This window comes from Manihot esculenta, chromosome 2 (genome assembly GCF_001659605.2).
Source record: "Manihot esculenta cultivar AM560-2 chromosome 2, M.esculenta_v8, whole genome shotgun sequence".
In the NCBI taxonomy this organism is placed as follows: domain Eukaryota; kingdom Viridiplantae; phylum Streptophyta; class Magnoliopsida; order Malpighiales; family Euphorbiaceae; genus Manihot; species Manihot esculenta.
The window spans coordinates 7,116,290-7,177,237 of NC_035162.2; the positions used below are offsets into that span (position 1 = coordinate 7,116,290).

General features: G+C 33.8%; 11 protein-coding genes across 19 annotated transcripts; 7 read left to right on the forward strand and 4 right to left on the reverse strand.

The window, feature by feature from the left end:
* Positions 1-694: 694 nt before the first annotated feature.
* LOC110605492 (transcription initiation factor TFIID subunit 13) lies at positions 695-3,335 on the reverse strand. The gene is made up of 6 exons (XM_021744098.2): positions 2,739-3,335; positions 2,349-2,483; positions 2,231-2,268; positions 1,621-1,680; positions 1,466-1,540; positions 695-937 (listed from the first exon to the last, which is right to left on the reverse strand). Exons 2-6 carry the CDS (start codon positions 2,449-2,451, stop codon positions 827-829), a joined length of 387 nt encoding a protein of 128 aa, XP_021599790.1. The 5' UTR covers positions 2,452-2,483; positions 2,739-3,335; the 3' UTR covers positions 695-826.
* A 1,494-nt stretch (positions 3,336-4,829) lies between these two features.
* Positions 4,830-8,429, reverse strand: LOC110605479 (14-3-3-like protein D). 2 transcript variants are annotated; one of them, XM_021744087.2, is made up of 7 exons: positions 8,255-8,429; positions 7,554-7,860; positions 7,372-7,459; positions 6,421-6,530; positions 6,179-6,327; positions 5,403-5,455; positions 4,830-5,314 (listed from the first exon to the last, which is right to left on the reverse strand). In XM_021744087.2, the coding sequence occupies exons 1-7, from the start codon at positions 8,316-8,318 to the stop codon at positions 5,312-5,314; spliced, it is 774 nt and encodes a 257-aa protein (XP_021599779.1). In that variant the 5' UTR covers positions 8,319-8,429; the 3' UTR covers positions 4,830-5,311. The 2 variants fall into 2 exon arrangements, with proteins under 2 accessions (XP_021599779.1, XP_021599770.1); XM_021744078.2 differs by having other exon boundaries at positions 5,403-5,458.
* A 128-nt stretch (positions 8,430-8,557) lies between these two features.
* LOC110605454 (RCC1 domain-containing protein RUG3, mitochondrial) lies at positions 8,558-14,399 on the forward strand. Of its 7 annotated transcripts, none has more exons than XM_043954069.1 (8): positions 8,558-8,793; positions 8,949-9,153; positions 10,806-11,411; positions 11,655-11,794; positions 11,920-12,114; positions 13,062-13,190; positions 13,357-13,512; positions 13,820-14,399. In XM_043954069.1, the coding sequence occupies exons 3-8, from the start codon at positions 10,909-10,911 to the stop codon at positions 14,008-14,010; spliced, it is 1,314 nt and encodes a 437-aa protein (XP_043810004.1). In that variant the 5' UTR covers positions 8,558-8,793; positions 8,949-9,153; positions 10,806-10,908; the 3' UTR covers positions 14,011-14,399. The 7 variants fall into 7 exon arrangements, with proteins under 7 accessions (XP_043810004.1, XP_021599741.1, XP_021599753.1 ...); XM_021744049.2 differs by having other exon boundaries at positions 10,909-11,411; XM_021744061.2 differs by having other exon boundaries at positions 10,915-11,411.
* Positions 14,400-16,589: 2,190 nt separating this feature from the next.
* LOC110609525 (protein CONSERVED ONLY IN THE GREEN LINEAGE 160, chloroplastic) lies at positions 16,590-20,710 on the forward strand. The gene is made up of 9 exons (XM_021749147.2): positions 16,590-16,989; positions 17,441-17,490; positions 17,606-17,684; positions 17,790-17,885; positions 18,121-18,201; positions 18,337-18,428; positions 18,975-19,067; positions 19,588-19,656; positions 20,277-20,710. Exons 1-9 carry the CDS (start codon positions 16,657-16,659, stop codon positions 20,422-20,424), a joined length of 1,041 nt encoding a protein of 346 aa, XP_021604839.1. The 5' UTR covers positions 16,590-16,656; the 3' UTR covers positions 20,425-20,710.
* A 148-nt stretch (positions 20,711-20,858) lies between these two features.
* On the reverse strand, positions 20,859-27,846 carry LOC110609524 (phosphoenolpyruvate carboxylase 2). Of its 2 annotated transcripts, XM_021749145.2 has the most exons (10): positions 27,434-27,841; positions 26,541-26,932; positions 26,223-26,307; positions 25,372-25,594; positions 24,752-24,855; positions 24,570-24,657; positions 24,092-24,246; positions 22,240-23,238; positions 21,522-21,908; positions 20,859-21,284 (listed from the first exon to the last, which is right to left on the reverse strand). In XM_021749145.2, the coding sequence occupies exons 1-10, from the start codon at positions 27,599-27,601 to the stop codon at positions 20,988-20,990; spliced, it is 2,898 nt and encodes a 965-aa protein (XP_021604837.1). In that variant the 5' UTR covers positions 27,602-27,841; the 3' UTR covers positions 20,859-20,987. The 2 variants fall into 2 exon arrangements, with proteins under 2 accessions (XP_021604837.1, XP_021604838.1); XM_021749146.2 differs by lacking the exons at positions 20,859-21,284; positions 21,522-21,908; positions 22,240-23,238; positions 24,092-24,246; positions 24,570-24,657 and having other exon boundaries at positions 24,776-25,301; positions 25,360-25,594; positions 27,434-27,846.
* A 6,534-nt stretch (positions 27,847-34,380) lies between these two features.
* Positions 34,381-38,156, forward strand: LOC110609230 (TPR repeat-containing thioredoxin TTL4). Its single transcript, XM_021748670.2, has 7 exons — positions 34,381-35,548; positions 36,211-36,406; positions 36,490-36,665; positions 36,750-37,083; positions 37,182-37,383; positions 37,489-37,595; positions 37,754-38,156. Exons 1-7 carry the CDS (start codon positions 34,638-34,640, stop codon positions 37,904-37,906), a joined length of 2,079 nt encoding a protein of 692 aa, XP_021604362.1. The 5' UTR covers positions 34,381-34,637; the 3' UTR covers positions 37,907-38,156.
* Positions 37,751-43,220, reverse strand: LOC110609231 (glutamate--tRNA ligase, chloroplastic/mitochondrial). The gene is made up of 13 exons (XM_021748671.2): positions 42,856-43,220; positions 42,657-42,775; positions 42,412-42,533; positions 41,894-42,076; positions 41,381-41,499; positions 41,190-41,238; positions 40,985-41,086; positions 40,759-40,861; positions 40,587-40,650; positions 40,229-40,343; positions 39,735-39,835; positions 39,460-39,616; positions 37,751-39,319 (listed from the first exon to the last, which is right to left on the reverse strand). Exons 1-13 carry the CDS (start codon positions 43,146-43,148, stop codon positions 39,092-39,094), a joined length of 1,755 nt encoding a protein of 584 aa, XP_021604363.1. The 5' UTR covers positions 43,149-43,220; the 3' UTR covers positions 37,751-39,091.
* A 2,329-nt stretch (positions 43,221-45,549) lies between these two features.
* LOC110610080 (transcription repressor OFP7) lies at positions 45,550-46,741 on the forward strand. The gene has a single exon (XM_021749951.2). It carries the CDS (start codon positions 45,590-45,592, stop codon positions 46,682-46,684), a length of 1,095 nt encoding a protein of 364 aa, XP_021605643.1. The 5' UTR covers positions 45,550-45,589; the 3' UTR covers positions 46,685-46,741.
* Positions 46,742-46,952: 211 nt separating this feature from the next.
* On the forward strand, positions 46,953-48,517 carry LOC122723140 (probable methylthioribulose-1-phosphate dehydratase). Its single transcript, XM_043954411.1, has 2 exons — positions 46,953-47,046; positions 47,720-48,517. The coding sequence occupies exon 2, from the start codon at positions 47,827-47,829 to the stop codon at positions 48,295-48,297; it is 471 nt and encodes a 156-aa protein (XP_043810346.1). The 5' UTR covers positions 46,953-47,046; positions 47,720-47,826; the 3' UTR covers positions 48,298-48,517.
* Positions 48,518-54,802: 6,285 nt separating this feature from the next.
* On the forward strand, positions 54,803-56,859 carry LOC110608576 (probable polyol transporter 3). The gene is made up of 2 exons (XM_021747841.2): positions 54,803-55,237; positions 55,325-56,859. Exons 1-2 carry the CDS (start codon positions 55,132-55,134, stop codon positions 56,722-56,724), a joined length of 1,506 nt encoding a protein of 501 aa, XP_021603533.1. The 5' UTR covers positions 54,803-55,131; the 3' UTR covers positions 56,725-56,859.
* A 1,269-nt stretch (positions 56,860-58,128) lies between these two features.
* On the forward strand, positions 58,129-59,479 carry LOC110604923. Its single transcript, XM_021743211.2, has 3 exons — positions 58,129-58,503; positions 58,588-58,926; positions 58,994-59,479. The coding sequence occupies exons 1-3, from the start codon at positions 58,216-58,218 to the stop codon at positions 59,477-59,479; spliced, it is 1,113 nt and encodes a 370-aa protein (XP_021598903.1). The 5' UTR covers positions 58,129-58,215.
* The last annotated feature ends 1,469 nt before the right edge of the window (positions 59,480-60,948 follow it).

Genomic DNA, 60,948 nt, shown 5'->3' on the forward strand with positions numbered 1-60,948 from the left:
ACAATAATGGTCCCACAAAATTTGTTATCTTCATTCCATCATCCCATGTAGTTGTCCTATCCTAACCATTCGACCATAAGGGTCCAACTATACATGCATTAGACCGTGATAGAGGCGCGCGTGGCACTCTCAATAGTTGAAACTTGCAGTTTTTCTTTTTCCTCAGAAGAATTTGGAGTTAACTAAAGAAAGACTTTTCGACGAAAAACAAAAAAAAAAACTAAAGAAAGAATTATGTTTCGTATGACGACGACAAGTGTAAATAAAAAAGGTGAGCAGTGGCAAGGACGCACAATATTTTCTGTAATCGATTTAAAAAGACAAACAAAGAAATAAATCACTTTGTTCAAATTACTGAAAAATTTTCACCAGTTTTTTTAATAAATAAATTGATAAGACTATAAGTCGATATGAAATAAATTTTTAGAATCTGAATGCATATGAGTTGGAAAATCCAGATCCAAGTGCTTGGTTTTGAGAATACCACTCAACTCTAAAAAGCATTCCAGAACATTAGCGTGTTAAGGCATTGGCACAATGGTGAACATATCTTCCCAGGAGCATGGAACAAAGATACATTTTGCCCTGTTATCTGCGAGCATAGCATTCTTATGGCCTTGAAACTTAAAATCTGTCCCTCCTATGCATTTTTCACCTAAAGTTAACTGGAAAATTTCTATAAAAAGAATTATAGTGATCAAAAGTATGGAAAATGAGATAATCAGTTATCCAACCAGCTTTCATTATTTACATGTTTATCAACAAAACAAACAAACAAAAATCAAATACAAGACAAGATGCAAGTTGATTCATGCTTTCTCATGTCTCACTCGATAGAGGCTAGCTTGTCCTCATCCACTTCAAAAGCCTTCCTTGCTTGTTTCAGCTCCTCTTGCATAGATAGAAGTTCCGAACATCGGTTAAGTTTTGGTAGGTCCTGCAATGTTCAACATATCAACCATTCTTAAGTACAAAGAATGGAAGTTCGGACTACAATTGCTAATACACATATCTAAACCAACAAAAAACATGGACTGGGCAAGATATATGAGACAAAAGCTGCTAAATGTCTAAGCAGTTCAAATGCATTAATTGAAAGAATAGGCTTAAATCCGTTTCCATCCACAGCACAGGCTTTATCAGATATGTAACTGTAGCTAGCATTATGATCCATGGAAGTGTTACAATTTAGCTAGCATTCACAGATTCTGCACGTTACAGTTAAAGCATGGCTGCAACTTGCAAACACCCCATTCCCACTCTCCATCTCCTTTGACACAAATGAAAAAGGCAATGCAACTGAGTGATAGTATACTAATAGACCAACTGTTAGCACGTACAGTCAAAACTTGCATGGTAGTATATGGTATTTAGGGGCATAACAGGAAAAGAATAAATTAAAATGCAGAGCAAAATTTCCCACAAGGTGAAATTACAAATGATGAAATTTCAGTGGTCATAATACCTTGCGAATTAAGTAGAGAAAATCTTCAACTGCAAGCTTTCCCCTCTTTGATCCTATATCTTGGGCTTTATGTGCCTGCAGAAAGTTAGTAAACAGTTTTAACACCCACCATATCCTCTTGCTTATGATTCATACCAACATAGAAGAATGCTTACCAAATCTGTTACATACTCCACGACGATATCCTCCACAAGTGCCACGGTTTCAGGAAGAGGCTGATTAGGCAGTAAAAGCAATTCACAATTGTATTGAAAGTAAAACAAAACAATCTAACATGCAGAAACTTGGCAACACTTATACTGAGATATCTAATGTAGATAATAAACGAAATGGTTGTTTGATTATGACAATACAACAAAAAAAAAATTGCATAACTAAAAGAAAGAGTTGAATACAACGACAGCAGAAGATTGGTAATTTTAGCCATACATGAAATGTTGTGCGTGTATCCAGTTAACCAATTAGAATAACATCTTAGAAAATAGCAACCTTCCTTTTCTTATTCCTTTCCTTTTGTCAAGGTTAGAGATCATCTGTTGTTTAAAAAAATCCCCACTTTAAAAGCAGACAAACATTTTCAAAGTGTTGTTATCTGCTTTAGGGTTTAAAAGACTAAATATTACTGAAAAAACAATTTTTATTGCTCTCAGTTCAACATATTTGCTTCTCTTAGTAGCAACTCTAATAGAAATGTCAAACAACTCCAAGTGTAACGGGAACAAAACCTGTTATAGTAAAATATGTTATGTAAATGGTGCTACTTACATTAGGATCGTCTCCAAAACCATACATCATGTGCTGCACTGTAGCATGACAAACATGAAGAAAAATTAATATAAAAACCATGATGAAAGTCGCACAGCAAAAGTTACTCGGCACTTACAGTCTTTCTGAAAGACTCCTCGCTTTCGCTTAAATGAAGTTTCATTAGGTTGTGAGGATCCAACTTTAGATTTCAATGAAGGTCCAGCAGATGAGCTGTTCATCTTCTATGTGTGCTTATTTTCTCTTAAATTATCTGCAAAAGAAATCAATTTATCTTCAGCAGTCAATCAAATGCTATATCCAAATGACAAAAAAAAAATTGGACACGAGCTTAAACCGAAAAATGAATCTAAATCGAGGACGACCGTCTGAACAACATAACAATTAAATGGAATCCTAATTTGGAAAAATGGAGAAAGAATTGTATCAAACTGACAAAAAAATTTTTGAAGCAAATAAAGATGAACAGGTCAAGATCGAGAGTACAAGAGTGGAGAGTAATGATTACCACCCGCCGGTGGTGGCTAATCGGTGCGGCTGGTGCGGCGGTTGGCGATGGTCGCACAACAAGGGAGAAAGATGTGGCTGGTGGCTGGTGGCTGGAAGGAGGAGGGCTGCTGGTAGTCGCGCGTCGTCGTCCTCGTCACTGCTGGCCTGGAGGAACGGCGGTTGATTCCGGCAGTCGAAGGAAGACCTAGTTCGGCTGGGGCGGGGACTGAAATTTCAAAGGGGGGTGGGGTTGCGAAGGGCTGCCGGCTGCAATGACAAAAATGTTAGGGGTTTTTTTATTTGAGCGCATTAGGGACGAAAAAGTTAGCTATTTATTTCAATTCCATGGAAGATTCATTCGCGGCAATTTTGTTGCATATAGCTTTTTTTTTTTTTTTTTTTTTTGAAAAATTGATCATTATGCCTGTATTATGGAAAGTTTATTAGTTCTGTTTGATGAATAAATTGAAACCTATAAAAATAAAAAATCATAATTTTTGGAATTTCGAAGAGGTGGGGTGGAGGTGGAGCAAAAGGAGAATATAGGTGTGAATATTGCATTGGTAATCAATATTTTGGTTGGCTGTAGTTCTCTTTCCTTTTGTTTTTTTTCTTTTTTGGTCTTTTATTTGTGGTGCTTTGAAAATCTGGAGGTTTCCATGATTCGCATTAAACGAGACCTCTCATCAACGATAAATGATGCAGCAACTCATAGTTATGAGTTTATATAAAAGTTTTTTTTTTCTCTTCATCGAGGGATTTTCGTTGCAGGTCTTAGCTTGGGCGCAATAATTTTTCAAAGTTAATTGGAGAAATTTTTTTTCTCTTTTGGTACTATTCAGTGCTGCCTCTGTATTGCATATATATTATATGGATGACTATTTTTTTTTTGAAGGTTTGAAAGTTTGATAGTTGTTTTCGTTCCCTGTGCTTCGACCAGTGTACATGACTTTTAACCTTTGGTTATAATTTTTTATTTTTACGATGGATACAGTCGGCCATGCTATGGGAGCTTTCGCAAAAGAGAGAGCGGCAGTTCTTGCTCTCTTGCTACCAAATAAAAAATATGGGTTAAATACTTTTTTGAGTCTTAGAGTTTGCTGTTCTTTGGGCTTGTTTTTTCTGCCTATAAGACCTGTGATTTATAATAGAACTTAAGTTTAGACCATTTTTTTGTATTATGTATTATTTTTCAAACCTTAGTTCTTAGTGCAGAAGCTGAATATAGACCAAGTCTTATTTTCTTTTATCATTAATGAATTTCATTTCTTGAATAAAAGAAAAAAAAATCTGAGGGAGAACTATCACGAATGCGGAGTGCTAAGAAGTACCGAGAACTGTTGAGAAGTTCTCATGGATTCCGAGGATCACAACCATGAAAAGTGTTGAGAAGTCCTCGTGTACATGATGAGAAGCGTTGGATTGGGTTAGATTGAATGAGTTTATGCAAAGAGCGCGATATGGCAAACTCCATTAGCATGTAGTGGGAATAGGGATGACAAGGATTAATTATAATAAAGTTTATAATTCATGATATATTTGTGGAAGAGAAAACAAGGCCAAATTTGAAATTTTTTTGACATCCTCCCCAGCTAAAATATGAAAGGAGGAAGTCGAAATTTCACCCCCTTTCAAGAAAATATTCAGCTGAAACATATTTGATGAGTTAATAGAAAAAAAATTTTTCATAGAAATTTTTTTTTCCTTTCCTTGCAGAGAGTTGGACCATACATTCAACAACTCGAAAGTGATCATCCTGAATACCCGATCTTTGAGTGCCCGTACTCTACCATCCCTTTGTCTTTGATACACATAGCAGCAATCCGAACACTCCCTGGAACAAAGAAATATCATATCCAATATCCATTAGGATGGTACAATAACTTTCTGTTTAATCCTGTCCTTGAACACCCAAAATGCAGCAAGTTGCATGCAGCCATAAAGGATTCTGCACTCGACCATTTCATTCGTGTTCACATGCTGGTTTCAGAGACACCGTAAAGCATTGAGACCCGGAAAAGTGAAAATGGAATTTCTTTATTTTTCGTTATACTCCCAAGTAAACTATTCTACAAGAAGAGGATCCACAATGCAAGTTTGTTTAACAGTGTTGAGACCTGAAAATGGTATTTCATTGTTTTTCCTTATTCTCCCAAGTAAATATTCTACAACAAGACGCTTCACAATGCCACAACTTTAAGCTATTATCGGTCATAAATAGTGACAGCGACAATAGTTGAAAACATATATATTGAGATGCAAGTAAATTAAATAGGATTCAGACTTGAAACTTCTGGACTTGTGAGGAAACCAACATAATTCCTCAAACATGACTCTGGGATTTACAACAAAGCAAGGAAACCCACCTTAGGCAAGCATGCCAATGATCTACATTCTGTCCACCACAACTGTCAGGGAAAGCTTTAGGTACTGGAAGTCAGACCAACCACGTCCAGACATCACTATAGATCACAACATGGGGAGTTGGAAATGCAAACAAAGAAAAAGCAATGAAATTCCATTTTTAACAAACACCACGTAGATAATCAGGTCTCATCCTTTCCCCTGATGTGTAGCAAGGCATAATCTGCATCACTGCAGAAAAAGGGAAAAAAAATTTGTACAATGAGCAAGCATATAAGCATCATAACATCAATAACAATAATGAGTTACAGAAAACTACCTCTACATTCTCTGCCCCACCTACTTTGGCAGTGCCATTGATTTTCTGAGCATCTTCTGTTGCAGAAAGAGTTGAGGGAAATTAAAGATCAAGCAGATGATAATTGAGATGAAAACTAAATGCAAAGGTGATTGGGAAAACAATGATCCAACAGAATGTGAAAGTTCTATGAATTTGATTACTCATGCATAGGTAAATTAATAAAATTTATTTCTAAGTTTGCTTCTCCAAGGAGAACTGAAAACCGGTAAATAATTTCATATTTCAGTCCTCAAAGTTACCCTCAGTTGCCTATTTGAGTTTCCACACATTCCTAGCTTTTAAATCAACTCAAACACGGACATAGATATAAAACCTACAAGCTCCCAATGTCGCAATGCAACATTTAATGCTCCACAATAATTCAAAGCTTCATTTCATAATAAACTGAAGTGATATATACATAGCCAGCAATTCTCTTCCTCCAGATGCCACATATCATGGTTTATCTATTTATCAATGGAACCAAGGCAAACATCATGTGCCTTAAACACATACTCTCAATGCAAAGTGTGAATAGAACATTTCACCTCATTCTGATGAAAAGATGATGCAAATAACATTAGCCACATACATGCAAAATAGCATAGAACTAATGACTAAAGAAACATCTAAATAGCATGAATAATCATCAAGTAGAAAGTAAAGGAGAGGAAAACACGGTTAGACACAAAAAATTATAACTATGCAACCAGGTGTTAATAGCTTGATTAACATGTAGTGATTATGGCAATTACCTGCATCCTCTGGGATCTCAGAAGTCCACAAGGTCAGGTTGTCCCTGAGAAGCTGCATTATTAAGGTGCTATCCTTGTACGATTCCTCATTTAGATTGTCGAGCTCTGAGATTGCTTCATCAAAAGCTTGCTTTGCAAGGTGGCAGGCCCTAAGGGGATAAATGAATTTGATATCATACGAGTTCACAAAAAATTATTTATTGCAAGTTACTCTAATATAAGCTAGCTATTTTCCAACACACCTTTCAGGTGAATTCAAGATCTCATAATAGAATACTGAGAAATTCAATGCCAACCCCAATCGTATAGGATTTGTAGGGGGCAAATCAGACTCTGCAGCAGTAGTAGCTGTCTGCAAACCAAGGGGGAAAGAGTTGCTTAAACCATTTGCTCTATAACAAGTTGCTATGATAATAAGGAGAATAGAAGTGCATAGAGGAATATGTTGTCTAACAGGAATGGTACTGTAACTGATGGAATTCAATTCAGAATTTAACAAAACCACAATTACTCTCTCTTCATTCTCTCTCTTTCACTCCCCTTCTCTACAGTTGGTATCAGAGCATAACAATCACTTAATTCCATCAGATTGATTACATTTAATCACAATATGATTCCATAAGACAAAATTAGTAAGCTTTCTGAATTCCATCAGATTAGATAATTGAAAAAGCCACAGCTACAACAATCACTTTCTAATCTTCACACTCCTCCAATCATTAAATCTATCTCGAAGCTTGCATTCTAACATCAAAATTTTATTTAAAGGAGCCATGGAACTATGAACAGTAGGAAGGAAGCTACAATAATGAAACATAAGGAGCAATATACAACAAAATCAAGTAAACCAAATTGATAGTCAAACTTCAAAGTCTGCAATTGTCTAAAATATTCAAACAAGTAGAGAAGACACTTTTAGCTTTCAATCAACCAACTGGCAACTCAAAGAATATGGTAACCATGTTTATCAATAAAATGAAAGTATATGGTGCATCCCAGCCCATGATCTCTCTGTTAAGAGAAATCTTAACCAAAAAATTTCTTGATGGCATTATAATTTATATTCGGGGTTCACAGATAGATGGTGTTAACAAAAGCTTTTGTATTATCCTCATTATGCAAAGTGAGACCATAGTAATGCTAATGCTACCAGTGATAAAGACCAAAGAAGAAAAAAAGAAAAGTATCGACACCTCATATGCTTCCATTGAATGATCAGCAGCTTCCTTCTTCTCATTACCCGTTTTGAATTCTGCAAGATAACGATAATAATCTCCCTTCCTGCAATACCAAAATTTCAAAAACCTTGAAATCCTGATGTCTAAACAACAAGACATTGCTCAAAAAAAAAAAAAAAAAAAAAAACTTTACTCACATCTTATAGAAGAATACTGTTGACTCACCAGCAGAAGCAGATGGTATTAGATGCTCATCTATTATGGCCATGATATCATTGCAGATGTTCGTAATCTCTAATTCAACCTTCTGTCTATACTCCTTGATCCGTTTCGCGTTAACTTCATTCCCTTTGGCTTCTTCCTTTTGTTCTATGGATGACAGAATTCTCCATGATGCTCTCCTAGCACCAATCACATTCTTGTACCCAACTGAGAGCAAATTCCGCTCTTCAACTGTCAATTCCACATCAAGTTTTGCCACATTTTTCATGGCATCCACCATCTCTGCCAAAATTCAAGTTTAAAACTTAGATTATTTAATCAAGCAAACAACACTCGAGCCTCAGAAATGACGATATATAACACACACTTATAAAAACTACAGAGAAAAACATTAAAATATGAAGAAAGGATTATCAATTTCGTCATGCTAAAAATCTGACTGGATAAAGCGGTATTTAACTAGTCCACGAAGTCAATTTGAATTATCCAGTCCTGATCAAAAGAAATAACACCACCAAGCTCAATTACCACAAAAAATTCAACTAAAACCATCTTTCCTTTCTTAATTATCACGGAATCGGAGGGGAATCAAGCTTAGCACACAGATTTTGCCATATTGAAATCCATTTTTTTCAAAATGAAATTCACAGAGGAAGAGAAAAAGAAAGACTCTAACCATCATAGCGCTCCGCCTGCTCGGCTAGCTTGGCAACGTAAACGAACTTGTCGCGTTCAGCCATAGCCGATAGTATCGATCTAAGAGCCAGAGAGAGAGAGAGTAGTTTAGGGTTTTGACAGCCTGGGACTTGTGCCTTTTGGTCTCGGAAATAACAGAGAAGAAATTGATGATTGGGTTAATATAAAATTATGCCTTTCCGGACTGTCCAAACATTAAACGACGCCGTATTCCAGATGGCTCCTCTGCGCTAGAAACGACGCCATATTGTACCCTCGTGGAATTATTTTTGTGTCTCTCCCGCCCTCTACAGAGGCTCTCCCGCTCTCCTTTCGTCTGACAGCTACTCTCGTTCGCTAAAAACTCTATTAAAGCCCTAACCCCATCTTCACCGCCGCCGCAATCGTTCCGCCTCCACATTGGTCTTCGCCTCCCACTCATCATTTCCTTGTAATCTTCTAGCCCTTTATAGAAAAGAATAACCGGGAGAAAACAAGGGAATACCCACTTCACTCACCTGACATGCATACACAAATCGAGTAAGTTTTTTGGATTTTCTACCTTTTTGTTGTTCATGGTTCAATTTCCAATCGAGTAACTTTTAAATTTATTACAAAAATTTTTCCAAGTCACCCTCTGCACATGGTTCTGAAGTTGACCCTGTTAGCTAAGAAATGCGATTTATTCTCTGAAGATCCCTCATAGTAGCATCAAAATTGCATGGAATATGGCAGACCCGACTCTGAGTTCATGAAATGGGATAGAAACCAGTTGGATTGACGTGTGAGCTACCTGTTTTCGACCCAGCTCAGTTCCTGGAAATTGTTTGAGGTATGGCCTTAGTTCGACACTCTTCGGTTAGAAACCAAATGCAGTCCATGATATGCCTTCTGCCCTGGGTAAGTCTAAATTGCCATCTAAAATTTGATTTCTTGTTTAATAATAAAATTGTTTTCTGCAATTTTTTTCTGTTAAAGTTGTCATTTGAATGATGTCTTTTTTCAATAGTCTATTTTTCATTGCTAAATCAAGCACAGATGAACTTAAGAGAGAGAGAGAGAGAGAGAGAGAGAGATCGGCTAAAATTGATAATGGCCATGGTTTAGTTTAGTTTTGTAAATTAGGTTGTTTACTTATACCAATTATGTTGACTTCAATATATATATATATATATATAGTACAAATTTATAAAATTGAAACTACGGATAGAGAATTAGATGGTTTGTCATATGGCCTTTGAAAAATTGAGGATTGATATTATTACTAATATCATTACAAAAGAAAATTTTATTAGCGTGTCATTTGGATAATGTGCATTTGAAATAAATATGGATTTGGATTTTTATTTCAAGTAAAATAATAATACTCTCTCCCTTAATATTTTTTGTCCGCCTTTCCTTTTTCGATTGTCTCAAAATTATTGGTTACTTTTTTTTCTACACATGGTTAATTTGACTATTATAATCCTATTTAATTTTATTTTATTTTTAAAACAACCTCTCATTAGCTATTTCTAAATGAGTATTTAAAACATCTTTTAGTATTTAATAAAATTCAATATCTTTAAGATGGGCATAATTGGAAAGTCAATAAAAAAAAATATCTTTTAATATTTGTGAAAAAGATAAAAATTATGGGACAGAGTGATTAATAAAAAGAAAATATATCTTTTAGATTTTTTTTTGGGAGAAGAAACTAAGTGTTACATATGACTAGATATTGATTGCATTATAATGAAGATTGTGATAGCAAAGAGTTCTTTTCCCCCTTTTCATATGCATTATTTAATATTTATATGACCTCAAATCTCACTTATATTATACCTTTTAGATCATTAGGCAAATTATCATAAACTTTATAAATGATCTATACTATTTATTTAAAAAAAAAACCTTCATGGAAAGATCTTACTTGTTGTCACTTGATAAACAATAATAAGATTATCAATAGAATAAGTTTTTAAGAAAAAAATTTAATAGACTAATTTATTAACATGAAAACATGTGTTGCAAATATTATTTACTTATTAGTTGCATATATTTCAATGTATTTGCATATGAGTGTTTGTTTTTCTCTTTGTGTTGGCCTAATGGTCAAGAGAATCCAAACATTTTCTTCTTTTTTGCAATTTTATCAACTCCATCTAGTTTTAGTTCTTATTGCTAATTTTAGAAATTAGTTGCAATTTTGTCTTGGGGTGAAAAAATTGAAGGTGGAGTTGCCTACATGGCAGATAATTGAGATGATAATGTTATTTAGCGGCCTACATAACTTTAATAAACAACATTAATTTTTAAATTATGGGTTCATAAATAAGAAAAATGTTTTCTTCCAATCAGCTGTCTCATAGGGACCATCACCTCCAGATTTCAAGCATTGGAGAAAATTGCAATTAACTTTTGTAACTGGAGAAATTTACTAAAGTTGATATGAATGAACAAAATTTTAAGTTTGGTTTCTTTTTCCTTTTTCTTTTTTTTTTTGCCATTAGTTGGATTTGTTTTAAAACCAGTAAGCCTTTGGTATTTTGCTATTTTTGCAATATGTACAGATGTGTGGCTACCTCTGGAACCCATTCTTAAGCCCAAAAAGTGTGACTTGGCAATATGATTTTTGTAATTTATAAATGACACATCTACTTTGCCAATGACTAGATGAAGGTCACCCGCCATATTGCCTCATCATCTGCCGCCAGAAACAAGGTGCCCATTCTCTACAAAAGCTCAGAAATCAACGACCAGAACAAAAAAGATGTGGTAATGCTCCAGATCTTCTCCTGGGGAAGAGGCACATCTGGCCAGCTTGGTGTTGGCACTGAACAAACTCAACTGTACCCAGCCCCAGTAGTGAACCTCCAAGTGTTGCCCTCTTCTTTTGTATTGTCTCCAACACCAGGCCAACTGGTTAACAAGGATCACTATAGCATTAACAAACAGGTGCTTGAAGTGGGAATTTCTTGTGGGTTATTTCATTCTGCATTGCTTGTAGATGGTAATTTTTGGATTTGGGGAAAAGGGGATGGGGGCCGTCTGGGCTTTGGACATGAGAATCCTGTATTTATGCCCACACTGAACCCTAATCTGGATAATGTTCGGTGCATTGCTTTGGGTGGTGTCCATTCCATTGCACTCACTTCCCTCGGCCAAGTCTTTACATGGTGAGAAATTGTTGCTATTGATTATGGATCAAACTTTTGTTTTATTACTATTTGCAATTGGCCATGAGAAAGATCCATGGTACCATGAACTTATGGTCTGGTCTAATTCTTATGAACATGTTTGACATTATGATAATGACATTGTTGGTCCTGCACGAGCTGATAATATCCATTTTACTATATCGACTTGACCAAGAGTTTGGCTCACATAACCTGATGCTGCAACATTATAATTGAAGCCAGGGGTTATGGTGGTTTTGGTGCATTGGGACATTCTGTTTATCACAGAGAACTGCTTCCTAGATTGGTCAAAGGCAATTGGAACGGGAAAATACAGCATATTGCCACCAGCGGCGCACATACTGCTGCAGTCACTGAATCTGGTTTGTTGATCATTTCCTTCTCTAGTACCCAATTATTAAGTTTCTATTTTTCTAGACGGGTATGGTTTCTACTGGGCACTTATTTTAAGTCAAGAAATGACATTGGCTTTTGTGGTGACATGTAGGTGAACTTTATACATGGGGACGAGATGAAGGGGATGGCAGATTGGGCCTTGGCCCTGGGCGGGGCCCAAATGAAGGAGGTGGACTTAGTATACCTTCCAAAGTAAACGCACTGCCCATTCCTGTTGCTGCTGTTTCCTGTGGTGGTTTCTTCACAACGGTGTTAACAGAGGATGGGCAAATTTGGAATTGGGGAGGTAAGGATGTAAATTCCTTTGTGTAAATTTGGCTTTTTCTTTTCTTTTCTCTATTCCAATAAGATTTAACCATTGATTTTTCTTTTTAAAAAAAAAAAAGTCTTATGAGCCATACTTGGCAAAATTGAAAGCTAAGCGCCAATTGAATTTCTAAAGGAATCATTTTGTTTATTCTGAATTTGTGTCAATATCCATCAAGTGTTCCACTGTAGCTACTGCCTTGCCTCACATGGATTCTTTTTAAACATAAAAGTCAATCTCGGCAAGGAATGATGCCTTTCTTCCTGCTTGTTTTTGTTCGTGCTTCTATGTACTAGTACCATGGTACCTTAAACCAAATTAAATTATTTTTTTACAAAGGAAAATTAACTTTTAGTTCCTATTGTTTAATAAAACTAACTACTTAGTCATTGTATTTTCAAAGGAACACTAGATAGTCCCTGTTGTGTAGACCATTAACTATTTAATTCCTGTCTTTTCAAACCATTAACTTTTTACTCCCTCTGTTTATCTAAGCAGTCAGTAATGTGAAATGACTAACATGCTCTTTGTCTCTAATTAGTTTTTGTAATTTTAAAATATAACTATTCAATGCTTGTAGTTTTAAAATCACAATTTTTTAGTTCCTGAAATTTCAAAATCATAACCAATTAGTCATTGCATTTTCTAAATAACAATTATTTAATTCTTGTAATTCGCAGGAAGTCTAAATAGTTAATGGTTTGAAGGATCAAGGACTAACTGATGTGTTTTTTAAAATAGAGGAACCAAATAGTTAGTTTTAGTAAACCACAAGAACTATATAGTAAATTTCACTTTTCTAGGAGAAATTGTTGTGGTGTGTTGTTGGCATATTTTTTCAATTATAAGAATTAAGAAAGTGACCAAATTGTGGAACTAAATAAACAACATAATAATACTTTTTGTTTTCTTGGTCTATCGCACAGCAAACTCAAACTATGAGCTTGGAAGAGGTGACAAGGTCGGCGGTTGGAAACCAAAACTAATTCCTAGTCTTGAAGATGTTCGTATCATTCAGATAGCAAGTGGTGGTTATCACTCTCTTGCTTTAACTGGTAAATGACTGAAATCTCATTGTAAAGCATGATGTGTGCAATTTTTTTCAAATGCTCTCTACCTCTCTTTCTCTATATATATCTCTTCTTTTTCCTTTTTCTCAATTTTTAATTTTTGTCTAACATGCTTAATAATTATGTGATTTATTCTGGCTCATTATATCAGATGAAGGTAAAGTTCTTTCATGGGGCTTTGGGGGACATGGTCAGCTGGGCCATTCTTCAAAACAAAACCAGAAAATACCAATGGTGATTGATGCTTTAGCTGATCAACGTTTTGTTTATATTGCCTGTGGAGGTTCTTCTTCTGCAGCTATAACTGGTAATTTGAGTTGCGTGATTCAAAGTGGTTTTATTCTCTCAGGTCCTCTGTTCATTGACTTATTCTACATTAGTATGTAAATACCTTGCACTTCATATTAAAAACGTTTGCCAGTTTCCATAAATATTTCTTCGTAAATCTGAATTGGGTGTACTTCTCTTGTACATTCTATTAAGTCGATATGCTTTGCTATATGACGAATATTTGAATGCATTATGTGTGCACATGCCATTATTAGCCAAGGAATTGTTTTGCTTTTCATTGGAAGTGCTAGTGTCCTAACGTAAATTTGGTTACATTTGATTAGATGAAGGGAAGTTGTACATGTGGGGAAATGCCAAAGATTCTCAATTGGGCATTCTTGGTCTGCCAGAGGTACAACTATATCCTGTTGAAGTCAAGTTTCTTGTAGAGGATGACGACTTGGGAGCCCACAAGGTGTTGTCCGTTGCTGTTGGTGCATCTCATGCAATGTGTTTGGTTTTGAGATCAAGCTGATAAGTTTATCTTTTAGTTGTATGGTATGTCAACTGAGATTCTGCAACCAGGGATGATATGTTGCTACAAAGCCTTAAAAGCTTTGATGCAAAGAAATGTTTGATGAACTGAGCTGAGCTGAATCAAGAATTGATTTAGCAAACGAAAGATGCTGCATTGAGACATCTAGGAGCTTTATTTCAATCTTTCAACTGTCTTTAACTGATCATTTGAGAAGAAAGAGGATGTTCCAAAGGACTTTAATTGCTGACACCAAGTTTACACAAGTAGGGTTTACGTATTTCTAGATAGTTTTGATAAATTTGACCGTTGTTCTATCTCCTAAGTTTGTTCCTTTACATATATTAAAATAATATAGTTGATATATCTTCGTTTGTATTATTATTAAATTATTTTTAGAATGAATTTTACTTTTAATAATATATAATAAATAAAGACAGGTTAAAAAATAATACATAAATTATTATTTTAAAAGAAAAATACTCTAAGATCCAAAACAGAAGAAAAATAAAAATAAATTTATTTTAGTTGAACGGATGGACTATTTTTTTGTTTTTATTGCAAAGTATACCAAGTAAAAGGACGTTTCTCAATGGTATCAAAGCTCAATCAACATGTTCTTTTTGAAGGCTTTGATTTAGTGCAATAGAATTTCCTATTATTATTAGAGTTAATGTCTATAAAATTCTTTACTTTTAATTTTATTATAATTATATTTTATATATTTTTTTACTCATTAAAATTTAACCTTTTAAATTACTCGTATTTTATTATTATTTATATTATTAAAAATTAATAAAATTATTATGTCATTTTTATTTTAGATAAAATTAATAATAATTTAAAAGTTTAGAGTAAAATTATAAAAAAATAAAAGTATACAATTTTTTTGATAATTATTTATTTTATTACTATTTTTTTAAAAGATGAAAAAATGAAAACTAAATTTATAATTTTAGATGACTTACATATTCTTTTGCTTAACTTTAAGCAAGTTAAACTAGACAATTAAATATTTAATTCACATATTATTAATTTTCTTTTTAAAATCCACTCTAAATATATTAGTGTAATTTAGAATGATAGATTATTATTATATTTTAGAGTTAAAAAATATTCTAAAAAATTATTTTATTATTTTTAATATTTTTAAATTGAATTATTTTAAATTATTTTTTAATACTTCATAATTGTATATTTAATAAAATTATTTTCTTAACGATAATTTTAAAAGTAATCTTATATAGTAAGTATATTAAACAGATGGAAAAAAAATTGGTTGATAATAATTTCAATCATCAATACAAATTATTATTACTATAAAACTATTGATAGAAATTAAAAAAAAAAATTGAATAATAATATAAATAATAATTTTTAAATATATTTAATAATAAAAAAAGTATTTTAATAATTTATAGGACATAATTTAATTTGAAAAATATAAATATAAATTACAATAAGTATAAAACATAAAATTCTTTTGCAATTAATTTTAAATTTTATTGAGCCTGATGTAACGTGTGGTAATTTTATTAATTTTTTAACGATTTAAATAATAATAAAATTATAATAAATAAAAAATATATTTTTTTAGCCATTAACTCTTATTATTATATAATAAATTACTCCATTTAGCAGTAAATAAAACATAAATATTCGCCCTGTTAATTCTCTAATACTGTTTCAAGTTTTTTATTACTTGCCGGCCCAAAAGCTTCTTAGAAAATCCTACTTTTTCTTCTACGTTAAAGTTGAGTAGTTGTTGTGGAGAATAATTTCTGTGTAAAATAATTATTATTTTATTTATTTGGCTGTAACATCGAGAATGAAATTAAGGATATATTTTGATTGTAATATTGAAAATCAATTAAAAAATATTAATTCATCGAATAATATTTTCATTCATATAAATCTTTCAATGCTAAAGTTTAGGAATATATTAATATATTAGACACAATCACCCTTGTGGAAAAAGACATTCAAATAAGCTATTGAGTGAAGAAAAGTTCCTCCTTCTAAGTTGCTTAGCAAGAGAAACTTCTCTAATTTTCGTTTTCCTTTAAATTTTTTTATTAAAATTTAAATAAGTCAAATCTAATTTGTTTAGTTAAATAAAATTTTATGTTTAAAATAAGTTTTATCTAACAAAATATTTTTTAAATATTAAAAATGATTTATTATTTTTATCCTTATTTTGATTAAAAATAGACATAATTTAACTTTGATTAAAAACATTAAAAAAAACTTCAAAAACATGATACATAATATTTTTTAAGTAAAAAAAATATCAATATTAAAATACAGAAGCTATATGAGAAATTCTTCTAATTTAATTTAATTTAATTTAAGTCCTTTCTTATCTGTTAAATTTATTTCAAAATTCTGAACCAAATTAAAATATAATAAATAAAATTAAAAATCTATTTTTTTAATTAATTTGACAAATTATAATTTTTAACTTATACTAAAATCCGTATATTCTTTATTGATCATAGGATGACAATTTTATATATTTCTCTCTTTTTTTAAAAAAATAAAAAAGAAAATGATGCGTGTAGATAATATAAAAATACACTCCCATCATATAGAATCCAACAAAATTTAGCAATTTCACCTCCCACCCCATCTCCAACATCAGCTCCAATGGCTACTCTGAGCTACATTTCAGTGACTTCAGCGACAACACCCATCTCCCAAAACTCCTCACCAACACCACCGCCACAAATTCCAATCCCAAGACCGACCAAACTGATACTGCCCAAAAAGAAGCCTTTGGAAGGGTCCACTGGGACTGGGGCGGCACCTGTGGAGTATGCAGGTCCACCTACCACATCTGGCCTCCGCAAGTATTGGGGAGGTGAAGAAGAAGACCCTTTAACCTCTGATGAGTTTATTTGGAACAAAGACTTCATGGGCCGTATGGCGAAATTGGTTCAGGACCCTGATGTGTCCTCTCTTGAACCCACTCCGGTTAAGGTTCTGTTTCTTTCTTTTTCCCCCTTTCTTTAACTCGTTTCTCTTATAGGTTTTTATGTCTCTTATCAGCTCAGTGTAATAGCATTGTGGCTTTGCCTAGGCTCCCTTTACTTTCAAAAAAAAAAAAACTTATACTGTATTCTATATGGTTGTTCATGGTCCAAATGCAGCGGAAAAGGGAAAAAAATTAATCAGTGTAATACATTGTTCGCTCATTCGTTCAAGGTCTTTTCTAGTTACTGTTCTACCATTAGATATTGTATTTGCTTTTTACATTGCTTTCGTAAGAACTCAAAATCAGATGAAGACAGACTTCATCTTCCAACTCTTCTTCTTTGACTAAAACAGAGCATTATGGTGAAAATATGAACAAGTCTTTATTTCTTTATAGATTTACTTGGTTTTATTTATTCAATTTGATTGTGATATTTGATATCTTTTGTGTGAACAGGAAGAATCTTCTGGTTATCTTAGTTTAAACAGAGTCATGAGTTTGGATAAGTATGTCCTCACTTGCTCATAAAGCTTAGTTAAGAATTTGCTTACTTACAAGAACGTGCTTTTTCTTTATTTATTTATAAATTGTTCATACTTTCTATTTTGCACATAATCACAGCTTGGAAGTTGATTTGAGCAAAGAGCTTACACACATTCCAAAGCCAATGTCAGGACTGCCAGTTGAGGCCGCAATCAAGGTAAGTTCAGTGCTTTTGAATTCTTAATCAAAGACTTCAAGATGTTAGCGGAGTTTTGCATTGGCTCTTTTCTTTTACCTTTTTTGGGAATGTAATGAATCTCAGGGAAGAATTGGCAACTCTAAAAAATGGAGATTGGTACCAACACGCCGTGAGCAGGAGAAGTGGGATAAAGCAACGAAGGCTGCAACTGGCGGCAGTGTATGTTCCATACTTACTCTTCTGTATTATACTTCTATTGGTGCATTTGTTACTTTGCAATCTCTTATCATGCTAGTTAAGCTTTCCTAGGTAACTTGTTAAACTTCTTCACAATCTTTGATTGTAAACTCAACTTTGAGTAGACTCTTGGAGGTCTTCATAGTTTTACTGAATTCAGTATCACTTTGAAGGATGCTTTTTAGATTTTGGGGTCTCATTTGCACATAGCTTGTAGGATGTGATATTGCGGGAAACAAAGAGGCCTGAAGGTGATCCTGTATTATTGGCTGCTCAATCAAGGGAGCAGTATTTTAAGGTACTTTATTTTAGCTTATGGTCCCACAACAGCATGTGTTTTCAATGGTCTTTTTATTATACCCAAGTATCAAATTATCAAAATTAATCTTTTTTGATGCTTCCGACATGATATTTTTTCCACTTTGTTGGGCAGTTGAAGAAGATGTTGCAGATTCTTACCTTGGGTATAGGTGGTGTTGGATTGGTCTCGGCTTATATCTCTTATTCTCCAGAAATTGCTGCTAGGTAAACCATATGCTTGCAAAAGTTCAAACCTCTACACAACTAGGTAGACACCTTTACCAAAATGGTTATGACTTGGAAAACTCAATTTCATGCTTTTATTCCTTTGAACCCATACTCATAAACATTTCAAACTATATACTTCCCTAACAAAGTTTATTCTAATTAAATAGATACGCCCTATGATGACCCAAGTGCATGAACTACTCTAGGAATTGCCATTATCATTATAATAATAGATCATGCTTAAGCATCTAAATTATGTCCACAACTCAAATACTAGGCTTCAAAAGGTTTTTAGTCCGCCACATGTTTTAAATAGTGGTTTAACCCATATCATACTTGTTGAATGGTCCATGCATAAATATGGATTTATAATCTCCTAAGTTGGTCTGTGCTGTTTCAATCTTGATTCTATTTTTAAGTGTTACTCCAATGGTTGCTGCAGAGAATACTTTTTAACTTGGACAAAAGTTGAATTTCTTGCTCATAGCTTATTCACTTCCTAGTTCTGATAGTTACGGTTCATATTTTATTTTATGCTTCCAGTTTTGGTGCTGGATTGATTGGATCTTTAGTGTATATACACATGCTTGGGAGTAGTGTTGATTCCATGGCAGATGGAGCCAAGGGCCTCATCAAGTATGTATATCTCCTTTACTTGTAGATGTTAGTTATCGTAAATGACTCGACACTGCATGGAAAATGAATTGTACTGACATGCTACGTTTTATACATACTCAACGGCATTCATGCTATTATTATTATCTGAAAGAAATGTGAAAGTTTGACTTGCTCAAAGAGTTGCTTAAAAAAGAAATTACATGTGTGGATTTGGGAATTGTTGATCAAAAAACAGTCATATGGCTATCATAAACCTTAGCATTTTTCTTCATCCTCACTTTTTCCCAAGCAAGAGGGAGAAGAAAAAAAGGAAAAGGAATCCTTTTATTTACTTCCCATTTTCCTCTCTCCAGTCTCCACTAATGGATGTTATTGAAGGCTCTGGCTAACAAGCTTCAGCGGGTTTTGTTGACAATAGCTGCCATAGGAAAGCTATTATTTATTTTGGGCGTGATGGAAATCACATTGTTTCCTCTACTAAATTTTGAGAATACACGAATGAATTTCTTATTTTAGCTTAATAATGACTTCCTTGCAGGGGGGCAGTTAGTCAGCCAAGGCTGCTAGTTCCGGTTATCTTGGTCATGATATATAACCGGTGGAATGAGTAAGTGCTTATTGTATCATGTTATTGTTGGTATTTGTTACCATTTAAGGACTCCTTTCTGAAATCAATTCATGATTCTGGATAGTTTGTCTTTATAAATTGCAATTGTAATATCAAACTTTGATCTATGCTGTGAATGAGTGAGTTTCCCTGCATGAGGGCCCGACTGTGCACAAAAACCAAGACTCTAAAACGACAGCTTCCTTATAAAGCTAAGAAATAAACTTCCTTGAGAAGCTTTAGTTTGCAGCATAAACTTTATAATTACTGCTGAGTTAAACTGCTATATGATGTGAGTTTAGTTGGACAGAATCTTGGATTTAAGATCAAGAACAGTATCTTTACCGAGCGATAAGATTTACGAGCCTTATATTTAATCTAGAAAATTGTTATTCATGTAGTCCTAGCATCGTGTGATGGATTTTTGAAGTTGTAATACTTCAGATATCATGTTATATGATTTTCTGATAGATTGTTTTTATGGACCATTTCTTTTCTGGCATGGATCTTTTATTCTTCCATAAGGTTTGTTTTCTAATAAAAAATTGAACATTGAAGGCGTGGTTCCTCACATTTTTATGACTGGGTTATAGTGACTGTATATTGTTTGGCTGCTGCAGAATCCTTGTTCCAGACTATGGATTAATGCACTTGGAATTGATACCAATGCTAGTAGGATTTTTCACGTACAAGATTGCAACTTTGGTTCAAGCTATGGGGGATGCATTTAATGTAACTGTTGAAAAGACAAGTTTAGAAGAATTTTAATATGCAGGGTGTAGCAATTCTGACATGATTGCAGAGGTATTGTGTTTCAGTTGCTGCTACATACACATTGGCGTTTGGCTACTGATTTCTGGACCATTTCTTTGGCGTTGCTTGATTTTGGCGATGCAGTGGAAAATGATTGGCACTGGGGAACAGATAGAATTAGAATTATCTTGTGTTATATATATGATTTGTATAGAGAAAAATATATTATTTTACATTCTAAAGTAGGTTGGAGAACTATAATTAAAAATCGAGCTTAACTTGAAAATGTTGTTTTATCAGACATCATTTGTTCTGACAATGCAATAAGAAAATCGATTAAAATTTTCACAAAAATTCAATTTAATTTACATTTTAATAAAAAATTTAATATATAATTTTATAAGATTCATTTAGCCACCCAAACAAAGAATCTACTTGGGAAGACATACTAGCTTACTAATTTAGGGATTTAATTAGATGCTGCTCAAAGCCTTCCATAAATACACAGCTCATATTTTTCATGTCGAGTCTATTATATATGATAAATATAACCAACGGGAATAACACACATCACTGTCTTAACCAGTGTTTTGCATGCCAGCAGCAATACCCTTCATGGTCAAGATGAGGGTATCTTCCAGACCAGGAGCATACTCGCTTGTAGGATTAAGCTTGACAAGCTCTGCAGCTGGTTTGGTCGATTCCATGTATTCTTTTGATAGGTGGGGTCTCACCGTTACATAGTAGTCAGGATCACGAATACGCTTCAGAGTGTAAACTTGGCAGACATTAAGAGTTGTGATATAGGCATCACGAAGTCGAAGCCTTTGCTTCAAGTATGGGTCTCCTTCAAGAAGATCTTTGTGACCAGCAATCTACAGCAGAAAACACAAGTAATTTATTCATGTAAATACAAAATATTTAAAGAAGTCTGAAGATTTTGTTATATGTGATTCTGTGGTATTAGTTCAATTCTGTTAACGTTTGATTCTGTGTTGGTTCTTTCCTTCATCAGGAAAGAGGTGCTGTCATAAATGCTTCAAGCCCCAACAATTGTGAGCTTAGAAATGTGAAAAGGGTGAAATCTGATAGATTTTAACTCTCCTAATTACCTTTAGGAGAAAGCTCTTGGTTTCTTCATAGTTCGCTCTCAAGCGCTCTCCAAAAGGCCATAATTCTTTAGATACCAGAAGCTTGTCATATAACGCAGCAATTCCTGGATCACCCTTGGCAAACACCATCTCAACCAAGTCAATTGTGACCCTGAAGAAAGGCCATTGATTGTACATTTCCTGGAGCATCTGAAGATTCTTTATATCCTTCTCAACGACATGTCTAAATGCTGCCCCGAAGCCAAGCCAGACAGGTAGATGGAACCTTGTTTGAGTCCAAGCAAAGATCCAAGGGATTGCTCGGAGTGATTCAATCCCACCACTTGGCTTTCTTTTAGATGGTCTACTTCCAATATTCATCCGACCATACTCCAACTCTGGTGTTGCCTGCAGCAGCATTTGAATCCCAAACATTTGAGATACATCAATTAGCATACTAACTGTCAACAAAGAAATCTAAGACTTGGTTCAAACAATTTAGACTTGCAACATTTGCAGTACATTATTTTATAAGTATACATTTGATGCCATTCAAGAATTAATAAGATATATCCCTTTCTTAAGTAGGCAGCGTTAATATGTTTAAGTACCATTGGTTCTTACTTCCTACAAGAACATACAATGTATTAATAGCAGCAGACATGAAGAGTTCCGCTGCCACGATAAAGACTAAACAGAACAGATGAACAAATAGACAGTGATTGAGCAGAATACTTACAAGGCGAAAGTATTCAACAAAACGGGGTTCTTGAAAGACTATGGAACGATATTCCTTAGTGGCAATAATTGCCATCTCATCCATAAGGGCACGCCATTCTGGCTTTGGTGAGATAGGAGGATGCATTCCGTGCTCAAGTGTGGCTGCTGTAAAACGCTGAAGTGTTCTGAAACACAAATGCTCCTCCCCAAAAGACTGTTCAATAACTTCACCTTGAACTGTCACACGAAGTGATCCATGAATGGTATCAGGTGGTTGAGATAAGATAGCAAGATGAGTGGGTCCTCCTCCCCTTCCAACTGTCCCACCTCGGCCATGGAACATCGTTAGCTTCACTCCATACTGCTTTGCCACTTTCACAAGCTCTTCCTGAGCTTTATATAGCTGCCAAGCAGCAGAGAGACGCCCAGCATCCTTTCCAGAATCAGAGTACCCTATCATGACTTCTTGCTTCCCGTTGATCCGGTTTCTATACCAATCAACTGAGAAAAGACGAGCAACAGCAGCTGGAGCAGCTTCAAGATCAGCAAGCTTTTCAAACAATGGAACAACCCTCAATGGCTGCTTGACATGACATTCACGCTGTAAAAGCTCAACAGCAAGTACATCAGATGGTGCTGTAGCCATTGAAATTATATAGGCACCAAAGTTATCTGGAGGAAGTTCCGCAATGACATGAAATGTGTCTAATACATCAGCAATTTCTTCTGTTTTAGGAAGATCAGGACCAAAAAGAGGTCGCTTGCCTCTGAGCTCAGACAAGAGCCATTCCTGCCTGCGTTCCTCAGACCATTCTCGATAAGATCCAATCCCCAAATACTTTGTAATAGCATCAAGAACATCAGTGTGCCTGTCAGATTCCTGTCGGATATCAAGTCTTACAAGGGAAAGCCCAAAGGTAGAAACTTGCCGTAGGAAATCAAGAAGGCTTCCATCTGCAATAGGTCGATCACCACAAGCACAGAGTGATCTGTAACAGAGTTCAAGAGGCTGCAAGAACTATAAGAACAAAAGAACATTCGTCAGTACTAGCTTCATTATCCTGTGGATAACTGAAAAATCATGAACAATTAATTGCAAATGGAAGTCTGAGGGCCCTCTCATGCTAAGATAAGAACAATTCAGGAGTTTCCTTCCTGCACCTACTTCATAGAACCAGACCTACCTTGGAAAAATAAACAGGTGGAGGTGCATCATATAACAATAAATGCATAAAACAATAGCAGTGGACCATAGATTTGATTGAATTGCAATAATAACAAGCAACTTGGACATATTTTATCACTGGCAATTAATAAATTAAAGATTTTATGCCAGGAGAACTTCTGAATGCTACTGCAAACATTTTAAGTCTTAGAAATTCATTATTACGAACTTCAAGAATATTTTCAATGACCATCGACTACTAACCAAATCTCCAGGCATTGCTCCAAAACCTCAGCAACCTGCTGCTGATCAAATTCTCAGCTTTGGAGTGACGCTTGATCAATTCAAGTTACATTTATCACCTAAAACATTAGGATATAAATTCTTTACTTGCTATTCCACATTTCTGTTCTTCCATTTGGTACCTTGATTTGGCCTCACATTGTACTTTTGCATTTGACAAAACAAAAGCATCATATACAATATTTATTTATGACTTACAACTTATGCCAAATTAAAGCTGGCTTATTTCATGAATGAACTATTGTTTACGATATGTTATCTGTTCTTTTTCTCATATAAAGAAAAGGAGATTTTTATATTATCCGCACATTCCTGATATCAATTAGTTTTAGTTTCAACATGCATATAAATTAAAATAAATATCAATTTAGTGGGATAAATGGAAAGTAAATAGAGTTGAAACCTGCTCAACATTAGTAAAAGTCGCTTCCTCAGGAATGTCAGAAATACCATTGACTAGTAAATGACGAGAGCGTTCACGTGTATTATAAAGTTTGTCCCTCACATCACCAAGAATAACTCGATAAGGTTCACTTGCAGGAATCTGTTTCCAAAATTCTGTGTACAACATGCATTCAAAAATGCCCAAATAAATAAATAGATTTTAAATGTTAATAAAACCCCACAAAGAAAAATCCTATAGTGCAAGCAGCTTTAGACATATTAAAGAAAAAATACATTCCCACATAATTTATTAAATAAGGCATACAATCTTTCAGAAGTGATAGTAACTTTGGTATTTGGCATCTCGACATCACAAATTAAACAAAACTTACAACATAAAATCAGAGGAATGCAAAATAAACTTGTGATTTAATGATGTTTTAAGACATTTCTAAAATCCATATTCCAATCTAGAAATTGAAATCACAATTACTTACCTATATAGTGTTTTGCATCTCTCCTTGAAGACCTATGCAGTTCATCTGCATGAACACGAAGTTCATCATTGCATCGCCACATTGACAACTGCAAATAAAATCATATGAAAAAGGAGGTGATTAATAATAAGAAGAATGGCATAATTATAATCTAAAAACTTCTGAAATGTTCATTTTTATACCTCAAACATAAGATCCTCTATTTGTGAGAAATATAAGTTGGCAGCCATCATTCTAGCCAGTAAACAAACATCCCTTGTAACTTCAGGAGTTACTCGAGGATTTCCTGCAATTCACCATCAGACACACTGTATTTAAAAGAAAAGTACCACAGTGAAAAAGAACATGCAGCTCAGTGAACAGGGGATGAGAGAAGGAAATGCAAGAAAATTCATGCATTCAATAACTTCCACCTAGATTTGATATTTTGCAGGCAAGCAATATAGAACAAGACCAACAACATAATTGTAGATAGCTGACATCTCCACATCTTGGAGAAATTATTAAGTGAACCTTCCTCTTGAGCTTGTCGAGGTGACAAGCTAATCATGGATGAATCAAACATGTCTGCGAGTTAATGTGCAATGTTTTTATGTGTATCAGGAATCCAATGATGTCTTTTTGCCTTCTTGTTATAGCAAGTCAGTTGGTCTTAAAAATAAAATCCTAAATCATAGTAGGAATGTGAAAACTATTTTCAGAAATGAAGTCAACAATATTTTTAGTTTGAATGTCAACTATCAATTGAGCATACAAGAAATAAGTCAGGAAAGCAACAGCTTAATGCAACAAAGAGACACACCATCACGATCACCACCCATCCAAGAAGAGAATTGGATGAGAGGAGCATTATAAGGGATTCGTTCATTTATCCCAATATTCTTCAAAGCTGTGTCAACTCGGCGCAAGAACTTTGGGACACCCTTCCAAATTGTCTCATGGAAGTAGCTCATTCCAGCTCTCATCTCATCTTGTGGAGTTGGAGGAGTCCTTCGGATCTCATCTGTGCGGAATGCAGCTTGGATCTGCATAAGAGAAAGAGATGCATTTGCAATGGAAACCATTATGGAAACTATATTATCAATAATATATTAATATGCAGATCATCAACAAATGAAAGAAGAAGAAAAGTTTTTCAGAAGCCTGAGTCACATGTGGGAAGAAGATATGCATTTCCACACATTGACAATGTTCATTCCATTAATCAAAAAGAAGAGAAGTTCAGCACTCTGTCGTAGAACAAGAAATAATATTTTTTTATTCATCTTCAGGCTACAAGGATCAAGTGAAAAATCAGTGTCATGCAAAAATAATCCCATTGCTTTACATTGTTTTGTGTGGCTAACTAAATAAAAGAAAATGAGACCACCTGTGATACTGTTACCAGAAATGGAACTTATTTTGCAAAAGGGTACTAGCATCAGAACAAAAAGCATGAGATTGACTGCGTTATCCTTGTGGCTAACTCAAGACAAAAAATGAAATAATTACCCATGTGCATTGTTGGTGGAACTAAAATAATTTTTGTGCCAATATGTGAAATGGTATTTTCTCAAGCAAAGCTCTTTAAACATAATTAACGCCTCATAATTTCTGTTAAGAACTTTATTAGAAACAAAAAATTAAGAAAACATAGCATTGACATCTCCATACCTCCCTTTGTAAGGCCTCATCAAGTTCCTGCTTATCATCTGGAGTAATGTCCTTAGCATACAATTGAGTCAAACAGTTCCGAATCCTGAAAATGTGGCAAACAAAACGTATCACCAAGTATCCAAGGAAAGAAATCATTTACCATAGTGGAATCTTCAGGATTCAGCTAACGACCAGTAGATATAGCATACATCAGGCAGTGAACAATCGCATGATGGATCAGAACAAGAAACATATCACTAAAAATTGTCTAAGAATGTCAGTTCCACAATGATCCTCTTCCAGAGTGTTAATCATTCAGGCATGTGGAATACAAACCTCGCATGCTTTTGAAGCAAAGATCTACGAACAGATTGAGTGGGATGTGCGGTTAACACTAAATCCACAGTCTGGTTCTTCAGAGCATCAAAAACTTCTTCTGGGGACTTCTTCAATTGCACCACAAGCCTCTTGAGGGTCTCTTCAATGTCTGATTCAGTTGTTGCAGAGTTCTCATCAGCAAAATCTCCCTTCTTTAATTTAATCCTCCGCCTATAAGCTATTTGAACTTCTTCAGCCAAGTTGGCCAAGTTAAGCATGTGGGAAAATGATTTTGCAACAACAATTGAATCCCCAGGATCCAAACTCGTAAGCACTTTCCCAAGTTCCTCCAACTTTTGAGGGTCATGCTTCCCTTCATACTCAGCAGAAAGCTCATAACAATCTTGAACCTAGAACATTTAAAATTGAAGCATCAATCAGTTACTTGTAAAAGCAGAATATTAAGTTTGCACATTACGATAAAAGAGATTCCTTCAGTCCAGCATGTACTAGAGCAGCTTTAGCACACCCTCTAATACATTGCCAAGAGCTTGATATTTCGCTAAAGACATACAAATATATGTTAAAAATAATAACAATTTACATGTACAGCGAGATGCAGGTGAAGACAATTAAATCAAAGCACGAACCTTTCTTAAAACCTGAAAAACGACTGAATTTAACCTCATTTAAGCATTTAAGGGTAGAAAATTGAACTGGCTACCTAAAAGGTTAGACATATTGTCGAATAAACTGATAATTGCCTCCGCAAATTCCATTGAAACAGAAAAAAAAACAACATTTTTGTCCATGAAAAATTGGCTTCATAGACAGAAACAGCCAAAGCTAAAACAATCACTTCAAACCACACAAAGAGCATATCTAGAAAGATAAAAAAGAAAAATGTATACCGTCTCTCTGATCTCCTCTCCATGCAAATCCTGCAAGATATCAAGAAATCGGTCCAATAACAGAGCATCATACTCCACCAACTTGTCATCCTCGGAAACTTTCCGAGGGGCCAGTAGCCTGAGCTGAGCATCAATTGATGCCATCTTCTCCAGATTCCTAGCAGCCATAGGATTGTGTTGCGCAGCCCTGTTACTTTGCTATACGAGCAGAAGTGAAGGTGGGAAAGAAAATATAGCAATGGAAAAGAAAGCAAGAGCAGTAGAGAGTGGAAGTGAATCTCGTGAACCACACGAGAAGAATAAGAGGAAGAGAAGAAGATGACGTAGTTTTGTGGAGAACTGGATGCCCTTTCACCACCACTTTGGGACACCTATAAAAGTTTCCAAGTTGCGACGTGGGATCACCGCTCACGGGAGAGACGGTGAAGACTTGATGTTCACAAGTTATACTATACAGGCCAAAAATAATAATAACAATAATTAAAATAAATAAATAATAAATATTTTTCTTTAAATAATAATTATAAAAAAATAGATGAATAAATGAATAGTCATCTTTATATTTTCGGTATAAAAACATACTTTATCATATAATTTATTTAATAATAATGAAAAATATATAAATATCTGAGAAGCCATTTATGTTCGTGTGCAATAATTTAAAATAAAATATTTATATTTTAACTTTAAAAATATTTTTTTTAATTAAAAAAATTCTATCTATTTAATTTGGATGGATAAAATAAAAACCTTTTCATTCAAACATAAGCTTAATGTTAAAAGAATTCTAAATTCAGAAAATCTTTTTAATCTAACACTCTTTTTTCAAAGAAATATTTTACATGTTTTTTTAATTGAAAAAATATTTTTTTTCGTTAGTGTTTCAAAATAATTTAAAAGTCAAAAGATGTAAAAAAGTTTTTTTTTTTTAAAACAAATGGCAAATTTTTTTTTAAAAAAATGTCATTAAGACGATGAAATAAAAATGTAATTAAAAGCATAAATTGGAAATAGAATCTACTCATTAATAATATATTTTTAATTGGAAAATATGTTTTCCATTTCGTATGCTATTTTTCGTTTTGATAAATAATATAAAAAAAAATTATATATATATATTCTTTTAAACGGAGATTAGAGAATTGAACATGAAAATTCTCATATGTATTCAAATGCACTTATTACCAAATTAAATATATGAATACTTATATATATTAATTTTAAAAAAAATTAAAAATAAAACTACTGGTTGTATTAATAAAATTTTATCAAATAAGAGAGATATCATTTCAAATAGAGAAACGATTATGACGACAAACTCATTTAATAGAAATATTAGTTCTGGAGTCTAACAAAAATTTATAATTATTCAAAATCAAACTCAATTCAGAAATGTCTAAATGTGTAAACTGGAAAACTTGAATTACCTGTAAACAGTCTATAAGAATGTAGCCATTAAAAGGCAAAAATTCCGTCGCAAAGAGCAAACAGCAATGGAGAGCTAAAACTTCAATAATTACCGGCGTACTATTACCTTCCGAGAAACTAAAAACACCACGTTGAAATATACTCTCGGAGTTTTTCACAACATAACCATAGCCAATAAAATCTTGAACTTGAAACAAAACCCTATCAACTTGACAAAACCAACTGAAATTGTCGAAACTTGAAGATGACGCACGAATTTTGAGAAAAATAGTTTTAGGATCACGAGCAGGGTTAGAGGAATAAAACAAATTTCTGCCCTGATATAAAGTAGCTGTGATATTTCCATGCAAAACACCAACATGTTGAGCAGCTTCCAACCCAAGATATGATGCGTGACGTCTTCCACAAGGTGAGCTGCTGAATTTTGCACCTGGTTCCATAATGATGGGTTCCTTACCGACCATAATCTCCATGCACAGACCATTACAAAGGTTTTTCGAACCTTACTGGGACTTCAAAATCTATAGTAAAAAATTAAAAAAATTATCATTAGACGGTAAATTTCCCACTCCCTCTAACCTCCAAACTTCTTTGGACACATGACAATGCAACAAAATATGATTGACACTTTCATCTTAATAGCACCAAAGACATCTAGCATCCACATCCACACCCTTTTGCCTTAAGTTATCCTTTGTAGGCTATTTTTACAAGCTCTCCAACAGAAATCCTTCACTTTTGGAGAGACAGAAACATTCCACAATCTAGTCCACAACTTACCCCCACATTAAAAGATGATCTTCTTAGCAAGTCCATATACACAAAGTATGCGGACTTCACCGTATACACACCTCTTTTATCAAAGTGCCACAAGAAGAAATTTTCCTTATTAGTAATACTAATAGGAATACTAATAATAACCCTGATATCTCTTGAAGAAAAAAGTTTCATTAAAAGAACAATGTTCCAAACCCTCTATTACCTTCAAAAAGATCACAAACACACAAATGTAGTTCAATAAAATCGGGGCCAAAGGTATTCTCCTTAGGAATCCAAGGAGCTGAAGCCACTAAAATTTTCTCTCTATTACCCACCCTCCACCTTGTACCCCTTCGAATCAATTCTCTTGATGCTATCACACTTTTCCAAACAAAACTAGCACCATTACTTACATTGGCGGAAAATAAATCACCATTTGGGAAGTACTTTGCTTTAAAAACTCTATAACAAAGAGTATTATAATTTGTTAAGAACCTCTACAATTGTTTGCCATGTAAAGACAAATTAAAACTCCTAAAGTCCTGAAACTCCATACCCCCTCTTTATACTATATATTTTCTCCCACGCTAGCCAATTAATACTCCTCCGCCCTTCTCTTTTACCCTCCACCAAAAGCAATTGACCATTCTATGCAATTCATTCAAAATATTAATTGGAATAAAAAACATATTCATGCAATATGCAGGTATAGCCTGCAATATAAATTTTATGAGAACCTTCCTATCTGCTCTAGATAGGACATGTGTTGCTCCATGAATTAATCATCTTCCATATTCTTTCTTTTAAAAAACCAAAAATTATTTTTTTATTCCTCCCAATAAGAGAAGGTAACTCCAAATAGGCACTATAACTCAATGGTAAATGAACATCCAGAATATTATTGATATTAGACCTTACAGAGGAGACCACATTGAGACTAAAGAAAATGTCAGATTTATTGAAGTTCACCACTTGTTCAGAAGCAATCGCATAGGTATTAAAAATAGATTTAATACTATTTGCTTTCTCCAATTTAGCATTAAAAAATAGCAGAGAATCAAAATAGATTTAATACTATCTGTTTTCTCCAATTTAGCATAAAAAAATAGTAGAGAATCATTTGAAAAAAATAAACGTGAGATTTTTTGACATCTAGCACCTACCCTATATATTAATTTTAAAATATAAATTAAGTTTTCAGGATTAATTGTAATTTTAAAATAAAATTAACAGAATAGGCAACAGTGATTTAAAAAAAAAAATTCAATTGTAAGCTACTTCTAAAGCACTTTTTTAGTGCTATTGATTCTGTATATTTAACCTTAATTAATGAATTAAAAGAAATCCCTAAAATTTATATAAAAAAAAGACTTAATTTTTCCTGACCAATAGACCCAACACCCATCACAAAAAATAAATAAATAAACAAAAGCGGTCGGTTCCAGAAGATTTGAAGAAAAAATGTGTTTGGAGGAGTTTAGAAGCAGCGATTTTGGCAATTGAGATGGTTGAAGTCTCTACGTCTTTCAGATTGAGATGGTTATGTCTCTCAAAGTGGAGCGTCAGAGATGGGGCAGGTAAAAATATGTTTATTACTCACTCACAATCACTTGCCTCTCGATTCAAAGAATAAAATTTTAATTATTTTAATTTAATTTAATATAGTTTTATCAATTCATCATAATTTCTTCATTAGATTTAAAATTTCAGAAAAAAAAAAAAAAGAAAAAAGAAAAAAACAGTGCGCGATTATAACTGGAAAATAAAAACACAATGTGCATATGCATCATCGGATCCACTATGAAAACCAGACGGTTTAAGAAAGGGAAGTTTTGTGACTTCCTCAATCGCGAACCGATTCCACCAATTGGGCTAGAAAGCAACCTCCAATAAGAAGAAGGCCAACAAAGATTGATTACTTTCATCTTAACTGCCATACAACTTAAAAACACAGAGTCTGGAAATGTTTTCACCTACATACATGAAGATAGCCACAGAAAGTACATAAAAAACAAACGAAAAAATACAGATCTAAAAAGAAAATTTTCTTTTGAAGCAACGATTTGTGGTAAACACTAATAAAAAATATTTATTTATCCACAATTCAGCCTAGAGATGGAGAGAAGGAAAAAGCAGCGGATCCTTTCCTTTTTTACCCAGAAAATGACAAATAAAGCAGCTGTTTGAAATCGGAAACAAAAGGAAAAGGAAAAAAACCAGAGGTTTTTTCTCTCTTTAGCAACGCAATAAAAGAAAGATATTTGAAGGAAGTTTCCATTCGTAACCAATATTTTCCTTCCATTTGCATTGATGCTGCACTACCACTTATCTTTTGTTTTTATAAGCATTTTGTTTTTTTTTTAATTATATATACGTGAATTTCCCATTTTTGTACGTAATATTTATTATAAAATAAAATTAAAAATTAATATCAAACTGCTGTCGGGTGGGATGGGCTACCATGAAAATTTTTGTGAACCGAGATGAACTGGGATTGAGAACAAATTCCATCCAAACCGATCCATGGACATCACCACAGTGAAGTGAATATGGATGATGAATTTCCTCTAAAGTTACCGTTTGGTTCAATCTGCCAAAAATGTAAATACCAAAAACTCAATCCACCATCCAAAAATACATCTATATCATAACTCATAAAATTGGCAACTAACTAACTATTTATTCAAATATTCTGTAACTTTTTTTTTACAGTGACATAACTGTAAAATTTTCATATAATTAAAAAATATATACGTTTTATTTGTATTTTATCATTTGGTAAATAGATAAATAATTGGCGAATTAATGTAAAAAATAATTACAAAGAAAGAGCGTTCCGAGTTAAAAAAAAGGTAGTTTACTATTAATTTTAAAAAATATAAAAATATTCATAAAATATTTAAAACTCTATTTATCATTAATTTTCAAAGATAAATATTCTATTATTTAGTATTAAAATTTAAAATATTTATTAATTGATATATTTGTTTTATAAAAATATAAATTAATTAATTATTTTAATAAAAATATTTTAATTTTTTTCTGCTATTCATCTATTAAAATTAATGATGAATTAATTAGTGAAATTTAAAATTTTAATGATGTTTTAATATATATTTTTTAAATTAAGAAATTAATTAATAATTTTTTTTATAAAATAGAAATTAAATATTAATTTTTTAATAAAAATTTTTATTTTTTAAAAATTAAATTAAATTTTAATTTTTAAATTTTAGTATAATTAATAAATCGATTTATTTATTTGTAAAATTAAATATTTAAACTCTTATATTTTTATTTCATTTAAATTGAAAATTTTTATTAAAATTTATTTAAAAAATAAAAAAATAACTTAAATTTCATAAATATCCTTATTATGGATAAAAAGCTTATATATTTCATAATGAATTTTTAATTTTTTTAATTTTATTTGCTAAATAAGATTCTGTTATGTTACGATACATATATAAATCTTCATCAAAACCCTCACAAGAAAAACTATTACTCTCTGCTTCGAGAGCACTGAAACCATCCACAACATCAAAGTCAAGATCTAAGACAAGGAAGGAATTCCACTAGACCAACAGTGTCTCATATTCGCCAAAAAACAACTTAAGAACGGTCGTACCTTGGCCGATTACAACATCCAAAAGGAATCGACCCTCCACCTCGTCTTCCCTCCCCGTGGTGACATGGAGATCTTTCTAAAAAACCCTTGACCCAAAAGACTATTATCTTTGAGGTAGAAAAGAACGACACCATTGTCCAGGTTAAGATTCAAGATAAGGAAGTAATTTCTCCATATAAGCAAAGGCTTATCTTTGCCGAAAAATGATTGGAGGACGGCCGCACATTGGCTGATTATAACATTCAGAAGGAATCTATCCTTCACCTCGTGCTTCATCTGCGTGGAGCGATGCAAATTTTTGTTAAGACCTTGATTGAAGAAAATTATTATCTTGGAAGTAGAGAGTAACGACACCATTGATAATGTCAAGGCAAAAATTCAGAACAAGTAAGGCATCCCACTAGACCAATAAAGGTTGATCTTCACCAGAAAACAGTCCACTCTCCACTTAGTGCTCAGGCTTCATAGAGGAATGCAGATCTTTGTGAAGAGCTTGACTGAGAAGATCATCACTTTGGAGGCAGTGATACAATCATAATGTGAAGGCGAAGATTCAAGATAAGGAGGGTATTCCTCTAAATAAGCATAGGCTTATCTTTTGGGAAGCAATTGGAAGATGGAAGGACTCTTGCTTATTATAACATTTAAAAAAAGTCTTAATTTTGTCCTACATCTACATAATGAATTCTGAGTGATTTCTATGTTTTTACTATAAATTTGTTACTTATGGAAGATCTTAATTAATGAATTTTTTTAGTTTTAAGATGTAATGATGTATGATATTTTGTGATTATGTTTATGATTTTGCTGTTGACCAATTTTTATCTCGAGCCTGTAAGGCTTATCAACAATACCATTATCATTTACAAGTCTTTTGATTTATTTTAGAAATATTTTTAAAATTTAAAATATTTATTTCTTTTTTTTAATAAATTAGAATGGAAGGACAGTCCAGTCCGTTTGAATAAAAATTATATTAAAATTTAAAAAATTAAAATATCATTTACCCTTTTCAAAATAATAAAAATTATAAAAATGTTATGAAAAACTCATATTTTATTCTATTTGACGCCAAATAAATGTGAATAGTGATGTGAGTATTAAAAAGAGAGAACGGAAAAGGAGAAATAAAAATAAAAAACCTGTTGTAATGAAAGGAGAGAGAGTTTTCTCTCCCTAAACAAGCTGTAGTTAGCAGTCATATTCAGGCATTGCTTCCTCCCTTGATGTCACGAGATCCCCATCTCCTCTCACATAAAAACTCCATTGTCTTTTTAGAACATCTTCTGTTTTCTTCCTCTTCTTCTGCTTTTCTCGTTTCCTGTTTCAATTCTACTGCACATTGCTACAATTATTCTTTAACAACTACTAACTTTTCTCACCACAGCAATGTCACCATACTCTAAATTGCCCTCTCAAGAATCCATTGCTGATTCCTTAGCCACCCGATTCCGTGACTCTCTCACTTTCACCAACCCCACCAAGAAGCTTGATTCCAAAGAACTCGATCTGGGTTCTCCGGTTTCACCGTTAACAGTTCCTGCTTCTCTCAATAATGCTACCACCACCACCCCTTCAACCAGCACTTCAAGCTCCTCTGGTTCTGTCTCCAGCACCAAAACTATTAATACCTCTACCAAATTGCCTAAAAAGCCAGAAAATGGCTCACCCAATCACTCCGGCGAGCTTTCCGGCTTGTCGGATACTAGCCCAGCTCGACATAACAATCTGCGTTCCAGAAATTCGCATCCGGGTCATCGAAGATCTGTTTCGGCTGGAGTCCCATTGATCTATTCTGGTTCAAGTTTTGGCTCTACTAACAACAATGGAGCAACCTCGGTTTCTACAAGCTCGGCCTCAAATTTGCTTCCCAGTGGCAATATTTGTCCATCGGGCAAAATTTTGAAGGCTGGCTTGACGGGTCGCGTCGCAAACAAGACAGACACTCTCGGAACGGGAACAGCAAACTACGGACACGGCAGCATTGTGCGTGGCGGAAGTGGTGGCGGTGGTGCTACTAAATTGGGAAGTGGAGGAGTTAATGGTGCTTGCGGTGATCCAGAGGAGTTGAAGAAGGCAGGTAATGAGATGTATAGAAGAGGGAATTTTGTGGAAGCTTTGGGTTTGTATGATAAAGCAATATCGTTGGCACCGGAGAATGCGCCTTACCGGAGTAATAGGGCGGCGGCTCTGACGGCACTAGGGAGGTTGGGCGAGGCAGTGAGGGAATGTAAGGAGGCTGTGAGACTGGACCCTGGTTATGCCAGGGCTCATCAGAGGTTGGCCTCTCTTTATCTTAGGTAAGTCGCCTTGTCTGTACAAGATTATTCGTTTCTAACTTTAATTATTTAATATTTTTTTGTGTGTTGAGTTTTTGTTTGTCTTGGATGATTGTGATTGGTCTATGTTTCTCTCGTTTGCTCATGTTCGCGTTGGTTTTGGTGAAGATCGGATCTTTTATTTTATGGTCCGTTTCTTCTCTGCATGCTTTCTTCTTGTTGTTGAAGTTTTCTGTTCTTTTTACTCGGTGATCTAGGAAGTTCATCATAGGGTAATCTGTGTTGTTGCCATTGTTTGGAGTTCCCCTATTTGAGGAACTAGCTAAATTATGGGAGATCCTCTATTTAGTTCCGGGATTTGGGGTCTTGTGTAGATTCTTTGATTGTGTTCAATGTGCCGCATCGTAGATTCAGGTTCGATGTTTTTTTTTTGCCCTGCTTATTTGATTCTGGAGTTATGTGCAATCTTTTCTGAATACCAAATTCTGCTAATGTGACTCTCTTTTGGACTTGAGCTCAAAATGTCTTGGGTTCTCTGGCCATGATCTTTTCAGTTCTCCATTGTAGTTCCATCGATCAGTGGTTATGGATTGCTTCTCTTGTTGTTTTTGCTCCTGTTTGCGTCAATTATTAATTTGTTATCACAGTGGATCTACAATCCTTAAACGTGGGTAGTTCATCAGGTTAGGACAAGCTGAAAATGCTCGGCAGCACCTGTGTTTTCATGGGCAACAACCAGGTCCAACAGAGTTGCAGAAGTTGCAGTCACTGGAGAAGCATATAAAGCGTTGTGCAGATGCAAGGAAGATTGGTGACTGGAAGGGTGCACTTAGGGAAACTGATGCAGCCTTAACAATTGGAGCGGACTCGTGTCCTCAGGTATAAGCCGTAATATGCTCACTTTTATGTTTGATGAGGAACGCAATTTTGGATTCCTGAATTTGTTAGGATGTAATTTACAGCTTATTGCTTGTAAAGCAGAAGCCTTCTTGAAACTTCACCAACTTGAAGATGCAGATTCAACCATAGCAAACATTCCTAAGTTTGACTATTGTTCTCCGCAAACAAAGTTCTTTGGTATGGTTGCTGACGCTTATGTGCTTTACGTTCAAGCCCAGATTGAGATGGCACTAGGAAGGTGAGATTTTGTATGAAGTTGAAGTTCAATGGTAAATGGTTTTTACTTTTGGGATGATGAGAGTGGATAATTGATATGTTGCAGATTTGAGAATGCAGTTTCAGTAGCTGAGAAGGCTGCTCTGATTGATTATAGTAATGCAGATGTTGCTATGCTGTTGTCGAATGTGAAAATGGCAGCAAGAGCTCGTAATCGTGGTAATGATCTTTTCAGTTCTGGAAAATATTCTGAAGCCAGCTCAGCTTATGGAGAAGGCCTCAAATATGATGCTTCCAACCCTGTTCTTTACTGCAATCGAGCAGTTTGTTGGTCTAAACTTGGGCTGTGGGAAAAATCTGTAGAGGACTGCAATCAAGCTCTTAGGATACAACCAAACTACACAAAGGCCTTATTTAGAAGGGCCGCCTCAAATGGAAAGGTGAATCTTCTGTTTTCGCATTGTTGTACGTGCATTTGTTGTCAAGATTGTTCATCCGCATCATCTTTTTTTTGGTTTCTCTTTCAATTATGTTGTAGCTTGGACGATGGGCAGAAGCTGTGAGAGACTACGAGGTCTTGAGAAAGGAATTACCAGGGGATAAGGAGGTTCTGGAATCGCTACACCGGGCGCAGATCACGTTGAAGAAATCTCTTGGAGAAGTTAATTATACAGAAACTGGTGGTGAAGTAGAAGATATTTCCAGTATTGACAAATTTAAAGCTGCAATATCATCACATGGTGACCACTTGGTGCCTTAATATTACTCCGCCTAGTGATTACTTACCCATCAATGATCTTCTACTCTTTCTACATTATGACTGAGCTAGATTTTGTATTTTCCAGGTGTTAAGGTAGTTCATTTTAAAGCAGCATCTGATGAACAATCTGAAGATATATCTCCATTCATAAATATGCTATGCGTTCGGTATCCATCGGTTCATTTTTTTAAGGTAAGTATTTATGTTTCAGTTTCTATTTAAGGTAACCAGATCATTCCATTGCATTGCACACATTATGTGCAAAATCAAGTTAATCCTTAGAAAGTTTTCGCCATGAATTTCTCTTGTTATGAAATATGCTTGTTCTCTTTATGCATTATTGATTGAAGGTGGATGTGGAAGAGAGCTTAGCAGTAGCAAAAGCTGAGAGCATAAAAACCGTTCCGACGTTTAAGATATATAAGAATGGAGAAAAGGTGAAGGAGATAATCCGTCCGAGCCATCAGTTCTTAGAGGATTCGGTGAGGAGTTACAGTCTATAATTGTTTGATGATCTGTCAATGTTTGCTCTTACTTCATTTTTAATTCATTCATCTGGGAAGAACCGATGTTTCTCTTTGCTCAGTGATTCATACAAGCAATTACCAGTTTTTTTACCTGTGATATAAAGTAATCAACTACATGATTGTTGCATAATATTATGACTCTGAAAACCCTTAGATTGCCATAGATTTGTAGAACCTCATTTTGTCCAGGAGGCTTGTTAATGGAGATGGAAAATGATTATTATTACCGTTATTTTTGGAATAATTAAGAGATGAGATTTCTCCTTAAGCATTTGTTGATTTTTTTTTTTCCCTTTCATTTGGAAATTGAGATGTAGATCTACTAATGTACAAAAAGCCGGCTTAGAGCGGTTGGCAACTGCATATATATTGATTCCGGGTACCATGATTTCCCCGTACCTCCTGAAAGAAAAGAAAAGAAAAGAAAAGAAAAGAACTTTCGCCTGTAGGCTTTCAGAGCTTAAGAGGAGCTCACTCATAAATTAGCAAGTTATATTTTGCCTAAAATTTTATAATTTTTTTATATTATTTTATTAAATCAAAAAATTTAATTCAGTGGTTTTTCGCTTGCTTTTTAAAAATCGATTGAGTCTGAATTTCAATTCAAGACAAAAAAGCCAGACAGCAGTAGACAGTCATGAGGACTTGCAAGTTGTTTTCCTAATGCTCTATTTTGGAATGAATCATTCGTAAGAAAAAAATTTAATCCAACTTTTATATATTATACTTATAATTTTTATTTTCAAGTTAAAGAAATAGTATGGTACTATTCTTCAATTCAGTTTGAAATCTCACAGACCATGCATAACTCACTTGACATGCAAGTCTAAATGCAAAAGTTGATTGATTTCGCGAGTAAATTTAAGCATGTAATACACTTGCTTCCGAGCTTTTTATTTGTGAGATGTCAAACTTTTATTTTGTAGATAAATTATAGGCAAATTATTTTTTATTTAGTGTCTAAACTTTTGGATAAATTACTTTCTTGCAATCATCATTCCAAACCTTGAGGTATTTCTCCTAATAGAAACACTAAAATTCATCTCATTGTATTTAAAACAAGTGCTTTCCGGGAAAAAAAAATTCAAAAAGATCAAAACAGGGCATCCCTCCCCCCCCCCCCCCACCAAAAAAAAAAAAGGAAAAAGAAAAAAAAGAAGCTTAATTTGATACAGTAGCAGCAGACTCCAAAGGAGGTTGCTCTTTCAGAGCTTCCCAGTCAACTTGCCTCAATATTTCGAACCTCTCATTCAATGGGACAAATCCAGCGTTTGGAGAAACAACACCAGAACTTCCAGCCTTGTGGAGCAGAATCACACTAGAACCCATATCGGGGCCGTGGACCTTCCCAGTTAGCAATAACCTAAGTGGCATGAAAAGCGATTTCCCCTGAAATAGAAAAGAAAAAAAAAATGGAAAATACCCAAAACGTTGAGTCAAATGGCATGCATAGGAAGCCTCATTCGAGAGAGAAAGAGAGAGATCAAAATCCAGTAAAATTATTGCATCAATCTTTTCGATCAGTCTACCTTGCGCTTTAGAGATTTGCCAAAGTTCTTCACCCACTTCTGCCAACCAGATGGACCTTCTTCTAGGGCACTTAGGAGTTCACCACTGTCATATGCAGCTAAAAGCCTGGATGAAACTTCATCAAGCTTATCTTCTACAACAGTCTTACCTTCTGGACTGCAGATAAAACCACAATTGCCAATGATATAAGTTTAACTAGGCAATAATCAAATAATAAACTTGATAAGGGATTTATAGAACTCAACAATCAGAGGTTGTGAACTTCGAAAATCACCTCAACAAAGTAGCATGTAAGGGATAAGATAGCAAATTTGAGAGTGCTTTGTCTGAATCAGTTACCAAGTCAATCCCATCCTTTAGTAGCTGAACTGCTTCCTGTTTGGACATAATTATATTTTGAGGGCTTTATGCTTGATTCAGATGCAGGAACATCAAATAAGCAAATGCATAAGAGGAATGGTAAATTCAAATGATGTCATGTTCTGTATTAAGCATCCCCTATAGCTGCTTCGATATGTCTAACAAAGAACTGATTCTTATTCCTGAGAGCATCTTTCCTTTAGTGCAGGCAATTCAACTTTTTACTAAAACCAACTTCTATATGTCATTTTTAGATTTGTAAAGTGTATGCATCATCATCATCATAAAAAATCTATCTTGCAGCTCATGCAAAATAAAATAAGAAGAAAAAAAGAAAAAAAATCTGCTTCTGGTAACTTAAATATGGCAGTATAAAGCGGCTGAAATAAATACAAAGACAATCCTTACTTCTATAAATGATCCTTCCAACTCCTCAAGGATACCAGTCTTCTTCCAATGTTCACCAATAAGGTTGAGCAATTGCTCTGATGAAAGTGCTCTTAAATGCTGACCATTCATCCACCTTCAATTTGTAGAATTTTTTTTTTTAAACACGAGAAAGCGTTAGGATGCTAGTTTGATATGCCTATACTTTGCAGGCCAAGAAAGGGAAAATTTTCTTGCAACTTTGCAATATATCAAACATTTACAAATTAAGAAAAAAAGTGCATCAATATGAATTTAAAAAAAAAAAAAGAAATAAGTTGAAACCTGAAATTCCAGAACACAGAAACACAAGAACATTTATGCAAATACATAACATTACCTCAACTTTGTAGAGTCAAAAATGGCACCACTTTTGTTAACGCGACTGATTGAGAATTTTTCAACTGTGAATTGCATTAAAAAGTTCAGGTAAGTACAACCAAGAGTAGTTCCGCACAGAGCTATAGGAAACTCTATATATTGATATGTCAATCGTCAAGTAAAGCACTAACTTAGTTGCTCAAGGGTGAAAAACTCATTTTCTGTGCCATCCCCCCAACCTAAAAGCGCCAGGTAATTCACCATTGCTTGGGGAAGATACCCCATCTCCCTGAACTGTTAAACAGTGATTATTGCTATTGAAAAGAAAATTCTTATATGCAAAGGGAACCAGAATGCTAAAACATCATAACCCGGAGATGGCATAAGACAAAGATAAGTATCAGAACTGACAAATACCTGACCCACTGAAGTTGCACCATGCCGTTTTGACAACTTACTCCTATCCGGAGCAAGAATTAAAGAAACATGTGCAAAGTAAGGCATGGGAAATCCAAGAGCCTGGCAAAATTGTATGTAGCCAATTAGATTATCTTATCCTTAAAGGATAGAAAGGCAAAATGCATACTTAAATAAATGTATTCAGAAGTTTACTTGATAATACCTTATATATTAATGCTTGCCTCAAAGTATTTGGCAAATGCTCTTCCGCTCTGAAAAGAGTGGTTGAGCGTAAGATGGAAAACCACATATCACAGAGCGATAAAAGGACTTCAAAGGCAGTGAAAAGGAGGAAAGCCTCTAGTACATTATCATCTTATACCACATGAATATTTAGAGGGACTATAAAATTACCTTATCACATGTGAGATGGCCATTGTAGAATCATCAACCGTAACACAAAAGTTGTACACAGGTTGACCATTGCTCCTCATGATTACAAAATCTCCAAGTGTGTCCAAGTTCCAGCTAACCTTCATGACATTCATATAAGGTTAGAAGTTCAGAAAATTATAATGGTCATACATAATCTGTCATTTATAAAATGTATTTTAAGGGGGATTGGCAATCCAAAATGGAGTTTACACTAGTATAACTTGTAGGCCCTTAACCTAGAACCTAAAGAAGTAAAGCTCAAGATGGTAATAATGAATGGAAATCACACAGTAACCCATTTATTTCTTCCCTGATAAATCATATCTACTTCTTTGGGGAGAAAAGGGAAAAAGAAAACTACTGCATGGGCACAAGTCAAGTGAGGTCAATTAAAAAAAAAAACATTAATGCGTAAAACACCCATAACCAAATTTTGATAGTAATAAGTAACAAAACCATCATAACAATGCATGTCCAAAGAATATAACTTACTTCACCCCGAATAAGGTCATTAATTTTCAAACTCCCCTCCTTTGGTACACGAAACCGATATGTGTAAGGAGTTCCCTTCGCAAGCTCTTCCTCAACTTCTTCATCAGTTGCAGTGGCCCACTTCCCAGTGTACACTGGAGGCAATTGCTTTAGCTTTGCGATCTCCTTCATTTTTTCTAGTTCCTGGGAGAAACTATGACAAAAAAACAATGAGTTGAGCCTCCTGCTTCTTCTTCTTCTTCTTTTTTTTTTTTTTGGTACCGGTGAGAGCAAAAAGCCGGGGGGGGGGGGGGGGGGGAATATATCTTACACAAATTGAAAACAAAAAATGAGCGACAGTAGATGCAAACTTAAGCTAATGAGGACAATAGAAAATAAGAATTAATGTTCCATTTTCACAAAGAACGAGACAATTGATAATTGCATCCCACCTCTGCGCCCTATCATCTGAACTGAAGTTTATTAGACGATCATTCTTAGTTGCTGAAGATGTATACTGCTTATACAAAGAAATTTACCTCATTAGAACAGAAGCAGCGATAAACATGACCAGATTCCAAGAGTTTCTCAGCATATTGCTTATACAAAGAATTCCTTTCAGATTGTCGGTATGGACCGTAGTCTCCACCAACATCAGGGCCTATAACAGAGGTTTCAAAATCATCACATATGAGACATGAGCAACCAGATCCAACAAGGATGAACTCAAACACCACATAGCTGTGACAGTTGTAAGTCCGATCACAAAAATTGAAGTGTTTACCTTCATCCCAATCAAGACCAAGCCAAAAAAGGTCCCGGAGCATTGCCTCTTCGGATTGCTTAGTTGACCTCTCCAAGTCAGTATCTTCAATCCTCAACACAAATTTGCCTCCTTTGGACCTGAAATTCGCCAGTTGATCCATATTAAGCAGAGAAAATAACTACAAAAATTAAAGTAAAAGAAATAAACAATAGCTGACCTAGCAAAAAGGTAATTGAAAAGAGCAGTTCTGGCACCACCAACATGGAGATTGCCAGTGGGAGAAGGAGCAAAACGAACTCGAACTTGTTCTTGGGGAGTAGCATCTGCCTTCGACGAGACACAGAAATGCCTCCACCTCCTTGGAGCAGAAGAACAGAGAAGAAGTCGACGCTTGTGGAAATGATGATGATTATGCTTATAAATAAAAGCAGATGGGCGCCAGATTGGGGGGGCAAGATCTGGTATTCCTCTGATTCTCATCAATGGTGTCCCTCCAACAACATTCGCCATGATCAGACTGAAGAATGAGAAGAGCAGTATGGAGGAAGAGAGTTTATTTCTCAGAATAGCATTCAAGAATCAAGATAAGGAAATCTATAACCAAGACGTACGTCAAAGGCAACGGCCATGGTTAGGCGGCCGGAGTAACGGTGATTGAAACGGTGACGTTTTGATGACGGGCTGGGCTTCTTATAATTCACTGTTCTGTTCAGAAAGCTCAATTCACAACTTTCACATCGAAGATAAACCCATGCGGAAATGGACTAAGAAAACGAGTAAACAGCCCGAATCAATTTATCAAAATAATCTAATTTAAATATTTTAAGCAAATTTATTATAATAAAATTAGAATGAATTGTATTATTAAAAATAGTTAAAATGAAAGATTTCTTTTTATAAAGGATATGTTAGAAAAATTCAATTGTATTGAATTTCATCTGAACCATTTTCATATGTAAAAACTTGAAATTATTAAAGTTCAATTTTTAGGTTAAAGCACTATCTTAACGTTGTTACATTAGTTTATTGCGTTAATTTTTTTTTAAAAATTGTGTTGGTTGGTACATTAAATTGTGAACTTAAAATAATACTTGTTTTAAACTTTAATATGTTTAAAAAGTCAGACATATTAATTAAATAAAATGTAATAGTATGTTTAGTTAAGAAGCTTAAACATTTGATAACAGAGGGCTCCGGACTAATATTGTCACATCCAGTGGCGGAGCCAGGAGCTTTCCTTTTGGTAGAATATTGACTGCACCGCTGCGGCACCTTCATCCCTTCATTCCAGTTGTCGGTACAGCACGTACCCTTGCCGTAACTTCCCTCCACCCCTGGTCACATCAGCTCATATTGAATATTTCTGGGCCAAATATAATAAAGGCTTATAACATACTGCTTTAAAAAAATTGAGTTTAATCAGAATCTAATTTTTTAGAATAATTAAATTTATGAGTAAAATCTAAAATAATAGAGATTGTATTTTAAAAAATTAAAGAAAAATTAAATAGCTGCAAAATGGTAACTGAATCAAAATTTATTAAAATTTTAAGGACAATTTTATTGTAATTGCAATAAAAATGACAGCTTTTTTATATGGAAAAAACACAACATAGATCATTAGGATGTTGATTAACCTTTAAAATTAAAAACTTACTGTAGGTTAAGGTAAGAACCTGATTGAAGAAAAATTCTTATATCCATTTAGGTATATATTCAATTACTATAAAAATGACTATATTATAATATCAAATAGGTCTTATAATAATTTTAAATAATATGTAATTTATTATGAATTGAATAGATACTAATACTATATTCTAAAATTTAGAAAATAATATTTTAGTAACAGTTATAAAATTATTGTTTTAATATTATTAAAATAACAATATCACAGAAATTTAAAATTATTATAAAAAATAATTTTTTTATTATATATAACAATATACTTTAATAAAAATATTATTTTATATTTAATAAAATTATAATTTTAAATATTTTTTATTTATTGCGCTATAATAAATACCCTTCCATCACCTAAATTTTATTTATTTTTTATTTTTTAGTTATTTTAAAATTATAATAATATATGAATTAATTATTATAATTTTATTTAATTGTCTTATTTTTAATAAACTATTTTAATATTTAATAAATTTTAATATATTTAAAATAGATATAATTAAAAAATTAATAAAAAATTTATAATTAAACAAAAATTATAAAAAAAATAAATCATTATCTTATAATTAAGAATAGAAATAAATGTGCAGTTCTCAAAACGGTTGTTATTATCAATAAATATAATTAAAGTATACAATATAACTTTTGTAGTAGTGTGTGTACATTCATTAAAGCTCGCTAGGGACGCACGTCAAGCACCGATTGCCAATTGCCCCATGAGGCGTGTAAAAGAAAGAAGCTTTTCTTGACGTTGTTGATCAATGATCAAGTAATCTATAAAAAGGAAAGATAGGCTCCTACTGCAAGCAAAGATCATTTTGTTGCCTTGGATCCCCAGCAGAGAGCTTCTTCGGATTGACCTTTTTCTCTCTTCTCTTCTTTCTCTATTATCGATACAATGGCAGAAAATCGAGATGACAAGAGCTGCCTTTGGTTTCCTTTTTTACTATTTTTAATTTTAATACATGGTGCCTTTTCTAGCTTACTGCTAGAGTCTAAATAGATTCAGTGATTTTACAGTTCATTACGGTCTGGTCTCAGCCATTTGTGTCTATTTATTTACTTTATAATTAATTATAAATCACTATTAAAATATTTTTAAATTTATTTTTCAAATTAAACTATATAGAATATTAGAATTGGCTAGAATTCTCCTACAGTAAGGAAAAATTTAAAGAGTTAATCACATGCACTACATATAAAAATGTCCTGCCTTGCTCAGAACAGTTTTATGCATAGCTATTGCAGACAAATCCAAGGTAGCAAAAATGGCGAAACGTCTCAAGCTCAAATTCTCTCGAGTGCTCACATCCTTCAGCTCTTGCCGCCTCAAGGACCCTTCTACTTTCCCGTCCAATCCTGTTCCTTCATTTCTTAGATTCTCTCCGGTCAAACTCCATCTCCCACCATCTGTTCCTCCTCCGTCCAAGCCTCATCCTTCTTCCTCCATCAAGCGTCACATGTCATCTGCCTTGGCTTCAATCACCTGCGGCTTCAGGTCAAGAACCACGACTAAATATTATCTCTCTGAGACCAAACACAAGAAATCACCACCACCACCTTCTCCTCCTCCGCCTGAGTTTCACTGGGAAAGAGAAGAGAAGTGGCATGTTGTTGCTAAAATGTACGGCGAAACTCCTCGTCGCAAGATTTATAACTCTTTGGTTTCTGATGACTTTAAAACCGATAACATTTTTCTTCCTCCACCTCCTCCTCTCAACACCGAAAGAAAAAGAAGACGGATTAGAAAGAAGAAGAAAACAACACCAAGATTCCGCACCAGCAGTTCCTCGGCTGATAACGGACTGCCCGGCAGTGAAGGTTTAGACAACGATGATGACAATGAAGAGGATGACATGGACAAAGGGGAAATAGAAACATTAGTTTCATCAACCAGAAGCTTCTCCATTGATTATCCTTTTCCGGAGTTAAATTTCCATTTGAAAAGCATACGTGAATCACCCTTTAACAGGATCAATCATCGCAAGAAGAAGGTTATTAAGAAAGCAAAACGATATGTTAACAAGAGTGGGAGAAAGAGTTGCGATGAGTCACAATCATCTCCAGCCAGGTTGTCGAGGTTTCAGTGGCTAATACCGTGCACACTAGAGGGGAAGGTGAGGGAGAGCTTTGCAGTAGTGAAGAAATCAGAGAATCCACACGAGGACTTCAAGAGATCAATGATGGAGATGATAGTGGAGAAGCAGATGTTCGAAGTGAATGATTTGGAGCAACTCTTGCAGTGTTTCTTGTCTTTAAACTCTAGGCAATATCATGGGATTATTGTTGAGGCTTTCTCCGAGATTTGGGTGGATCTGATCTGTAAAAGTTCTATTAGCAATGGAGTTTCGAGAGCTCTTTGAATTAGCTAATTCTAATATGTAGCAAATCAAATTATAATAAAGAGATATTAGACCATTCATGCATGTCCTTCCTCCTTATTAATTACTTCAAAAATTTGACATTTATTTTAGGGTTTACAAGTGAAATTAAACTTAAACAAACTCTTTCCTTAATTTTATAAAATCCCAAAATCATTCAAAAGAGAGAAGCGCCATTTTTCGAATGAGCATGAGCAGGAAGGAATGGAGAATTTAATGAAGAAGTAGGCACTTTACAGGACATGGTGATCAGTGGCGGAGCCAGGAACTTCCCTTTGGTAGGGCACCACCGGCTGCGCCGCTGCGGCACCTTCATCCCCCTTCAAAATATTTTTCGGTCGCAGGTACGTCACGTGCCCTTACCGTACCCTCCCTCCGTCCCTGCCTAATATATAAAAAATTGAAATAGTGAATATTTTCAGTACTAAAATATGAATAAGTACATTCATGAAGTATCAGAAAAATCACTCTATTTGAATTTGATTAATATAATCCATACTCAGAATTCATTTTAAATTTAATTGAAATTTATTATAAATTTAATTGAAATTTATTACAAATTATTCAACCCGTCAAAAATTCAATTATTATAAACTGAATATACTAAATTTATTTAATTTTATATATTTTAATTAATAATTTACATAAAAATACATTTTTCATTAATAATTTTTAGTTTTTAAAAAATTTAAAATTTATTTTTTAAATAAAAATATAAAATAATTGATAAATATTATTATAAAATATATATTTTATATGAAATTAATTATTTATATAAATAACTTCAAGTAAATTCATATGTATAATATTGTCCTAATCTTTGTAACGTACAAATTGGAGTCCATTTAATAAGGCTGATTTTACACAACTTTATTTTTTGTATTAATTATTACACTAATTAAATCCCTAAACAGAGTCAATAATGAACCACATAATCACGTGAGACATGACGTGGCCCAATTAAAACCCAAAATTCGGTGAACGTGCAGTGACCTTATTATTTCTCTCTTTTGACAGAATGAAATGCGCTGCCACCGTCTTCTGTTACAACAGCAATAGAAAAAAGATTTCACTTTTCCAGCTAAAAGAAATTCTCAATTTGCTCTCCCTCGAAAAAGCAGGCAATGGCGACTGCGGCAGCTCCAGCAGCGGTGAACGGAGGAGGCAAGGTGACTTCTCAAGCTTATTTGGAGAGTATTGCTGTGAAGGACACGAGGGTGTTAATCGCTGATCTCTGCCGCCAGTTCTACAACCTTGGATGGGTCTCTGGGACAGGTGGAAGCATCACCATCAAGGTCCACGATGATTCCATCCCTAAGCCTCAACAGCTTATCTTAATGTCCCCTTCTGGTAAATATTGTCGTTGCTATGCTATTCCCAAAATTGAGCTCCTCTGTTCATCTGTTTACATGTGTTGTCGGATTACTGCGCGGCACCACTGGGGGACGCTGCAACTGCACTGCTGCGGCACCACCGGCTGCGCCGCTGCGGCACCTTCATCCCCCTTCAAAGCATTTTCCGGTCGCCGGTACGGCACGTGCCCCCCTTGCCGTACCGTCCCTCCGCCCCTGATGGTGATTGAGGAGGACATATAAGAATGAATATATTGACCAAGAAAGAAGAAAAAAGAAATAAAAGATGTCGAAATATGGAGGTGTGGCTGTGGAGGCACATGGATTTACTTATCCAAATATGATCCTTTTGCTTCACAATGATAATAATCATTCTCATTTCTAGCACTGCCTCCTCTTCTCACAACATTCCCCTATTAATTGCCTACATGCTTCTGTCTTTTGTCCAAGGAATTCATAACTTTTTAATTCTATTTGAAAATATTATGTAATATAATGTCTTAACTTCAATTTTGTACTTTCCATGTTATAAGTATAATTTAATTAACATGTATGTAAGAAGAAATTTAAAACAAAGAATTAATGGGGTGGGTCAGGTACCGTAAACGCCACGCCAAAAGTCCCAGACTCTGGGTTGCTCTCCTCGAAGTTTAGAAAAGACGAAAGAAAGGAAATAGAGTGCAGGTAGTAATAATTCAGAGATTCTTTTGGGCCAGCTTAAAAAAAAACTGAAACTGGGGTTATTTATTTCCAAGAATTGGACAGCTTTTGTCAGTTGATGGGATTAGATTTAGATGTGTTCATGAGGATCTCTTGGCTTGCTGATTCTTCCACTGTTTGATCGTGTCTGTTTTAGCCAGTAGACACTCGCATCCATCACACACTCTGTCCCAAATCCCAATCCCCTGCCTGCCCTGCATTCACTATCGTTTTCCTCCGTTAAAGGCGCCAAACAAATTACTGTTATTACAGAAGCCATGCCCATTTTCAAATTTCAGTTCTCAATTTAACCTCAATCGTCAGCATATCATGAGGGAGGTTTAGTCAGTAGTACAGAGTTTAAGACTTGCAATTAGTTTATTTATACTGTGGTAGATTCTAATTCAATAACGTTAGAAATTAGTTTCTTTCTTTGTCACCTCTCTAACCCATTGTCCATGAAAATTTATTATACATACTCATTATATTTATAATAATTTTATTATAAATATTAATTAGAGTGGATTCTATATATAATTTTATCAGTGTTGAATACATAAATTTAAGTTAAAAAATTCAAATTCATCTTGATTATACAATGGAGATAAAAAAAAATATTAATTTTTTTATTTAAGTTTACTATCGAATATCAAAAGCCAATTAACATAAATAGTGTAACTTTTTTAAATTTAAATGAAGGATAAATTTATTTATATTTTAATGATAATTCAGAGATAAATTTAGATCTGATATTTTTTACCTATATGTTATAATTTAGGAGAAAATTTAATATTTTAGCTTTAATAATATAATTTATTACCTAATAAACTCATATTTTTTAGATTTAAATTTTGTCTTTAATAAATTTAAATAATATAATATTACTCATAAAATATTTTTTAAAAAATTTAAAATTTATTTTCTCTAAATTTAAATAATCAAACATATAATTTCAATTATATAAATAAATTAATAACTAAGTGAGATATACTAAAAAAATATTAGTTCTTAACAATAAAAATAATATATAAAATTAAGATAAATAATGAGTGAATTAACTTATTTTTAATTGAACTGAGAGTTTAGAATTTAAAAAATTAAAATCAAAATTTTTGGATTAAAAAATAGTAAAGAAGGAAAGGAACTAAATAGAATAATAAATATTATTTAAATTATATAAATTAAATAAAGTAAATATTTAAAGTGACAAATTATTTTTATTTTTTATTTATTTTATATTTTAATTAGAATTTTTAATTTAAATACTGAAGAGTTCAGTTTAATGATGCTGATCGGCGTAAATTTAAATTAATCGAATCAGTAAATTTTAAATATCGAATAAATTATAATAAAAAAATTTAATATATTATTTAATAAATAAAAATTTTAAAAATAAAAAAAATAAATTTATAAAATATTAAATATTTTAATTCAATAATTTTAAAATAAGATCAAATTATTAATTTTTTATATTTAAAAAAAATTATCTAAATAGACGAACATAATTTATAAATTTTCAGAATGACTATGGTACCTTTGGCCACTGCGTTCTTTGGTCATATCAGCCACAAACCCCAACTGATTTTCATCCTCTCTTTCCTTGTATCTTCATATTTATCTTTGTTTGTGCAGTATTTGGTGTCGTCTTTTGTACTGGCATGATGTCTTGTTTGTTTGTTGTTTTCTTTATTTCGTCTACCGTCTTTCAAGTGATTTTGTTAAAGTTTATTTGAGATTTGTTTTTTTTATCGAAGTTTATTTCAGATCGCACGTAAAAATCAGCAACCATATATTGTTCTTCAAAATTAAGTTTAAGATTTTGCCAAAGATCAATGAGCACTCTGCCCATTGATTTAAAAAAAAAAAAAAAGCATTGGACATAAAATTATCATTTTATTTTATCTTGAAACAGAAAATTATATTGTTTATACATGAAAATATTATGAAAAAACATATTTTTAAAATTAGTTTTGATAATATTTGTTTATTTTAAATGAAAAAGAACTGAAAAGAGCTAATACAAATAAAATCACGTGTTTTTAGTTGATATGGATAAAATTTAGAGAAGCATCTTGCTGATCAATGATCATACATCTTATGATGCATGCGAGCTGTGATTGCTAACGTCCGGTAATAGTACGTTATGCTTCTAAATGAAGTCAATAGTCTGCATAACACTTGAACATTTTGCTTCAACATGCAAACTCTATGTACAGGCAGTCTACACCTGTGCACTTCCTCACAACCACATGGCCAAACGCCAAAAACACTAATCTCTAAAATCTGCGATGCGAGCACCAAGCAGGAAACTTCTCTAATGGCGGTGGAACCTGGATTTTTCTTCCACGCTATCCATCGCCACGCACTACAGCAGAAATCTGGAGAGAGACGCTCTGCTTCTTCAGTACACTCGGAGTTTTAATACGCATTCGAGCTGGGAAGGTAATTCTTTCTTTCTTCTTCTTCTTCGATGAGATATTTTTAACTTTTGCATGCGCATTTGTTTTTTCTAATTTAATCGAACGTATATCATTCACTTCAGGACTAAAAGATTACGAAAGCTATGTTGACATTTTTTAAAAAAAATTTACTTTTGCTTGATCATGCATTTCAAATCTTGTGCACATGGTGAATTATTTGAGAAATAAAAGTCCTTAATTAATCTTTCATTTTGAATGCAATTTTTTTTTAATTGTTGAATTAGGTATAATTTCTCACAAATTTAGAATTTTGCGTTTATTTTTCTTCAAAATTTGATCATATTATTACTTCTAAAATGTATAAATTAATTTTGTAAGAATTCAATGGTAAATTCTTGTATTTATCTTGAATCAGGCAAGATGAATCTAATCAAATATACTTTATTCACATTTTATATTTATTTATTTGTATTTATAATTATAAAATATACGATTTGCTATAGTTTTTAGTTTGAATTTTGCACGTTATTTTCATTTTCTAAACTTTAATGCTCAATTTGACCTTTATTTTATTTTATTTGTCAAAATGAACATTTTAGCTGATCAATTGTCTGCCGTATAAGTATTTCGGTGAAAGGTTTGTGAAAGCTGATAAATAGTTTTCATATTCCGATAACTTAACGTTGAAAATCAAATATTGATAGAGTACTTTTAGACAAAAGAGAGAGATATTTAATTAATTATAATAATAATAACTTTTTCTATATATGCATAACAGTAATCTTGCACAAGTTATAAATTAACAGTGAAATTATATAATTCTTTAAAAAATTGTAGGCTAATTGCATAATAAAATATTATTAAATTTTTAATCAGATAACAAAATTGTTATCCATTATATCCATAACCTATATATATATATAGGTTAAGAGAAAAAAAAAAAGAAAAAAAAAGAAGCTAACGTCTAAGTTTCCTAACTTGGTTAGTCAAGAGATATACTACTCGATCCAGAGATTTTAGAAACGAGTCCATTGTCCCTTCTTTTCCGTGTAATACCTTCTTAAAAATCTTTAATTGCTAAAAAATATGGTTAAAACAAAAAAAAAAAGAATGCAATTTAAAATTGGTGGGGCCACAGAGGAAGAAGGAAAATTGAGTTTGGGTTGGAGTTTGGTTTGGACTTTGATTTGGTGTTGTGCGGTGGCAATCATATGCTTGCAGACTATTTGGATACATTGTATTTTTTTCATTTTATAATTTTTATCTATTTTAATTTTTTATATATATTAAAAATATATTTTTTTATTATATTTATTTAAATATATTAAAAAAATTTATTAATTTTATTTATTTAAATATATTAAAATTTATTAAATATTTAAAAATATTTAAAAAGATTTCTTAAAAAATATATAATTAAATAGAATTATAATAGTTTATTTATATTATTGAAATTTAAATAAAAAATAATAATAATTTTAAAATAATAAAAAATAAGAAAAAAAATCGGTAGGTCGCGGCTCATATTTTTTAATTTTTTTTTATTAGATATCCTACCGAATTTATTTTACAGCCCATAAAAAAATTTTTTTTTTTTTTTGAAATTTGTAACCGCTTCTTTAGTAGTAATATATCCAATGATGAAGCTTAAATTATCGTAAATCGTAGTGAATTCTTACTTTTGCATCCAATTGTGGTTGAGAAGCTTGAATTAATATTTTATATTTTGTTTTTATAATTATGCATTTTTAATCAATGTCTTAAACTTTATATATATTGAACATATGAATACTAAATATTTATAATGTTTTCAATATTGTGTTTTATTAGTTTAATATTGATTGTAGGCAGACTCGATTAAAGTTTGGTTTAGACCCGAAAATAATTGGTCAAAAATGATGAATTTGAATCAATTAACACCGTCTTTCCTCTTTGGATCGAATTAAATCTGGTAGTTTAGATATCCACGATCATTTTTGTTGTCAGTTATCACCTTCGATTCTCACACATTGAGTGTCCATTTTGAATTCTGCTTAGAGGAAAATTCTACGATAAATTGAGTATTATGTGATAAAGTTACTTTATTTTTTTAATATTTAAATTGAAATATATCAAAATATGTCAATAAAATGAGTAAGTGAATTAATAGTTATTTTTTTATTTGACTCAATTTCAATGTGTTTTAATAATTAATTAATAATATAATATTTTTTAATTTTATTGATTAAGAGTATAGTATTAATAAGAAGGCCAAACAGAAAGTTATTAAATATTATTGAAGAAAGGGGCTAAATTTTATTATTGTTCTTATAATTAAAATTTATTAAATTTTTAATTATAGATTATTTTTTAAAAAGTTTATTTAATTTAATGTAATTAGAAAAGTGTTATTTCAATAAGTTTTGAATGGGCGCGCGCGTTCCCCTTGTCAAATCGTTGGTAGTGCCTACCTCAGATATGGCATCCATGTGAAGTATGGGCCTGTAGGTTTAGGGGTGTTCGTCAGAATTGGTTTTTTTTGTTTTTATAAATTCCTGAGAAGACGTGCTTGACCAATCCCTCGCATATATTTTTAATCTTCACTTTTTGCCTCGAACTTTTTAGGTCAATATTGGATGATAATAAAAAATCGAGGGGACACTCCACTATCCCACTGCTCACTGCAAAAAGTGCCTCTCCTCCTCCATCCTTCTCTTCTTCAGTGCGTTTGCTCATCCTTTGCATCATCTCATAGTCATGCAAGACTTTCACATTTTCTGTGTGTAAATTGCTAGCTAGCTCCTTATTTCCTTCATTTTTATCGCACGTTTCATTTCTTTTTTTTTATTTATTTATTACGCAACTTTTTGATAAATTTCCCAACTAAAAATTTAAATTGAAAATAATGAAATAAATTAAAATATATTTTATTAATTAGAGTTTTACATATTTTTCATTTGTAGGCGGGATTACTAATTTTATCGGTCATTTATGATTGGATGATGATAATGATTAGTGGAAACAAAGGTAATATAGCAAAAAAGACCAACATAGCTAATTGTTAATTAAGAGACGAATTAAGAAATAAAATCTCATAAATTAAACAGATGACGAGTCATCAGCTCGTTAGAAGGCGAAATCTTTGCTTGACTATGGGTGGATTACTTGGCAATTCTATCGAAACTAATCCCAACTGGTAATTTGGATTAGGTTGCAAAGTGTGCAGATCCATAAGAGTCGGTGACCGTAAGAATTTCAACAGACACGGGATACATTGATTGCCCTACTTGGTATGCAATTTCCTTTTCTTTTTTCCTATGAAGGAATATTTGTTAGGAAATTTCCTTTCCAAATAATATTTAATTTTTAAATAATGGTTAAAAAAAAGTAGAAACGGATAAATCCCACTAGATATAGATCGTACTTTTTTGTTTTACCTTTTCACTGTTATTTTCAATCTTCATTTTAATAAAATATTTTCCCCATTGACTGATCAATACTTCAAATACCTTTCAAAATTGTTTTAAATTAAGCTATTGATTAAAATAACAAAAAAGTGAATATTAAAGAAGGTATAATCTTGCCTAATTAGAGTAAGTTTTGTATTATAATTTGACAATATGAACATAAACGACCGTGTATAGATAAGCAATTTTCATCTAGGGAAGAGCTGTAGTTGGCAATTCTTTTTTTGGATGCTTTGGGATTGTGATAGGCACGAGCCGTCTTGTTTTAGAAATTTGTGCAGAGTCCTAAGTAGAAATCACTATAAATATGGTGGGTTAAGTAATTATTATTGAGTGGGTTGAACTGTTAGAAATTATAGGACTCGAGAGCAAGAAACATTTGTCGAGAGTACCAAAAGAGTGGTAGATTTTTTAGATTATCTGTTGTGAGCTCTGTGTTTCTGTTATCTCATCCATAAATAAAGGAGTTCAATAGTTTCGAACGATAACTTCCACAGGCACAAACAATTATCATGGCGTCGACTGAAGGATGTGGTGGAGAAAACCAACCAAAATTTAACAAGTATGCAGTTGCTTGTGCTATAGTTGCTTCAATGATATCCATCATATTTGGTTATGGTACGTTCTTTTTGTTCCCAATCTTTTGATATGTTGGCTGGTTATTGTCCTTTTTGGATTTGTTATGTGTTAGTCTCTCTTTTGTAGACACTGGTGTAATGAGTGGAGCCATGATATTCATAAAAGACGACCTGAAAATCCATGATACTCAAGTGGAAATCCTTGCCGGAATCTTGAATATATGTGCCCTCGTGGGTTCTCTCCTTGCCGGAAGAACTTCCGATTACATCGGAAGGCGATACACAATTGCTGTAGCCTGTGCTATTTTCATGATAGGCTCAATTCTAATGGGTTACGGTCCAAATTATGCAGTCCTAATGGCTGGAAGATGCACCGCTGGAGTCGGTGTAGGCTTTGCTCTTATGATTGCTCCTGTTTACTCTGCAGAGGTTTCATCACCATCATCAAGAGGTTTCTTGACCTCCCTGCCTGAGCTTGGTATAAGTATTGGAATCTTACTCGGATATATTTCAAACGTAACTTTCGGGAAGTTAACTCTGAAAATTGGCTGGAGATTGATGCTTGGACTTGCAGCCGTACCTTCAGTTATTTTAGGCATTGGCATCGCACGTATGCCAGAGTCTCCAAGGTGGCTAGTCATGCAAGGACGTTTAGGGGAAGCCAAGAAAATCCTGCTCTTAGTATCCAACTCAAAGGAAGAAGCAGAAGCTCGTTTCCGCGACATAAAAGTTGCAGCAGGAATAGATGTGAATTGCAAAGATGATCATATCAAGCTTCCAAAGGAAACTCATGGAGAAGGTGTCTGGAAAGAGCTGTTGTTAAGGCCAACACCAGCAGTCCGATGGATACTAATCGCTGCCATTGGAATCCATTTCTTCGAGCACGCAGTTGGGATCGAAGCAGTTGTGCTATATTCTCCAAGAATCTTCAAAAAAGCTGGTATCACAGGGAAGGAAAAACTCTTGCTTGCAACAGTTGGGGTAGGGCTGACAAAGTTTACATTTATATTCATATCCACATTTTTAATCGACAGAGTTGGGAGAAGACGCCTATTGCTCACAAGCACAACAGGAATCATAGCATCGCTAACAGTATTAGGATCTTGCTTGACAATAGTAGAGTACCACAATGGAGGGAAACTGCTGTGGGCTCTAAGCATGAGTATCATTTCTACGTATGTGTTTGTAGCTTTCTTCAACATTGGTCTCGCACCTGTGACATGGGTCTACAGCTCAGAGATATTCCCTTTGAAGTTGAGAGCACAAGGGTATAGCATTGGCGTAGCTGTTAACAGGCTTATGAATGCTATAATCTCTATGAGTTTTATTTCACTGTATAAAGCAATTACCATAGGTGGAGCCTTCTTCTTGTTTGGTGGGGTAGCTGTGATTGGGTGGCTTTTCTTCTATTTTCTTTTCCCAGAGACCAAGGGAAGGTCCTTGGAAGAGATGGAGTCGTTGTTTAGCAAGGGTGTTTGGGCTAAAAATGAGAGTGTGGAAATCCAGCCCAGAAATAACAGCGTGTAGTAAATGCTAGATGTGGCAATATGCATCATTATTAGACATAGACTATGATTTTGCAAAGAACTGTACTGTTGTAATAGGAGAATTTGGCAGTGGATTATCTAATTTGCTTGTGTTGCTCTGGAGTTTAATGAAATTAATTAGTACTATATTCTAAGAATGAAAATTTTTTCATAATTGATTGGTTTTAAGAATAAAGCAACTAATTTTAGTTTTCATATGTGGTTATCCAAATTGGTAAGACCAAATCAATTTTTTCAAATGCTTCCCCAATCCCCATAGGAAAATTATCCTTGAACAAAACGACAATGTTTTGCATGGTATGCCTGCCTTTTTAGCCTAATAAGTCAGTCATGGTTACAAAAATTTCTCCGATTCCCCACAACATACACCCAATTAATTTATAAATATCATATAAAAAATAAAATTTAGCTTCTGCTAAAATATTCTACTATATATATTTTTTAAATAAAATCCACAGATCCAAAAATTATAAAATAAATATAAATAGCTAGGCCAGATAACATAATAGCATAAGATTTAAAAAGTACTTATAATTAAAATTAAAGAGATATGGAAAAGTACATAGATAAAATACATTGGGTTTAAACATGCAATAAAATCCTTCCAGAAAAAAAACATGCAATAAAATTTGAATAAAAAACTTTATCCAGTAAAGAAATTATATGTTAGCTAGTTTGATTTATGGGTTAAACCTGCATCTCTTTTTTTTTTAAAAAAAAAAATTCAACTCGAAATAATTAGAATTAATTTTAATTTATTTTATAAAAAGAGTGAAACTGAGTTAAATATCAAATAATTTTTAAGTAAGTTTTTTATTTATAATTTTAATAAAATTTAATTTAAAAAACTTAATTTTAAAATTAAGTAAAACTTAATTTTAAAATTAAGTATATAAATCTATAAATAAATAAAATTGCGAGTTTTAAAGAGATTTAAGTTAATAAATAAATTTAAAAATAAAATCTAAATTTAGCTCATTTGAAAAAATTAACTTTAAAAAACACTTAGTTGAGTTAGAGGCCTATCCTTAGTCAGCCCAAATTTGGTTATTATCAAGTTTGGACTCAGGCCGGGCTCAGAAGAATCAATATTGAACAAGGTTAGAGAAGATCGATAAACGCTGATGGATTAGACGTAGTCCTCTAAAGAAATGCTGCAACACCAAAAATAGAAACTCAAAAAACTGCCCACAACACAGCTACAAGCAAGGACGACCTTTACAAAATCTCTCATTCCTAATTCTCCCAACCATACCATCCATAGCCGTAGGCTCGAGGAAAGACAAAACCATGCAATTAGCCTTTTGACTCTAAACCTCCCTTTCTCCTCTTCTCTCTCTCTCTCTCTCTCTCTCTCTCATGCCCAACTTCTTTAATTCTTTACTCTCTCAATCTTTCCTTTTTCCGCATTTTCTTTTTTGTCAAAATTTTCACAAACCCTTTGGAGAATAAGTTGTTTTATGTGATTTAGATGAGGAAACTTTGTCCAAATATTGACGATGATGATGGGCTTGAGACGGTTCTTGAGGTCCCAATACCAGAAGAAATGTTCACAAGCATGGGCAGCAATGCCAACTTGCGTTGGCAGAACATGCTTACATGGATGAAGGCTCAAACATCAGATAAGTGGTCACAGCCAGTAATTGCAGGGCGCATCAACGAGCTTCGATTCCTACTTTACATGGTGGGATCTCCTCTTATCCCTCTCCAGGTTCAAGTAGGCCATTCTGTTCACAGGCCTGTCAAAGATTGTTCCATTGTAAGCAAGCAAACAAATATTCAAACTTCATATCATTTGTAATTTAATTTTAGATTATAAAAGAGAAGTTAAATTTGATTCCAGCAAGCTTCGACAGCCAAGTATATTGTTCAACAGTACATAGCAGCAACAGGAGGACCAGCAGCATTAAACGCAGTGCACAGCATGTGCGTAACAGGGGAAGTGAAAATTAATGCATCAGAATTTCATCAAGTTGATCAATCCAAAAACGTAAAGCGCACTGAAGAAGCTGGTGGATTCGTCCTCTGGCAGAAAGATCCTGATTTATGGATCCTGGAGCTTGTTGTTTCAGGTTGCAAAGTCATTTGTGGAAGCAATGGCAAGATTTCTTGGAGGCTCTCTTCCAATCAACAAGCTCCCATTTCTACGGGTCCCGCAAGACCCCTCCGCAGATTTTTGCAGGTAAATTTATATTATGAATATTTTAATAGATCATAAAAAACTATGGTGTAACATGAAATGATGACAGGGTTTGGACCCAAGATCCACAGCAAACTTATTCATAGATGCAACGTGCATTGGAGAGAAAATTATAAACAATGAAGACTGCTTTATACTAAAGCTGGAGACGAGCCCAGCAATTCGTGAGGCACAAAGTGGACCAAACTATGAGATAATTCACCATACAATATGGGGATACTTTAGCCAAAGATCAGGACTTTTGATTCAATTTGAAGATTCGAGGCTCCTAGGAATGAGAAACAAAGATGACGATGATGTGTTCTGGGAGACAAGCACAGAATCTGTAATGCAAGATTATCGGTACATAGATGGAGTTAATATTGCACATAGTGGTAAGACTCGTGTCACAGTTTTTAGATATGGAGAACGGTCTGCAAATCACAAGAGGGAGATGGAAGAGAAATGGAAGATTGAAGATGTGGATTTCAATATTTGGGGTTTGAGTTCAGAGCATTTTCTTCCTCCTTCTGGCATTAAAAATTATAAGAAATAGCATATGCTATAGCATTCATTTTGTGGGTTTTGGATAAAATTTTGTTGTGTAAATAATAGCAAAATTGGAGGACCAAACAACAGTTTTTTTTTTTTTTCCGTATACCTTTTCATGCAATTATGTGTTTCTAAAAACTGGACGATTTTTTACCCGTCAAATAATTAAATCAGGAATCATCTGATTACCAACTTGGTCTAAGCCCTGATGTTTCTTTAAAAAAAAAAAAAAAAAAATCTTTTTTGTTCTTTATTCTTTAGGTTTCTCCTCCTCTTTAATTAAGAACCACAATTACTTGATTTTAATTTCAATTTCAAAACATTAGATTATGAAATAATAACAGTATTTTTTTAATTAAAAAACTATCTAATGACCGCTGGATTTCTCCATCCTGGCCCAGGGCCTGGATCATAGCCAAAAGCCCATCTTGCAAAAGCCAACACACCTGCTACACGAAACAAGTCTGGTTCGTGCCACCTTCAAGGCCGGGCTCAACTCAGCTTCTTCACTTAGAACGGCCCAGTCCGTGACTAGTAGGCCCTCTCCTCTCAGACTCAGCGTCCGGCCCGACTCTCGGCCCAGCCCAATATCCAGAGCCATACTAGGACAACCTAGCAGATCCGCTCGAACGTACGCACGAGGAGAATCAGAGACCGTTACGCATGAAGCAGGCTGCTGATACCCTCGTACACCCGAATCTGTATGTCAGAGACACGTGTCCCAATCATGGAAAGGCCTTTACACGTCATCAGCAAGCATAGTGAAATGGATAAAAGGGGGGGAACCCCCCCAGAAAGTTTAAGTTTTATTTTTCAATACCAAAACCCTTGTAAAACCCTATTCTATTGGATCTCAGATCATCAATTGACGCCGTCTGTGGGAAACGAAGGAGATCTTTTCATCACCAGAGTTTTCACTTTCAAAACCCACTGAGATCCACGATGGCAAACCACCAAGAAAGTAACCTTAACATTCCAAATGACCTGAGCTCCGCCCAAGATGGGCAGCAGTTCTCCTTCTCTAGCCCTACAACGTTGAATAACCAAACGCCTATTCCTCTTAATCCCTCGCCAAGCTTGGTAGGGAATACTCCCACCATGACTCTGTCTAACCAGGACATTCAAACTATGGCTCTCCAGCTACAGACTACTGCTCACTGGTTGGGGCAGATAATGCAACAGAGGGGCCTTAGCACCCCAGTAAGTGCACTCCCAGTAGTGGAGGAACCCAGAACCAATGAACCCCGACCTACCTCTGACCGCCTTCAACCTAACAGCCACGATACCGGGGAAGAGGAAGAACCGGAGGCCCGAATCCATGGGAGAAGGGCAAGAGAGTTGATAGAAAATGAGGAGGCGGACAACTATTCTGCCGGAACAACCAGAGAAACAAGAACTGAAACAGAGGAGGAAGAATATAGCTGGGGCAAAGGATCCGGCCCGGAAGACGAGAAAATGAACCAAAAGCTGAAA

Bases quoted from the DNA above. Each gene is read 5' to 3' on its own strand.
- LOC110605492 (XM_021744098.2), bottom strand. From the start codon at position 2,451: ATGAACAGCTCATCTGCTGGACCTTCATTGAAATCTAAAGTTGGATCC. The intron at 2,269-2,348 runs GTAAGTGCCGAG...GTCATGCTACAG, and splicing joins AGGAGTCTTTCAGAAAGACT to TGCAGCACATGATGTATGGT. The intron at 1,541-1,620 runs GTAAGCATTCTT...AACTTTCTGCAG, and splicing joins TGGAGTATGTAACAGATTTG to GCACATAAAGCCCAAGATAT.
- LOC110605479 (XM_021744078.2), bottom strand. From the start codon at position 8,318: ATGGCTGAACGCGACAAGTTCGTTTACGTTGCCAAGCTAGCCGAGCAG. The intron at 7,460-7,553 runs GTGAGTAAAGTT...TTGGTATTGCAG, and splicing joins ACAGTATTCTTCTATAAGAT to GAAGGGAGATTATTATCGTT. The intron at 5,459-6,178 runs GTAATTGCCATA...TTTCTGCAACAG, and splicing joins TGAGATCCCAGAGGATGCAG to AAGATGCTCAGAAAATCAAT.
- LOC110605454 (XM_021744049.2), top strand. From the start codon at position 9,088: ATGGCCTTAGTTCGACACTCTTCGGTTAGAAACCAAATGCAGTCCATG. The intron at 11,795-11,919 runs GTTTGTTGATCA...GGTGACATGTAG, and splicing joins TGCTGCAGTCACTGAATCTG to GTGAACTTTATACATGGGGA. The intron at 12,115-13,061 runs GTAAGGATGTAA...TCTATCGCACAG, and splicing joins GCAAATTTGGAATTGGGGAG to CAAACTCAAACTATGAGCTT.
- LOC110609525 (XM_021749147.2), top strand. From the start codon at position 16,657: ATGGCTACTCTGAGCTACATTTCAGTGACTTCAGCGACAACACCCATC. The intron at 17,886-18,120 runs GTATGTTCCATA...CATAGCTTGTAG, and splicing joins AGGCTGCAACTGGCGGCAGT to GATGTGATATTGCGGGAAAC. The intron at 18,429-18,974 runs GTAAACCATATG...TTATGCTTCCAG, and splicing joins TCTCCAGAAATTGCTGCTAG to TTTTGGTGCTGGATTGATTG.
- LOC110609524 (XM_021749145.2), bottom strand. From the start codon at position 27,601: ATGGCTGCTAGGAATCTGGAGAAGATGGCATCAATTGATGCTCAGCTC. The intron at 23,239-24,091 runs GTTTCAACTCTA...TTGTTCTTATAG, and splicing joins CTTTTACTAATGTTGAGCAG to TTCTTGCAGCCTCTTGAACT. The intron at 21,909-22,239 runs GTAAGTATTCTG...ATGCTGCTGCAG, and splicing joins TTGTTGAATACTTTCGCCTT to GCAACACCAGAGTTGGAGTA.
- LOC110609230 (XM_021748670.2), top strand. From the start codon at position 34,638: ATGTCACCATACTCTAAATTGCCCTCTCAAGAATCCATTGCTGATTCC. The intron at 37,384-37,488 runs GTGACCACTTGG...TGTATTTTCCAG, and splicing joins AGCTGCAATATCATCACATG to GTGTTAAGGTAGTTCATTTT. The intron at 37,596-37,753 runs GTAAGTATTTAT...TATTGATTGAAG, and splicing joins CATCGGTTCATTTTTTTAAG to GTGGATGTGGAAGAGAGCTT.
- LOC110609231 (XM_021748671.2), bottom strand. From the start codon at position 43,148: ATGGCGAATGTTGTTGGAGGGACACCATTGATGAGAATCAGAGGAATA. The intron at 42,776-42,855 runs GTCAGCTATTGT...GGCGAATTTCAG, and splicing joins TTCAATTACCTTTTTGCTAG to GTCCAAAGGAGGCAAATTTG. The intron at 39,836-40,228 runs GTAAGGATTGTC...ATGTCCAAACAG, and splicing joins TGGAAGGATCATTTATAGAA to GAAGCAGTTCAGCTACTAAA.
- LOC110610080 (XM_021749951.2), top strand. From the start codon at position 45,590: ATGGCGAAACGTCTCAAGCTCAAATTCTCTCGAGTGCTCACATCCTTC.
- LOC122723140 (XM_043954411.1), top strand. From the start codon at position 47,827: ATGGCGACTGCGGCAGCTCCAGCAGCGGTGAACGGAGGAGGCAAGGTG.
- LOC110608576 (XM_021747841.2), top strand. From the start codon at position 55,132: ATGGCGTCGACTGAAGGATGTGGTGGAGAAAACCAACCAAAATTTAAC. The intron at 55,238-55,324 runs GTACGTTCTTTT...TCTCTTTTGTAG, and splicing joins ATCCATCATATTTGGTTATG to ACACTGGTGTAATGAGTGGA.
- LOC110604923 (XM_021743211.2), top strand. From the start codon at position 58,216: ATGAGGAAACTTTGTCCAAATATTGACGATGATGATGGGCTTGAGACG. The intron at 58,504-58,587 runs GTAAGCAAGCAA...ATTTGATTCCAG, and splicing joins CTGTCAAAGATTGTTCCATT to CAAGCTTCGACAGCCAAGTA. The intron at 58,927-58,993 runs GTAAATTTATAT...AAATGATGACAG, and splicing joins CCCTCCGCAGATTTTTGCAG to GGTTTGGACCCAAGATCCAC.